This window comes from Salminus brasiliensis, chromosome 1, assembly GCF_030463535.1.
Source record: "Salminus brasiliensis chromosome 1, fSalBra1.hap2, whole genome shotgun sequence".
In the NCBI taxonomy this organism is placed as follows: Eukaryota; Metazoa; Chordata; class Actinopteri; order Characiformes; family Bryconidae; genus Salminus; species Salminus brasiliensis.
In genome coordinates this window covers 72,163,949-72,224,896 of record NC_132878.1, presented here as the reverse complement: position 1 = coordinate 72,224,896, position 60,948 = coordinate 72,163,949, and the positions used below count along the sequence as shown (strand labels likewise).

The following is a 60,948-nucleotide window of genomic DNA, read 5'->3' as shown; positions in this document are numbered from 1 at the left end:
TCCTGCTTGCGAACGAGGACGTAGATCAAAAGCTGGCCTTAACACAACATGAGCCATATCGGGAACCTCTTGGTCTACCTCAAGGTTCCAAACTTGCAATTCTCGGCCTCGAACTAAGACGCGGATGCTCCTTAAGTACCCCCAGCCTCAGGTGAAACACATGAACATGAAACACTGGCACTGAGGCACTGAATTGACACAATGAATCAAACATGAACACAAACGAGGAGGAAGTTCTTATTTGGGCCTGTGGGCGGTGGATCAGAATCACCCCAGGGGAGGGCGCGATACAGAGGGGCTGACAATTGTTAACACTAGAGAGTCACTAACAGCTGGAACAAATGTGTGTGTGGACATACTTGGCCAATAAATCTGATTCTGATTCTGATTAGCCAGGTAGTTTTAATGTTACAGCTGATCCGTGTACAGTATATTGCAAAGAAACAGAACTGAACTTCTGCCTGCTTTTGCCCTTCAGAGTTTGAGTTCTCCTTGCCGAAAGCAAAGAATACAACTATACAACACAACATGACTTTGATATTGAGAACGGAATCTGCCGTAATTCGTCAAAAGCTGTTTTGATAGATGCGCTGTCTGTTTTTTACACAGCTGAGGAATATATGGAAACAATGTCAGACAGCCAGCAGCATGAAAGAAAGAGCTGACATCAACTTGTGGGGAATGCTACCTAATGACATGCATGGAATGGGATCATTGCAATATCATTTAAGCTTTTAATTTTACAGTAATTAATGGATATTTCTGGATGTGCTATAGCATTCTCAGCCATTCTAGAAGCATCTATACCTCCATAATTCTAGAGTAGATCATTTTACACATTTATCCTCAACAAGACTAGTGTTGTATTATCTAAAACATTGATTCCGAATTTGAGATGGGCAGTCTAAATAGGTGTCTGGGGAGCTGACAGCAGATGAAGGAGAGAGATATGTGTGATGACTTACATGGCAGAGCTGATTGTGTTGTTATAGTGACACTGTCACAGTGTTCAGACGGCTTCTGTCCCACTGCCACTCCAGTGAGCCAGCAGTGAGCTCGTTATGCTGTAATAGGCCTGGAAGAAACACACTCAGAAGACACAGAGTAAACACAAGGCCTGAAAAGACTCACACTCATGCGTTTGTATTTAGACCTTGTAAGGACATACAGACAGGTAGCAAATCAAAGGAAACCCAACATTAAGTGTCCTGGTAAGGTGTTGGATCACCACCAGATGCAACAACAGATTCAATGTTTCAGTGGAAATGTTTCACAGTTCCTCCACAAGTGTCCTCAGTGTATTATGATGGTGGTGGAAAGTACTGCACAACATGTCGCTCCAAAAACTTGGAGCCATAGCTTCATCACTACAGAGAGTGCACTTCCACTGCTCCACAGCTCAGTGCTGGGGGGGGGGGGGGGGTGTTTGTAAGCCTCTAGCTGATGTTTGGCATGGTGACCTTGAGCTCATGTCCTATTATTCAATACACGATACAGATAGATAAGCTGTATGTGTGCAACTGAACTGAAATAGCTCCCTGGACATTTTTAATATTTTTATAGTATACATTCATAAAGCAAGAAAAATGATTTCAACTGACAGATGGAGTTCATTTTTAGCTTAAACATTCGTGTTCGGTTGGTTTTAAAGCCTGTTTGAAGCACTGTCTCTGTGACTGCCATGCAATTTGCTGTTCCACTGTTTTCTCCCCCACTATCTTTCATGTGCTTCTAAAAGCCAGGCCATGAAACTCTTTTGGACTCATTTGCATTGGCTGGAAGGCTGCGCTGAATATTTTAGTCATACTCATGTCCTCTCCGTTTATCATACACACAACACATTTATGTCCTTTATCCGAGCACTTCAGTGCGAATGTGTCACACCTTTTGATGGCAGCTGCATCATCAAGGAAATTAAACTGAGGAAAATTAACACGCCCTTTCATTAATTCTCCAAACAACGCGCAGGGCCACTACCATTACACCCTCCTTTTGCAACAGTGTACCTGGATCTTAAGCAAAGGCCTTTATGCGATGATATAATTTGTTTGTCACACGTACGTGGCTTGCCTCGGTTATCCGTTGCTAAGAGAAGCAGCTGGGCTGCTTTAGCCCCAGGAGTTTTGTTAGAAGGTCGCTGTTGTTTGTTGTTGCTTCTCTGTGCAGAGCCGTAATGTTCCCTGGGAACATTTTGGGTCATGCATGTATTACTATCACAAACACAAATAAAAACTTGTGATAGATACAAAGTCTGCATTCAAATTGGCTGAGACAGGGTGACTAGGCAGGTGTTTAGAGTTCATTGTTTAGGGAATCGATTGAACCCAACTATCACTTTAAAAACATCTTACCTGTCCTTTTCACAGTCCTTTCTTAAATCAAACCCTTACTGTCAGTAATCTTACTAGACACATGAATTTATATAATATGTACATATTACACATTTACAGTATATGCTTTTAGTATGCATATACCTATATAATAAAGTTTATGGATATCTACACTGACATATAAAAATCCTAAATCTGCAAAATGGGAACATTATAGGATAAGGAACAAACATCCTTAACTTAACTAATGTATTTTAACCCCTTAAACAGCTTATGGTCTGCAAGCAGGCTGAAAGTGTTATTACAAACGTCTATTACCAAAGAAAAGCTCCACCAGTTTGTACAAAAGTCCCTGTAGTTACTGAGTAATACACCTTAGTGTGTAATAAGCCTTGAAGTATGTTTTATTTTTCTAACAGTTTGGTGTAAATTCAAACCACCACGATTGATCTCTGACCCCTGCTGCTTAGGCTAATGCTAGATGATAGGCTAACACTTCCAACAAGCACTGGACTTAAACTGCCACCAATTTTGAGCAACCATTCCAATTTAAGCTAACATGTTAATATAAGGCCTCTCCCTCTTTTTATAATTTCTTTTACTTGATTTTAGCTTTCTAAAAGACTTCTAAAGCAAATAAATTTCAGTTTTGGGCATGTATGACATACGATTGGCCCATGTTCAAGCTCAGTGTCTCAGTTGGCTGATCGACTGCATCTGGGGTTAGATCATGTTAATTAATTTTTCTGAAGTATGTATACAACATTTTGTAACATTTGCATTGCTTCATGCATCTTGAAATATTCTACGCAATATGAAGAAGATTTTCAAATGAAGAAAGCAATATATGAAAGGTCCTATAGACATTTCTCCAAAAGACCTCCAGAGTGTTTTTGTGCCGCAGAGTAGAGGTTGATGTTTTGAACTGCAGATGTAGCAGAAATGGCCCCTGACATTGATGAATGTTGTCCTGCCCATCTCAGGTAATATTCCCTAATGAGACGTGGCTCGTATTTAGCCACACAAGGTTACGTGCAAAACTGATGACATGTCGAGCCCGCTGGCAGGCAAGGCCAGAGAGGAGGAGTGTGTTATCTTCACACTTCCTTCAAGACCTACCTTCAGGTCTTGGATACGGAGCAGGCTGAGAGCAAAACGCAGACTGGTTAGGGTTTCTCTGCTTAAGAACCTAATAAGATCACAGTTTCCCATCAATGTGCACGATCCTAATCGTATATAATACGATAATAATAATAATAATAATAATAATAATATTAATAATAATAATGTATCTTCAAAAACTTTCTGGCAACTTTACAGGAAAAGGGAAATCTTTCAATGGAAGTAATTCAGTGGAAGTCACAAATGAACCAATAGAAATGCTCCAAAATACATTATATATTATATATATAATATAATGTATCATATATATATATATATATATATATATATATATATATATATATATATATATATAATAATATCATATATATATATGATACATGATATTATATATATAATATATAATGTATTTTGGAGCATTTCTATTGGTTCATTTGTGACTATATATATATATATATATATATATATATATATATATATATATATATATATATATATATATATATATATATTTGGTTACAATGGCACCTGTCAGGGGCTGGGATATACATTAACATATTAGGCATTAGGTGAACAGTCAGTTCTTTACGTTAATGTAGACATCATGGTCCAATCTGGTCCAATCCCACAGAAGAGTCACTGTAGCACAAATTGCTGAAATCAGCCATAGCATTAGCTTAAACTGTCCAAGAAAACACATATATCTACTAATATAATGTGTACTGATCAGCCACAACATTAGCACCACCTGCCTAATACTGAGTAGGTGCCCCTTGTGCCACCACAACAGATCTAACTATTTGACTCTTGGACTCCACAAGACCTCCAAAGGTGTCCAGATTCTTTAAGTCCTGTAAGTTGTGAGCTGGGGCCTCCATGGATGGCATCAATGAGCCTTAAGTGCATATGACTCACCAGTTCACCAGTGGTCCGTCCTTGGACCACTTTTAGTAGGTACTGACCACTACATACCAGAAAAAACATGATGCTCTGACCCAGATGTCTAGCCATCACAATTTGAGCCTTCTCAAGGTGGCTCAGATTATTATTTTGCATATGGTTTCTGTGGTTTAACACATCACATCAATAACTGACTGTTCACTTCCTGCCTAACATAACACCCCTTAACCGATGACACTAGAGATAAAGATAATCAATATTTTTTCACTTTACCTGTCAGCGATGCTAATGTTATTACTTAGTACATAAATTATTATTATTATTATTATTATTATTATTATTACTATTCATTTGAATGTCTCCAATAAGACATTTAACAAGCTGATCTGATTTTGTTCTGATTCATTTGACCTGATATATGTTGCTTTTCCATCCTTGGGTAAAAGGATGGCAGTCAACTGCTCTGATTACCTTGGAGCAACATATAGAACCGACAGTCGTTCCTCAGACAGATATCATCCCATCTGTCATTCTTCAATCTCAAAGAGTCCCATGGACCTTCAATGCCTTCTTGTGGCCACTCTTCATATCGCTGCTGCACAAAACTGCAACACACTCTGGCAATATGCCAGCAATAATTGCACCTGCATTATATTGAGGAAACATACACATACATACAGCACACAAGCAAACTCTACTCAGTGTGAATGAATGGAAGCATGTGATTAATGTAAACTAAGTTTATATGATTTTTGATGCATTTTCCCTCAAATGAGACATTTCCTTGTAATAACGCACATATCAATCGCTATGAAAATAGAATCTACTGATCTCTTGTTTCCACTTGTTTGATGACCTTTAAACTCTAAAAGTCTATAAAGTTCTTCAATTCCTAAACACTAAACAACACTAAACAATGCATATTGGATTCTGAAAAATTTTCAGTATTAGAACACTGAATAGACACTGAATCTTTTATAGTAGATACTAAATAGTATTGAGAATGCTTCAGATTCAAGGGGTTAAAAATTGTTCAGTGAAGATGGTGATGGCTGCTAATCATGGTATATGGTCTGTAAACTGTCACTTCTGTACAAGGTTAAAGGGACATTACATCTGGAGTATCTCAACCACTAGTCATTTATCATGCTAATTTAAAGGTTTGCTCATCATCGTACATCAGTGACAGGACTGAGAGCTTTTGAGAAATCAATCAATCACCATCAGAACCTGGATGTCCCCTTATTATGTATATAACATTGTGAGCACAGAGAAAATTAAACAGCCCAAATAGTGTAACCGGTCAATCTATGTGCTTCTCCACAAATGTATTATTTAGTAGTTGCAGTTTAGAGGTTGGACAAGCTTTACAAAGTTAGGATCCTATTCAACCTAATGAGAGACTGTAACTCACACCTCAGTATATATCACAATACCTCCATTAGTGTGTTATAAATATTCAACCCTAATGAGAGACTGTAACACACCTCAGTTTATATCACAATACCTACATTTAGAGTGTTATTAACATTCAACCCTAATGAGAGACTGTAACACGCCTCAGTTTATATCACAATACCTACATTTAGAGTGTTATTAATATTCAACCCTAATGAGAGACTGTAACACACTCCTCAGTTTATATCACAATACCTACATTTATCGTGTTATTAATATTCAACCCTAATGAGAGACTGTAACTCACACCTCAGTTTATGTCACAATACCTACATTTAGAGAGAAGATATTTTATAAGTTGAGAGGTGGGGCCTCCATGGACAGCATCAATAAGTCTAACCCAGTCATCTAGTACTCACAAATTGGGCCTTGTCAAAGTGACTCAGATCCATATGTTTGCCGTAAGTGTTTTTTTTTTTTTCAGATCCGTATGTTTTTTTTCCTGCTTCCTGCACACCACCTTCAAGTACTGACTGTTCATTTCCTGCCTTATATCTGTGTCGCACCCCTGCCACAGTACAGCTGCCACTGTAACCAGATAACCAGTTTTATTAATCTTACCTGTCAGTGGTTTTAAGGTTATGGCTGATTATTGTTCATATGTGAGTATGACAGCAGGAAAACACATCTGGGCTCCAGTGCACTGAAGTGTGGAATATATTAAGCCTGTTTTGATGATACTAAAGCATCTTTAATAGGTCATTTTAGCCAGTTTATGTGACTTTGTTGCTGAAGGTTGCTTAATCAACGATGATTAAAAATCCAGACGCGTTCCAGGAACATATGTTTGTGAAAGTGCTTTGTTATCTCATTAGACTCTGTCTGCACAATAAACAGGTCCATGGAGATATGAGATCTTAACAAGAAAATGAGTATGTCCTTCATTACCTGATCTGCAGGTAAATTATTTTTTTAGTATGTTTAAGAGCCACATAATATCTTAGTACCGTGGTTAAAAATATTAAATGAGTCATTAGGCATTGTGAGCAAATGTCAATCTTGCTGGTTTCATTCAAATGCAATCACATAGTTGTGCAATTAGTTAATTAGTTATTTAGTAATATTTCTATTACACTCATTCTTGCACTTTAAAAGTTCAGGATCAGTGTCTGTGACAAAATGTTACAGACACTAATCCTGAAAACTGGAAAATAGAAAACATCCATACTACCCATATAATTCTCTCAGAACCTATTAAATACACTGCTTATGTTCATGCTCTACATAGCACAGCACACCATACTCATGACAATGACATCTTCTACATATCATCTACACATGATAAGTATATTCATTATTTTACCAATTACACTGATTAGCCATAACATTAAGACATTACAAAAAGGTATGATTAAATAAACTGACAATCTGGTTACAGCGGCGCTTGTCAAGGGGTGAGATATACACATTAGACAGCAAATGAACACTCACTTCTTGATGTAGATGTGTTTGAAGCAGGTAAAATGGGCAAGAATCTTTTCCACTTTAACAAGGATCAAATTCTGATGTCTAGATGACGGGACCAGATAATCTCCAAAACAGTAGGTTCTGTAGTATGTTCCCAGGTAATATTCTTGAAATACTGAATAAATCAATACACATCTACTGTTAGATCATTACACACACACACACACACACACACAAGAGTGATTTAAAGAAATGCATGGCTTGTATGAAGGAATATATTAAAAAGGATTCATCTTGCTCAAATACTTGCTCAGAATGACTTTTAGGTTGTGCCCTCACTCTCCTATAGAGCATGCACCCATCATAGCTTTAGGTGACTTGTCATTCTTTAAGTAAATGTCCATTAGGTTTGAGTGAAATGTGTTAAATCTGTGCTTCAGCAGTGTGTGTGTGTGCGCGCGCGCTCTGATGTGTGCAGTGATGCAGAAATGTTCGCCCAGAAGAGCGACTGCATTCATTTTTAACTTTACTACCACCACTGCACAGGAGGTACAGCAGGAGGGTTTTTACTTCTACCTTTCCTGTGATTAAACTTCAGGCATAAGCAGCTATGGATTCCTAGAAGCGAAATCCACTGCAGTATGACATGATCAAACCCTGTTCAGACTTCCATCTACAATAGTGTACAAAATAAACATTTTAATATCATACTCACATCGGCAAAAAATGCACATTATATTGCCATATACACTACATAGCCAAAAGTATGTAGACACCCAAATATCATATCCAAATGTGTCTCTTTTAGGAAGGCTAATTGTGGGATCCAATGAATTTTTAGTGCTGCTCACAGTCTCTGTAACTGCCAATAATTCAGAAACACATATTTTCCTTTCCAGCCTTCAGGATTTTTGCCCACACATGTACACACACACTGTTAGAAGAAGTGTTTCAGCCTGACCAGCTTTCTGAATGAGGCACGATACAGGACAGCCAATCAGAATACAGCTCATTTACATATACATCCATCTTAAAGGCACATGAACAAAAACACTCTGTTCAATGCTAAGGGATAAAAAGATATTAAATGAATGATGGCTGCTTTTGGAGCATAAATTGACATAAGCATTATAATTAAAAAAGAAAAACTGATTACCAGATTTAAAAATCCTGAATGCCTTGTGATGTAAAATGTTTGTCCTTTCACTTCTCAAAAAAAAAAACACTCATCAACAACAGTGGACAAACGGTGGACTGGGTCATCCATGGCGGCCCCACCTCCAACTAACAGGACTTGCTAAAGCCTCTTGATCTGCTGCTAACATCTTGCTGTCAGATACCACAGGAGACCTTCAGAGGTCTTGTAGAGTCAATGCCTTGAAGGGTCAGTGCAGTTTTAGAGGCACAAGGGGTTCCAACATAATATTAGTCTTGTGTTTTTAATATTATGACTAATCAGGGTGTTACCATAACACAAGGCAGCATCTGATGTCTACAAATCTAATCACAAGCCACAAAGCTCAAGCACAGGACACACTCCAGCCCCTGAAGGATGAACAATGCTTTCACAGGAGGCCACTGAAAGCAGCTCAGTGTAAATGAACACATGTGAATAATGCATGACCTCTGAGGGACCGCTAAAGAGAATAAAGATGCGACAGGGGTGTTTTGAAGCTTCTCAGCCCAGTGTGACATCAATAAACTTCTGACTTTCTCCACAAACAAGGCCATTAAACTTCTCACCAGTGGAAAGAAAAAAACAACAACTGAATCCTACACAAGTGGTGGACTATCCCTAATGCACACAAACTCATGTATAATGAGTGCATGTGTGTGTGTGTGTGTGTGTGTGTGTGTGTGTGTGTGTGTGTGTGTGTGGCAGCTGAAAATTTGCTCCATGCTACATCTCCTAGCAGGCCCACAGATCAATGATGTTATGCCTTGGGCACAAATCCTTGCTCTGAAAGCAATTGTTTCATGAGCTCTAGTGGCTTGAGTGAGTCTCGGGTGGAACCTTCCGCACGGACATAAATCAATGGTTTCTTAGCAATCAAAAGCAAGAGGAACTATGTCTCTTTTAGTCTCTGATGCTTTCCAGCATGTGCTTGACTTGTCCATATTTGCTTCAGCGACCTTACTCACACATATTAACACAGAAATCCCAACACAATAATTTGGAAAGTACTACATACAGTATATATGATAAGTGACAGGTAATTAAAAAAAAATACTACTAAACAAAATAATTCAGTCCAGAATGTCCATCATGTAAATGTATGTGCATTTGCTAGTTTAGGCCATGTAATCAGCATATGATGGTTTGGGAAAAAACAAGAGGGGAGAGAACTTTGGACTGGAGTTCAGGCGGCTTCTGCTTTGATAAGTGGAGCCAGGAATGAAAGATAACAGAGTAAATAGGGGGAAGATGGGGTGATAGTGGGTTGCGAAGACTTGTCATGGGCATGAAGGGGCTTCAGGCATGTTTCTCCTGCCAAAACTGAGCAATTGCATAACACCATTTAGAAATAAAGTCATTTTAATTTAGTATTAATTAGCAGAACATACCTTACTTACCTATTCTAGGTATTAGTAGTACTAGTATCTTCTTGTATTGTTTATAAAAACATGACGATCGGATCAGTTTGCATTGGTAATGATCAATACTCAACATTAAGGTATTAATAAATAAATTGCAATTTACAACAAATTGTCTTTAAAGGACAAAATATGTCTTCTGCTCCTCAAAAAACAGGCAATTCTGTTTCACCAATGGTGCTTAAGGGTTTCTTTTATCCAGAAAAAGTCAACTGTTTAATGATTCAGAAGTATGGGCCAATTGCAATCCAATTGTGTTCTCATTAGGATGATACCTGTGTAAACTTGGCGCTTCCACTGCAAAAAGAAGTTTTGCAGTCACTATATATATTGCTTTCTGCTACAGGGCTAAAAAAACATTGATATATATATACTTAACCCTATTGCACAGGCTTACTCTGGAGCACACTTGGTAGAGGTAGCTTCTTTATTGATCTTCATTATCATGTGTTTCTGCAGTTTTATCAGAGTCATTTTCAATAGTGAGTAGCAGCAACAAAGAAGCCTTCTGAAGAAACAAGAGTGTGTTTGGTATGCAGCTGTACATAGACACAGATGCATGTACTCACAAACATACACCCACACACATTTATTGGGCAACTGCAACAGGATTTCCACTGATCGCCTGGAGCGGACTAACCCTCAGCTCCTGTGTCAGAGCTCCGGGGAGCCGCAGCGGGAGGCAAAGTGAATTTAAGAAACAAACATAAAAGAAATCCCATAACAAGATTGCAAAGTGGAGTCGACACTAACAAAGGGGATTTCTCCTGCCCGGGTTGCATATGCCGCATTTGTTATTTTTTTTCCTGTACCCGAGACCTTGTAAGGCCTCAAAGTCAGCATTACAATTCATTACAATCCATTACTTCTGAATGGTAATGCCATAAAAATGCCTTTTCTTTTTAGCAAAGGGCAAAAGCTGTTGACTCACAATGAGCAGCGCAGCTCTGCAGAATGTGAGAGTGTGTGCTGGGATACTGATGCATTCTGGATTGAGTGTAGAAGCCAGGGAAATGGAGATAATGTACAGTGAGACAGTACTCTGCCACACTTCCAGTATTACATTATACTTTACCTGAACATACTAGCGCTGTCAGAATTAACACAATAAATTCTTATTCCCCCAACCTGGTACTGCCGATTGACCCACCCGATTGTAGCTCCCTCTATCTCTAGCAATGCTTCCAACCTTAGGAGGGTAAGGACTTAACACATGTCTCCTTTTATACAGTACAAGAAAAGCCAGCCACCGCCTCTTTTTTCGACCTGCCGCAGATGCTGCATTGCCAGCATTACTGCAACATGCTCAAAGAAAAGCGCTGAGTCCCTAGAGTACCGCACTAGCTAACAGACGCCTGTGCCTGCCAACACCACTTTAAGAGTGATGAGGGCAAAGAGCGCCATCTACCCAAGCAGGGAGTGCAGCCAATTTTGCTCTCTCTGACTCCGTCTGCTGATGGCAAAGAACATAATAAATTTTAAATGGCACTCAATTTGAACTATTATGCTATTGTGGTGCTCCTCTCAGGAAAGGGGTGTGGCCACCATGAGCCGGTAGTGTCCGCTCTCTCCCATTCAAGGCTGAGCAGGCCCTTTTTATGCCACCACCTGGGCTCGTTAGACTGAGCAGTCACAGGTACACGGCATCGGTGGCTGTGTTTTATGTTGGCTTGACAGAATCTGTGATTGCAGCTCCTCTCCATCATACTGCAAAAAAATATCTTAGCCAGAGAAATCCTCTAAAATGAGAAATACAACATATGTAGACTAGATTTTCAAAGATTTCACTTACTAAGATATATATATATATATATATTTATATATTATTTTTTTATTTTTTTGGCTGTATAGACAAGAGAAGCTGCAATCACAGATGTTGTCCTGCATTGGAAAAAAGGTTTTTAAGTCAGTGGTGTTTATTGCTATACAGATTAGATAGAATGTAAAGTGTAAACTAATCCAAGTGATTTTTTTAATTCCGTTTTTTTGTGTGGTTGATTAAAGTTTACACTAAACCCTAGTAAAATCCTGTTCAACCGAGTTTAGAGTTGCTACATAATGTTGAATAGCATGAAGTTCCACGATTATGTCTCAATGTGCTAGCATTGCATAAACCACACGCCTTCCCTATAATTGATAACAGTTATATTTTGTTCTGATCTTGATAATTAATTATTTTATGTTTTTTTTTTTGGTAAATTTGTTTGATTTCCCATGCAGCTGCATACCAAATACACTCTCTATTCAGAAAGCTCCTTTGTTGCTGCTACCCACTACTGAAAATTACTGTTATGGGTAAAACTGCAGAAAAACATGATAATGAAGATCAATAAAGAAGCTACCTTCACCAAGTGTGCTCCAAGCTACGACTGGGCAATATGGTTAAGAACATGTTCCCATGACATTATTTGGCACCACAGAAGAAGCCAGACAGACTCCAGAGTACAAACTAAGACAAGTTTACAGGCTCAACGGTGTGCTGTTGGCATCTGTGATTCGCGCTGATGCTAACATCTCAGTTCAATAGAGGATGAATATTTTGTGTCAAAAGTGTCAAAGGAAGAGTTGAATGTGTTTGATATATGACATTTTAAATCTAAAACTGTCCCAGTGGTAATAGGGTGTCTTGTAGTATCACGAACAATTAACCTGTGTGACAGGAGGCCCAAATAAAGCTCTGCGCTAATTGATATCCTGGCAGTGCAGCCCCAAAAATGGTCAGGCTGCAGCCTTCTTAGCGCAGGAGCCCAGTTTGGGGTGACAGTGAATAATTGCTGCAGTAAGGTCTCGCCAGATTGAAGTTTAATGTAAATCAGAAGATTAAAGTACAAGACAAGCAAGTGGCCAAATGTCACTGGGAGACTTTACACACATGTCTGAGAAAGCGGTGTGATTAAAACCGTACCGCAGGGGCTTAACAGGCTATTTTAGCTCTCCTCATCTATATAATATCTGCTTTTAATGCCAGCAGAAAAATTATGTGAAACCAGCGAGAGTGTGATAGAATATGAGCAATGCTTTTAAAGGCCAGCCTCAGCTGGTCAGTCATCAAGGGCGAAATTAGCTGCTATAAATGGCATAATGGCTGCAATTTCCATTCCAGTCCTCAGAGAAACCACAGGACGGACTATTAATGATTGTTTTACATTTAGTACAAAGTAACCGAATTCGTCTTGGTGGTAAATGAATGGGCATACATTATAAAAAAAATAAAAAAAAAGAAAGAGGGGAAAGAATAAGAAACAAATGAGATTGATGAATGCCAAGTTTCCTTTCCCACTCCCGTCTAATCTGACTTTACTGAAATGTCGAGTTTCCGTTTTTTAAACGGCCCATCTTATGGAAAACCTTGCTTTTTTTATTAAATGAATTTATTCAATGTATTTTATAAACAACTGAATCCCCACTTCATCTCTGGCCCATTTATGGACACTAAATTCAAATAAATGCAGCCTGTTTTAGACAAATCTTTGTGATGTCAAAACAACAACACATTTACACATATGGACTGTTTCAGTCTGACAGAGCACACTGAGGTTATAAGAAGAGTTTCCAGCCCAGACAGATGTATGAGGCACAATGCAGGGCAACCAATCAGAACAGAATCATATTTCAGTTTAAGCCTTTAAAACTGATATATGCACATGAGCTCTGTTACAATAACAGTCTGTTTAACAGTCGGTTTAATTCTAGAGTGGAAAATAGTCATGTACAATTGACTTACAGTAGTGTTTGGTACCTAAAAAAGAACTAAAGAAAATGTTTAATTAAATCAGAGGCTCTATTTTTAATTTAAGCAATCATTTCACAGTTGTACCACCTACTGGGAAAAAGAAGGTGAATTTTATGTTCTCTTTGAAACACAGATTTGAGTTTGGTCAAACTTTCTGAGTAAATGAACATGCTTCTTATTATGACTATTAAATGTATCATTAAGTTTGTGGTCACATGCATGATCAACCAAGCAGCAGCAGCTTTACGCCTTTAAACAGAAATTGAGTTTAGTCAGGTCAAATAACTGCAATCAAATCATAAATAAACCCTTAAGAATCTCAATATCTGGCTCTCTATAGGCTACAACACACCAACCAAGAGTTCTAAGACAAGCCCCAAATCATAAATAAACCCTTAAAGGGACAGGATGCCAAAAATCTAAATTACAGAACTATGACGCTAATGTGACTATGTAGGATGTTTAAAAATTAATTAGCATGATGCTAACTGCAGTCCCTCAATCATCATGGTTGCCTCAAACTGTGTGGAGTTGTTCAGCAATTTCCAAGAATCGCAGTATCTGGCTCTCTATAAGCCACAACACACCAACCAAGCATTCTAAGACAAACCCCACATTGTAATGGTTTTACAACAACAGAAACATGAAACATGATGATGATTATTAGAAACATGATGAAGACATGCATGTTAAAAGGTGTATTCATATTCTATTCTATGTGGTCCTGGGATAACTCCTTGAATCTCCTCTGTGAATTTCTACCTGTCTGGATGAACCATGTCCGAATTGTCCATACATGGCCACTGTTGGGCCCTTGAGCAAGGCCCTTTACCCTCTCTGCTCCCTGGGCACATGTGCTCACTGTCCACTGCATGTGTTTTTTTTATTGCCGTGTATGTGTGTGTTCACTGCACAGATGGAATAAATGCGGAAGTGAAATTCCATCTGTGCCCGTCACAAATGATCAATGTGGTTATTTAATGTTTTTTTAGTGTTTAATGTATTTTTCTCTTTCGTCATCTGAAAAAATGACCTACTGTTGTTCATTGAACTCAGCGATTGTACGATCTCTGTATTTTTCCAGGCATATGTCGCCTCATGTATGACAAAATGTGTTTGACTGCTGCTGTGAACTGTATTTAGTCTCTTAGACTCTATTTAGTGTAGTGCCTATAGCAGAGCTCCTCTAGTTGTCATTAAAACTCAGCAAATTGCTCAAGAAAAACTGGAAAATGAAGACAACCTTTTTATCTTCTTTACATGGTCTGCAGAAGAGCTGCACCACCTTTTAAAAAGGTTAGCTTCACCTCATTTAAGATGGCAAATCACCAATAATAGGACTGCCTTTCCCCAGATGATTGTCTGAAGTGTAGTTTGAGTTTTTTTGTCAATACATAAGTCCTCTCTATACAAAACTTTGGCGAAATTTCAGCTGTTCGCTATGGTAACCAGGAAAGCATGAGCTGAGGTTCAGTGGGTGCGTAGCTGTGTGTCTGTTCAAAGTAATGGCCAACTGCCTGAACATCATCGAACACATGGTAAATTTGACCACCCAACATTTGTTCGTGCTTGTTTGTGTTTGTCCGCTCGGTGTGCTCGGGCCTTATGACACGGCCTGGATTTTGTCTGTACATTTGGTGTTAGTGAACAGTGAGTCAAACAGTGTTACATAAGCTTCCACTACTTATTAGCATCATTGTAGCTTGTAGCTCCAGTGCAAAACTAAAGGAGCAAATTTCAGACAGTCTTAGCCAATTAACTACATCTGGGGTAGTTGTAAAAGAACCGCCTAAACAGGATTCAAACTATCCCTCTAAAGTGTAAAGACAAACTGGATCATCGCTGCGACCTTTTGACTACCTTCTGTGGGCTATTTCTGAAGCATATAGAGGCCAGTAGGTCCTGATAACTCATAAATGTGAAAAATCTTTCCTCTCAAGGTTTTCCTGAAGCACCGGGTGACTTATGGCTACTGAAGGTCATTACAGGGAGAGCCTTTAACTTCACATAATCCCATTCTAGAGGGAAACTTTGATAAACTGCAGGGCCGTGTATCTAACGCAGCTCAATAAAGCGTGTTCAGAACATTAGGAGAAGATAAGGAGTGGTTAACCTTGAGGCAAACGCAGCACATGCTACAAGCTGCAATCTAGTTACTCTTTCGGTTATTGTGCCTGCGACAGAAGCTGCTTTGCGGCCTTCGCCACCCCTAACAACATGAAGGTAAATGGAAATGCCAGAGATAGTGAGAAAAGCAGCTTTTCAAGGTTAAAGTGACCTCAGAGAAGAAGAATGTAATGGCAATCCTATTATATCACCACCCATAGGGGGTTGTTTATGTCCATATTTGGCCCTGTTCGCAACTGAACTGCCTCCAAACACCAGTCTGAGCCAAGTGCTATTTTAACACTGCGATGGTGTCATAGCGTCAGCAATAAAAACAATCTCCAATCTCCAACAGTTATTACATTAACCAAGCTTCTCTGATCATCAGCATGGAAGAAGAATGCTGATGATGCTAAATGACAATAGAACATTACAACTAAAGAGTTTCTTCTTTTCTTACCTGAAAAGACACTCCAAAAGTTTGTGGAAACCATTGCTTATTAATGGATTCAGCTACATTACAACTATGTCTTTCACACACAAAGCTTGCATGATGTCCATAATTTCCATCTGATATCTTTGGGATAAGGAGTGACCGATCTGACCATCAAATATCATTACCAGACCTCACTGATGCTTTGGAGGAAACATTGGAATAACAGACAGGACAACTGCACAACAGGCCATGCAGCAATGGCCAAGAGTGGCCAATCATCCAATTATTAAAAACTACTTTGCAATATATATGCAGTATTAAAATGAACATAAAAATATTCCATCTTGCAACAGGTGTTTTACCTGGTTTTAGGAATTTATGTAAATAAATACTTTGCATAAAACAATGCTAAACCTAGTAAATCATATAGTCTACTAATATATATACCTGATACTAATATTACTGTTTTTTATGTACATAAAACATAGTAGTAAAAGTCCTTAGTCCATTTTTATAGATAACAGAAACCACTTAAGCAAGTCTATCAGAGATTTCTGAACAATTCTACAGTTTGAGGAGAGTGTGATGATTTAGATGTGCAGTTAGCACCGTCCTAATTGGCGTACATAAGCTTCCATTACTTGTTAACTACATTAGCCTCTAAGCTCCAATGCTAAAACTAAAGAAACATACCTCAGACAGCAGAAACCTTGCCTTTAAATATTTAGAATTTCTGTGGTTATCATATCAACTCCAGCTCAGACAGAAATTCCTCCAAATTAACAGGCAATTGGAGTCAGAGTGATTCACAACCGTCTTTAGATTTACTTACCTACTTCATATCTTTTATATGATGTGAAACTATATAACAACAGATGTAACAGAAATTGCAACCAAATAAAATCATTTTAGCATAGCCATTATTTTAATGCTATTCTGGTAGAATCAGGTTGTTGAGTCTCTGTGAATTAACTTAGAGCCAGGTCGGTGGATACAGTATTTGTCCAAGAAATATTATTCCACAGAAAACAACATACTGCTGCATTGCAACACTGTGGGTAAATACACTGCAGAAAAAAAGTCACAGATCTAAAAAAATAAGACAAACTTAATGCACAAAAAAAGCCTGCTGACAGAAGAAAAAATATAAACGTAAAGAAAGTAAAATTCACAGTGTCCATATAATAACTAAATATTTACTAAGACAAGCTAATAATAAATGTCCTCTACAACACTATAGTTTCATAGTCACTGTTGCTAGGTTTGTCAGCAACAGTCTCTCATTAGGATTGAATATTAATAACTCTCTAAATGTAGGTATTGTGATATAAACTGAGGTGTGTGTTACAGTCTCTCATTAGGGTTGAATATTAATATCACTCTAAATGTAGGTATTGTGATATAAACTGAGGTGTGTGTTACAGTCTCTCATTAGGTTTGAATATTAATAACACTCTAAATGTAGGTATTGTGATATAAACTGAGGTGTGAGTTACAGTCTCTCATTAGGGTTGAATATTAATAACACTCTAAATGTAGGTTTTGTGATATAAACCGAGGTGTGAGTTACAGTCTCTCATTATTGTTGAATATTAATAACTCTAAATGTAGGTATTGTGATATAAACTGAGGTGTGAGTTACAGTCTCTCATTAGGGTTGAATATTAATAACACTCTAAATGTAGGTATTGTGATATAAACTGAGGTGTGTGTTACAGTCTCTCATTAGGGTTGAACATTAATAACACTCTAAATGTAGGTATTGTGACATAAACTGAGGTGTGAGTTACAGTCTCTCATTAGGGTTGAATATTAATAACACTCTAAATGTAGGTATTGTGATATAAACTGAGGTGTGTGTTACAGTCTCTCATTAGGGTTGAATATTAATAACACTCTAAATGTAGGTATTGTGATATAAACTGAGGTGTGAGTTACAGTCTCTCATTAGGGTTGAATATTAATAACACTCTAAATGTAGGTATTGTGATATAAACTGAGGTGTGTGTTTCAGTCTCTCATTAGGGTTGAATATTAATAACACTCTAAATGTAGGTATTGTGTGAGTTCAGACAGAAAGTCCTCCAAACTAACAGGCAGCCAGAGTGAATCACGACCGTCTTTATACTTACTTACCTATTTATAGCTTTCATATACTCTAAATGTAGGTATTGTAATATGAACTATGACATTAACCATATTCAGTTTAATAAGAATTTTATGTCAAGCTTGTCCAACCTAGCAACAGTATCTAAGCAATTGTGAGTATTTGTCCTGTTTTCAAATTGTTAATTCCTTCCAATTCACAGTGTAATAATACTGAAATCCAGCCTAAAACTGAAATTCCAGTTCAAAATAAAGTAAATAAAACATTTAACATGAACAGGGTATAAAACGCAATTGTGAATCTGTGAAAAGCCCACCTGGGGTCTTAGTAATCTCTTCCAAAGTGCTTATTCACTTTGCTAACAGAAAGGAAAATGATTAGATTAACCATGAAGTACTGTTTCTGATCCTCCATCTGCTGCAGCTCGATCTCCACCCTCCCCTCCGCGTCCTCATATCGGATACAGAAACTCTCTCCGTTGCAGTCATATAAAATTTCTGCTTGATTGGATTTAGTCACGGCTACAGGAGCACTGACACACCAGAAAGGTAAATGGGCTTCGTCAAACACAGTCAGGGTCAGCATGCAAGAGCCCTGAGGAGAATAACAAATATAACACACACATCAAATTGTCAGTGGTCTTTGATTTACTAGTTACTACTAAATTAATGTACAGAATGTACATTAATGTACAAATATGTATTATGAGTAGTAATATTCAAAAGTTTAATTATCCATATTATTAACTTTATTATTAAATGGCTGGGGTTAAATTAGGGAGCTAATATAAATCTGGATAAAAATAGGGGGATACTTCAAGCACATCTGGACTAATTGAAGATTATTGGTACTATTATATAATAATATGCTACTATTAATAGCATTGATCAATTCATAGAATAATCATTATCATTTTGTATTATTTTACAACCGCTACTACTATTACTATTACTACTACTACAAATAATAATAATCATTGTACATGGTTTAGGATTAAATAAATTAAATAATCTGATTCTAAATCTAGATCAAAGTTTAAATAATCCAAATTTACTCTGGATAAAATGTTTAAATTATGAACTCCAGCTGCTAATACCAATATGAATTAATGTATTAATACCTCAACCTGTCCCTGTAGGGCGTCTGTGCTCCAGGGCAGACTGATGCTTCCACAGAGAGTAGTGTGTTGGGATCTGTTGCTTTTGCTGATAACTTTCAGCTTTATAAAACCATCTTCTATCTGATCTGGAGAGACACACACCATCATGCAACATGTTTAATACCAAACTCACAGCGCTTAGAGATTCTGATTTGTGGGGTGTTTATATTAAAAGAAAAAAAATAAAATTAATGTATCCTTTTTAGTGTTTTAAACTGGATTCAGCATTAATTAACTATAAGTGGTTAAAATATCATTTTAAAACACCACACATAGGCAACACATTAATGGCTATTCAGCTGGTATTAGAAAAAAATATATTTGTATCAGACTTATCCTCTTACCAGATATTCTGGTAATTTTCCAAATGTTCAGGGTTGTTTGGGGGCAACCTGCAGGATGTCTTTGATAAATCTCAGCACTCTAGCACCCTCTACTGTCTGTGCATCAAAATGCACACATCAAAACAATACTAAAACAAATCATATTGTCCTACACTGGTGTTAATCAGCTGTGCTGGATGTGTTTTAAGGAATAATCTCATGTCAGAATAAAAACAACTTGCAACCCATGCAGTGCATTATAAGGAAGTTCAGGTGTCAGCAACACAATCAGCAGACCTAAAACACATCGAGAGTTATTGACTGAGTTGGGAAACTTGTGTAGAAGGAAAACCCAAATGCTATTTGGTGTGTGGACAGCAGTTAAGAACACGTGGAAAGATCTTCATTTAGAGCAGTTTAGGAAAAAATTAATATATGACAGTAATTAGTGGGCGAGGCGGGGGACTTGTGGAATGCTGATACACAATATTTGGACCAGTTTCCCATTTTTTCCAGACCCAGATTAGGTTTAGGCCTAAAAAAATAACTTGCAATTTAGTCCAAGATTAGGAATCCGTTTTTTTTTTTGGGGGGGGGGGGGGGGGGCTTTTTTTTTTCGTCAGATGTTTTGGTGTGTACAAGTGATCATTACACATTAGATTATATTACATTCCGTATTTGAGTGATTCTTTCTATATGCCTGTGGGATATCACATATAGAAAGGGTCCAGAATACACTGAAACGCCATTTTTGGGAGAAAAGGGCAGGACAGAACGAAGGGTCCATTGTGGACTGATAGTAGGTTATTATAATATAGTACAATAATAGTTGTTTTACTCTGTGTTGAGCAGAACCTGTGCACAACCATACATTTTCCTCATCTAACTACTGCAAAGATGTCAAAACCAAGTATTTGTAAGTAACAATATTCTTAGATTCTTCAGGGCTAGAAGTGTAAAATGATGAAACAATTTTAGCTTTAAATACTTAGTATGTACCTTTCCTGCAGAACAGCTGGCTAAAGCGTCCAGATGTGATGCTCTCTACTGTATTGTGCAGCTCAATATGCACAGCGTATCCATGGAGACCGTACTCCGGGTCCACATCATCAAAAGCAGCTGCGTGCTCTGCTGGCTGATGCTGGCTAGAGAACAGAGAGTGTGTGAGTGAAGTAGGGCTGTCGCTTTCCACTATATCAGTAACTGAGTAACAAAAGATTAGAAAATAATCAAGCAAAAGAAATGGAAAAGAAAAAACTTTTCAAAACACACACAAAAAAACAAACAATCTGAGAAGGCCAGTATAAACTAACCCAGTTCCCATCCAACACCTACTATATCTAATCAGTCCCTCATTAAAGTAAATCAGTTGAGCTGCTGGTGGAAATCTATATAGTGACTGGAGTTCACCGATAAGTTACCAACCAAACCTGTGATCCTTTAACTGGTCTTCTGTGTTTTTCTAACCAACATATAAAGACTTGATGTTCTGACCACTGACTTTATGTTTATTAGGGTTTATTCTAATGTTATATAGAGTTTTACAGTAAACACACTCACTGACCACTGACTTAATGTTTATTAGGGTTTATTCTAATGTTATATAGTTTTACAGTAAACACTCTCACTGACCACTGACTTTATGTTTATATGGGTTTATTCTAATGTTATATAGAGTTTTACAGTAAACACACTCACTGACCACTGACTTTATGTTTATTAGGGTTTATTCTAATGTTATATGGAGTTTTACAGTAAACACACTCACTGACCACTGACTTTATGTTTATTAGGGTTTATTCTAATGTTATATAGAGTTTTACAGTAAACACACTCACTGACCACTGACTTTATGTTTATTAGGGTTTATTCTAATGTTATATAGAGTTTTACAGTAAACACACTCACTGACCACTAACTTTATGTTTATTTGAGTTTATTATAATGTTATATGGAGTTTTACAGTAAACACACTCACTGACCACTGACTTTATGTTTATTAGGGTTTATTCTAATGTTATGTAGAGTTTTACAGTAAACACACTCACTGACCACTGACTTTATGTTTATTAGGGTTTATTCTAATGTTTATAGGTAAACACAATGTTGCTGTTGAGACTGCAGGAGAAACTGAAACATGCTTTATCCTCATGCACGCTGCTAATAAATTAGTGCTGATTAATCTGGAAGAACAATTTGAAGGGATTATTGTTTTAGTTTGAGTAATCATGTCCAAATGAGGAACTGTAACAGCAGTTGAATGAAACACAAAACCTGTTAACACACATGGTTGTTAGTCAGCCTTATGGGCTACAGAGAGCTAGTGTGGTAACAGAAGGGAGAAAGATGTGTTTTTGTGTGTATGTGTGTTTGTGTGTGTGTGTGTGTGTGTGTGTGTGTGTGTGTGTGTGTGTGTGAGTTAGGAAACACTGCAGTGTGTGCATGGACAGTGTTCGCTATCGCCAGAAGATGGAGTTGTCACACTGCAGGCGATTTGTCACACACACACACACACACACACACACACACACACGTCTGTGACTAACACACTGGCTGGAGAAGAAGTGATGCTCTGTGAAAAGGTTTGTTGTAACCTTGAGCAAAGCTGAGAGACAAAGGCCTGGCTCAGTAACAGTGAAGCTAACATGTCAATAACATAGTAGAAAAAGAGTAGTTCACTCTGTCATTATAGTAAAGAGACAAAAATGCAGAATTTAGGGAGATAAGAAGAGTCATACACAGCAAAAGACCCCAGGAGACTTCTGTCCACAAGTCTATGATAATGTAAGTTCACCATGACAAAGGCAATTTCACACGGCTCCTGCAAATCAAACAGTAAATACGGTTCAGGGTGTTTACAATGTAGATATTCAGACATGTTTAGTGGTTGACAGTTATTACTGTCACTTGTTCTTTGTTCAGTGTGCTCAGGTCAGAGGTCAGACGTACCTGCCAGACGCATACAGTTATGCCTTGTTCCACATACAGCAACTTAACCATTCTGTCTGAACCACACAAACTCCATGCATCCTTATTTAACACCACTTTAGCTAGGAGTGATCTCCAGCCAGGCCTACAGAATACAAAGCAACAACAAAAATGATAAAACAATTATAAACAATAATCATTAATGATTGTTTTATAAAAACTGATTATTAAGAAATGTGTGTTTAATAATAGGAAGACAAAAATGAAGAAGGATAAGTTATATTATTATTATTATTATTATTATTATTATTATTGTTATAGTTATTGTTTCAGTAGTAATATAACACAATAGCATAATATATATGAAATTAGAGTTTTACTATGACACTTTCGAATATAAAATATAATAAAATGTATATTATATTTACAAAATGATAATAAACAATTATTAATAATGATATTTCTATATTTCATATTATTATAATTCTATAAAAAAACTATGTTCTTCTTAGGTAAAATTGAGTTACAAAATAATAACAGCAAATTTGGTATAGTTATGATAATATTAGTAGTAGTAATGCACTGCTGCCATTGGTAAAAGGGTTATAAGATTTCTTCGCAAATCTTAGGTCAGATCAGTTGGGCTTACTTGTACTCATCTGGACATTTAAGGGGCACCCGCACCACTCCATGCAGCTGCAGCGAAGTGAGCTGGTCAATAAACGGCCAGTCGCCTGCGCTCCAGCTAACGGTGACAGCGGCCGTGCTGAAGTGGACATGAGTCTGCTCAAAGGTGCTCTCCCGTCCTCTCTTATCCGTCAGCGTGATCGTCCAACTAACACGCATACTCCTGCCAGACACACATCACACAAACCACAACTGACAGTCCAGATCACAGAGAACACACGTCTACCAACTGAGGCTACCAGTGCTTTTTTACAGGCATAGTCCAGTGTTTTTTTTAGAAACCTAATCTCTGTCTGCTGCATCTAAAGCATATGGTCAGTTACTGTGGACAACAATTTTACATACCTCTCTGCACTTACAAAAGAACAGAAAAACACTGATTTGAAACATGATAGAGCCCAATACACAGGTGCTGATTGGTTTGCAAGTGTGTCAGTAAATATCAGGCCAATATTTTCACACACACACACACACACACACACATATATATACATATATATATATATATATATATATATATATATATATATATATATACAGTGCACATATATTTCTATTTTAAACTGACTTTAGGTGAGATCAGATTTATGATTTATGTTCAGTGTGTAGCAGTGTTAGCTCACATAATCAACACAATAGAATTAGGACTACAACAGAGGTACTGAGGCTATCAGTGTTAAACAGGTAGGGATAGGCTTTTATTAGCAAAGAAAAGCATTTATTTGAAAGCTAAAGCTAGTTAGCAAGTTAAGGAAATAGCTGACAAGCAGATAGGCTACCAGTGCCTCTTAAGGGACATTAATGTTTAATGTCAAAGAAGTTAAGAAGCATAACACTCCTTATTTGTCACTGATTAGTAATGGGCTAACATTAGCTAGCGTAAAGGAGCATTCATTTAAAACTACATCTTGCCGCTACGTTAAGGAAATAGACAATATGACGCATTTGGGAGGTTGACAGGAGCACCCTGTGACATCAATTAGAGTGACAGGAATGAAGCAGGAGGGAGCAGGAGTTGCTGAAATCCAGAGAGATTTAATAGCTGTTTGTGTCTGGGAGTGAGCGGAGATGATTATTACGGAGGTAAATCTCATCCTCCTGAGCCTCTGTAACAGAGGGACCCGGTGGGGATATGTCTGGGCATGAGGAAGGGGGCCAAGCAATTTATTTCTACAATTCGCCGAAGCTTCTGAGCGCAGCACAATTACTTCCACTCCCCCACGCTCACCAACTCGAAAAATTGAGTGGCCCGGCAGCTCTAATCAGAGGTTAAGACAACAGTGCACCGCGGCCCGCGGATCATCAGGCAGCGTTTCCGAAGCCAGCTGCCCCAGGAGCACTGAGCAAATCTGAGCTGCCGGCTCAGAGGCTAACCTTTAATAAGCCTGTACACAGCAAGGGGCTGAGAAACACTCGCTGACACATTTGATAGGGAATATGCCATTATCAGTAGTTCAAACAGGCCATAACAAAAGGGACACTATCTCAGTTTTTCTCTGTTTCTCTGTAGGGGTGGACCAAATGACAATATGCTGTCATTACTGTGATACAACTACATCACATCACAGCTTTTCTAACCTATAGCATCAGTTTTAAAAGAGCCCATATCATTCAAAATGTGGGAATTTGTTTTGAAGTAAAGGGTTTTTCGGTAGGGTTGCATGTACAGGCCAAATGTGAAAACATTGACCGTATTTACACTTGGTCACTTCATGTGACTAGCATCTGGATTGTAGCAAGATCTTAGCCATTTTACACTTGATGGTCTCCAGTTAGACTGAAATGAGACTGATGTGTAAATATGGGCAAATGTGCTTGCTGCGTGGCAGTTATTACTGAGGTTCAGTCATAATATAAGTGGTTTTGGTAGTCAAATGAGTCTTGGAGAGATGAATGTGTTATTTTGTGGCTTGACCTCATCCACATATAATCTTGATCCCTCAAGACAGATTGTCCCATGTGTGACAAGCTGATTTCACATGGTTTGTAAAAGCACATGAACTCGTGCAACAGGCAGTGAAGCGTCTGCGTCGGCAGATGGATAGCAGCACCACTGTCCAGAGGACTTTTTGAACACAACACAGAAGTCAAGAATGGTGTGAAGCAATTCAGTCTGGCTTCACTGATAAATAATATCTGTCATTTCTTAGCATATGACATTCAATTTGTGGAATAGTGCAACCATGGATCATCTAAAAAAACAACATCCCTGCATTTGTCAACTACAAGGGAGCACACTCTGTAATACAGCAAGCTGTGGTTAAAAGGGAATAAGCATGCATACACATACAGACACAGAAACAGTATCTATAAAAGTAATAATTACTCATTAACTTTTTCAGAAAGATGCATTTCCGCAGTACCTGAACATGTAAAAGACTTCCATACACATCTCTGACCACCTCAGAATGTGTTTTGAAGGATCCGATCATAATCTGTTCATGATGCACCCTGGGTGTGTTTACACATAGCTTTTCATGTGGTCAAGTAAAATCCAAACATTATTCGATCTGACTGGAAACACACACTAATGCAAGATGTAAACAGCCTCTGAGTCTAATGTGTCACAACAAAACTGTTACTCCATAAACAGATAAAAACTGCAGACTAATTAGCAGACAGATGAAACCACATAACGACCCTGAGAGACTTTTAACAGGGCACAGGCTTCAGAGCAGCAATGTCACTGTCAGAGGTTTTCGGAAAAACAATGCGGAGTCGGCCACGTTGCCACATGATCACTGATGTGATTTATCCTAATTAATCCAAGCCAATTAGCAAAAGTGTGTTGGATGGCTTTCAGCCTGTTGGGATCGCGCTCGTACAAAAAGTAGTGTCTGAGCAGACACTGCGGTTTTAAAAGGAGAAAGAATGATAGTACTAGTGCTGGTGTAGTTGAAAAAACTCCCTGAACAAAACCCCCAACTAGAGCAGACACTACTGATTATACTGGTATATGAGTAAGGTACTGGTCATTTTTATGTGTTTTTAAAAAACAGCCAAAGAGTAAAATTTTACTTAGCTGAACAATAACAAACTTGACAGAGCCTTTTAAAAGTAGAAAGATGTAAAAATATTAAATGTAAAAACTCTACATGGATTAAAAAAGAGCAAGTAGGGGTAATTAAAATATGCCTTTTCATGCAAACTTCCAAATAACCACAGCAGATTCCTTTTTTTAGTAATGATGTTTAAATTAATTAATTGTATGAATTATAAAAGAAGAAAACCCATTCTAACCTGAGGATTTGTGCCGTTTGGCTTGGCAGACCCGTGTATGAATGAATGTGTTTAAGCTTTTTCCTCCAGTTCTCATTGTGTCCGGCCAGTTCTTTGAAGAACAGTCTCCTCCAGAATCCCTCAGGCTTTTCTTGTACACCAGCCGTACCTATGCCATCTGTTACATCGTCTATTAGCCTGGGACTCTTCTTTTTCGCTCGTTGGCCGGCATAAAACTGATACCACATAGCACTAGTGAAAACAACAGTTTATTATTAGGACTGACCTGCTTAAAAGCTCTTTTGAGCTAGAAAATGGACCAGCATTCCACATGAAACTCACTTGTAATATGATTTAGATGCCTAAAGAGCATCTATGTAGTGCTGGGTGAAAGTGCTAACATTAAGTATCAGTGGCTCAAATTTGAAATTCAATTTGGTGATATTTAAGTATTAATATAGTAAAGTTAATAAGCTAACATTAAAGGACACTTTGGTTTGGTGTGAAATGGTTCACTACATAAACATTTGCATTCATTAACTTTACAGTGGTGGTGATAGGAACCAGGGTTACAAATGTAGATTATTTTATTTACTATCCAAACCCAGTGAAGCTACACATTTCTTCTGAGTTTTACATTTAATGGTGATGATGGTAAAATAGTTCCTGATTGTCCTACATCATCCCAAATGCACCGGTCTCTCATGAATGTATTTAAAACATGTATGTGTAAACAAAAATCTTCTTAAAACAATGGTAAAACAAGGTCTCAGGCATCAGGCTCAAGTATTCGTTGCCATTTGATATAAACACTTTCTGTGAGGGAGCATTTAGAGGCATGGAAATCGTTAGAAGTCTGGTTGCAGTCACCACCACTGTAGACAATTCTGACTCAGTTTCTCTAGAACAGAGAGTTTCACACCAAACCCACTCTGAATGACTCTGTTCACATCTTAGCCATTTATTTATATAAAAAAGTGTAATTCCCTTTAATGATATTATTAAGTCTTAAGATGACACCAAAGGGTATCTTACAATATTGCAAACCCTGACCAGACAAAAAGCACTTTACAAAATGTAAAGAAAAAACTGAACTGGGTAAAAAACCCAGAAACGGACATAACCTGCAGTTCCTGGATACCATGTGTAAAATTAAAGACACACTACCTGATAAATATGAATATAGTGCGTATTATCCATCAACAATGCTAAACCTGAAAATTTGTATCAGGGTGTGGCTGGTAGACTGTACTTTTCACAATCAAACATGTATAGAAGCTCCAATGTGCTTTAAAATGAATCAGCATTATACACTCAAACTCACTTGTTGTTGGCAAACTCATGAAAGCGTTTACTGACAAAGCTGAGACAGAAGAGAGATCCAGCATCCAAGTGAGACAGGATCTTCAGGATGACTTCTGGTGGCATCCTGATCAAGGGTCAAAAACAATCAGCGGATGTTGACGGTGGACTACGGTAAAGCTAGGGTCTAAAATATCATTGAACACAGTGTAAGTTCATTCCATTTAAAGGCCTTGTTCCGACTTGAGTGGTGAATAACCACTCAAGTCTTGAGTGGTAAATAACCTGACTAGAATGAAAGAATGGTTTCTGGGAATTGGCATGAAAGAGCTAAAGTGACCTTAATGTTCAACTTACCGCTCTATGTTGTTTTCAGAACTCTTGACAGAAAGTCTGGACCGACGTCCAGAGTATTTCAGTGAGGCAGTGTGTTTCATTCTGCTGAAAGAAACCATTTGAGGTAAGAATAGTTACATTTGTTTTGTAAAACTTCTATAGATGTGTACCTTGCAAATATCTTCCAAGTGCTAACAAGTATATTTAATTCTACTCATATTTAATAGCATTAGGGTGAAAATATGGCCTATTTTTGGGATGTAAAAACTGTGCATGGTCAGGATTCACTAAACTGCGTAAAATGTCCGGGATTTCCCTTTGATTTCCTGCCTTCTCGTCTGCCACAATCTGTCTATATGTATATGTATATATCTGAAGTCAACCAAAGGTCAAAATGCTTCCCACCACAGCCTAAAATGTCTGAACACAAATGTAAATAAACACACATCAGTTTAATATATAAAAAAGGCTATGGTTTTATAAAGGTGGAACCAAGTGGACCAAATATTCTGTAGCCTGTCAGACACACCAGGAAGAATATATATATTTTTGTAATTATTATTTTTGACCTGAAAATAATAATAAATGTGTGCAAAATGTGGCAAAACATTTAAATAACTTTAAGTTATTAAAGTTTGAGTTATTGAGTTAAAATTTGAGAATTTGGTTATTATTTATAGTGCTTTAAAGGTTAGCTAATGTATTAGTGTTTATTTACATAGCTTCATGATTTAGGTAGCTGTTTAGTTCTACACCACAGGTGCTACACCTTAAGAGCACCTGTGTCTCCTCTTTTCTGAAATCCAGAATATGGTAACCCTACTTTGTGTCTGTATGTTTTCCTGTTAGCACTAGTTTCGCTCCTGGACTGCTTTACTTCTGCTCACATGTCTCAATCTGGAGCTGCAGTATCTTATTGTACACCATAATGAACCAAATAGAGCAGAATAGGAGTCGAGCACACTCCAGTTTCTGTGCTGAGAGACGTTGGATGAGCTGAGGCGCTCCACTGCAGATCCGCACTCCGGGAGTTTTAAGAACTTACTTTTTCACCCAGGTTGGTTTTATAGGTTACTTTTTAACTCTACACTAGTCGTTTTATCATTTAATGCAATGCGGGTTCGGTCTGCTTCTGCTAGCTAGCATAGCTAACAAACAGAGTAGATAGATAGCTAGCTAGCTAAGTAAACCCTGTAGCTTCTTACCTCTGCGAGTGTAAATACGTTCGGGACATGTTTCCAGTCTACTGTCTGCTCTTAAACTCAGCTACACGGTTTATACTGCGTTTAAAAGTATATTAAAGTATATTAAAGAAGCTACATCGGTCTCTGGTTTCTTTAGGCAGTAAAGGAACTACACACGCTCATGGTCGCGTCCGGGCTGCCTTGTAACGCCGCCGTGACCATGGCAACAATGTCAACAAATCAAACAGTCTCCCACTTTGCCGCAGTTTTATTATTTATTTATTAAGCTATTTATTTTAATTAAGGATTTAAACAATATTACTACCAAAGATATATTAAGCATAGTTAACAGGACATAATCAGCCAATACTAAAATAAAACACAATAGAGTCTTACAACACATTTAAATCCCCCTTTCACCTGGAAATATGGGTAAGTTAGCTAGCACTAGCTAGTTATGATATGATGATGTCACCGGACTTGGTAGCCATGGTTACGTCAATATTAGTCTACATTATATCGATATATCTATATTTTTTAAAGCTTCTTTAAAAAATATAGCTAGCTATATTTATACCTAAAACAGTGTTCAGAGTTAAATTACTTCACAGATTCGCTCATTCATTTAGCCTAATCATTAAACCCGGCCTAATAAAAAAAATAAGGTTATTAAAGTTAGCACTCATTATACTTTTAGTCCAGCTAGATATTTATCTAATCCCGCATATATTTTCGGAGCCCCTGATAGGCTGTCTGCGTCCGTATTTATACACGTCATTTCCTCAGAGAACCAAATTGCACTCTGGTTACTGTAGTTTTTTGTGTATTCTAATTTAGCCTGGACGCCTAATCTGCTAATAACTCCACTGATTACAAAACAAATACACAATTTATAATAAAGGATGGCAGATTTTATTTCTCCACAAGTGTGGACATGGACAAGATAATGCATGAAATATCAAATTATGATAATTTATCACTGATCCCAGATGCAGTCCATCAACCAATACATGTTTTGGGTTTCTGATGTGGGCTTCTTTAGTTTACAACAGGAGATGCTAGGCTAACATTGCTAACAAGCACTAAATATAGATGGTCACCGATCTCATCTCTGTAAATATATGCCCATAAGTATCTCCTGTCTAGACCCTGTAGAGAAGTATTGCCAATAGAATAGGAAGCACATAAACATGAAGCTATTGGCACTGAAAGCAGGAAAAACTAATTTTTAATAACCTTAATTTCAGATGAATGAGCAGGTGTCCCAGTTCTTTTGTGTTTATAGTGTAGTATGACTTATAATATATATAAGGTTACATAAGGTTACACAGGTTACATAGAGCAGGCATGTTTTTGGTTGTGTTTTTTAGTTTCGCTTGGCTAAGGAGCTGTGAGGGTCTCCAAGTTTGGACCCCCGTGACCCCTTAACTTGACATTTGATGTTCATCCACTTGTCCTTCTGCGAGCTGTGGGTCAGCCACCGCTCTTGGACACTTTAATGTCAGTTTCTGCATGGCCTGTCACTCCCTACCAACCACACGATATCTGTCAAATGCGGTGGATTTGGCTCCAGTGTTAGCGTTAGCGCCTGTCTGTCTGAGAAAGTGAGGATTTACCTGTTAATAGAATGAGCCAAGACGGCACAAGATTGATGTTTAATCAGAGACATGACGCCTGTGCTGTTTTTAAATATGAAGTGCATAATCTTTCTGCATTATAGCTGATAACATTAATAACGCATGAAACTGCGACAGGAGTTGAAATGATTTTGATACAGATTTGATTTGGCGCTCTGAAAAGAAATGCTCTGAATTTACGTTATTCAAATGTGAACATCGGTCTCACATATATGGATTACACAACATCAACACAATTATGCGTAAAAGTAAACAAAAGAATTATGTTGATGTAATATATTTTATTAATGTAAAACTGAGGTGCACAACTGAATTGAGACAATTCAAAGCAGTGTTTATTTTGTGTGTGAGGAAACAGCTGCTGCACTAATAAAAGAATTATAGACAGTTACTATATTGTTTTTCTAAAGAATAGGTTTTGACTGTTCATAGTATATCTCATTGCGGTCACACAAAAGCCTCATATCTCCAAAATAGCAACTTTACCAGAGAAGTAAACCTTCCTAACAGTCAATTTTGGAGCAATGGACAGGTCTTTTTGGTTTCAATTTCTAAGTGAACACATCCTCTACAGGAACCAAACTTATACATACATTTAGGATATGGAATATTAAACATAACAAACAACAATCAACAGCAACTATGCTTTAGAAATGTGTCCCTGAAATAACTACCATAACTACGGAACTTACACATTGATTTATAATAGTTATTGAATCATTTATAATACAGTAGTTAATGTATGATTTATAGTAGACACTGAATATTTTATACCAATTAATAAATAATTTAAAGTAGATATTGGAATTATTAAAATAGTTCAAGAACAATATAGTGAATAGTATAGTGAATAGTTGAATAAACAATTCCTATAAAAATATATTAAAAATATTAAATAATCTGTAATAGTTTATAAAAAAAATCAAGAATCACTTTACTTGGATGGCATTCATCTAACATTTTAATGGAATTTCTAATAAATGCAACTCTAAGTTGAATTTAAATAACTTTCTTGTTATGTGTAACCCTAAATCCTAGCCCTATTCCTAACCTTAACCTTAACCTTAACCTAAACCTTAACCTTAACCTTAACCTAAACCTTAACATTTTCCCTTGAATTAATCCTAACCTGAACTTTAACTTTATTCTTGAAGCTACCCTAACTCCTAACCCTGACCATAACTTGAATAATTTATAGTAGATACTGAATAATATGCAACAGTTAAGTTATATAGATACTGAATTCTTCATAGTAGATATTGAGTATTTGAATAATTCATAGTAGATACTAATCAATTCATTGCAGATGTTAAGTAACCCATGATTCATATACTGAGTAATTCATAGTGGATAGTGAATAATGCACTGTAGATACAGGGTAAGTCATAGTGGATATTAAATAATGAATAGTGGACACTAAAATAATAGTTAATAAAATAATAATAAGCAAAAAGTACCAACAGTGACAGCTTAGTGGGCCTAAGTATCAAACACACAACCCTGATTAATAGTCCAGCACTCTAACCACTGAGGTACCACTGCCCGTAATAGATGGCCAGACTTGCTCTAACTTTGTTTTATGTAATGGTTACTGATGAACATCAAAGACATGAAAAAAAGTCATTAGGCATTTAGACAAGGGGAAAAAAGATTAAACATGGCCACATTAAAAAGTATTACTGAATATAAAATGTGAATGTGGCCGTGTTAGATGTAGTGCTCGTGGGTATTTCAAATATGAATATGTAAAGATATACACACAATGCAAAGATAGAGGAAGAAATCTAAAGAAGTCCCCCTACTTTTAGAACAACTCATCCATATCGGTGCGGCCACTTTATGCAATATCGCCAATTAGCAACTTCGCAGAGTTGAGACTGACAGTTAATTAAGGGGGCTAAGTGAGGGTTCAACAGTTTTAACACACTCTCAGAAGAAGTGTCAAAACCAACATCACACACTCTGCTTACTCTCTACCAAACTTTGCTCATGCATTTTAATTTATTAATTTATTATTATTTTATTTTAAATGAATGTCATTTGTTGACACAGCGAGGTCGAGAGCTGAACAAGCAGCTTTATGACTTATTTGTCAACTCTGCTAATTAGTCAGGGTTTGATGGGTCACAAGTGTCCACAGGGCAAGCAGAACATCTTCAAAAACACATCCACACTAAAAAAAAAAGTGCTGCAAATGTACTTGATGCTAATGTGTCCATCATTTCCATCACAGCAGAATAAATACAAATACATAAACGAACAGTCCACTTTCTCTGTGTGAAAGTTTGTTAACTCTCTCTGGCACTCATTTCCAACCAGTATTTCCAGTTCCTGTTCAGTGCTTAGTTTATCTAATCAGTGCTTCATTAAAGTAAAGCAGGTGAGCTGCAGGTGGAACTGAATCAATACATACAGAGTTCACAAAACAGATAAAATAACCTGTAATCCTTTAACTGTTCTTCATGCTAAAATATCAATAACATTACTGACCAACAGTACAGTCTGACCACTGACTTTATGTTTATTAGGGTTTAGTCTAATGTTATATAGAGTTTTACAGTAAACACACTCACTGACCACTGACTTTATGTTTATTAGAGTTTATTCTAATGTTATATAGAGTTTTACAGTAAACACACTCACTGACCACTGACTTTATGTTTATTAGAGTTTATTCTAATGTCATATAGAGTTTTACAGTAAACACACTCACTGACCACTGACTTTATGTTTATTAGGGTTTATTCTAATGTTATATAGAGTTTTACAGTAAACACTCACACTGACCACTGACTTTATGTTTATTAGGGTTTATTCTAATGTTATATAGAGTTTTACAGTAAACACTCTCACTGATCCCTGACTTTATGTTTATTAGAGTTTATTATAATGTTATATAGAGTTTTACAGGTAAAACACTCTTGTAAACATCCTTGCATAGTACTGTGTATATATATATATATATATATATATATATATATATATATATATATATATATATATATATATATATATATATATCTACCCTCTAAGGGTTGTATGTAGTACTAAACAATGGACTTAATTATACTATTGGTTCTATATAGAACCATCTACAGACATTATTTCCTGTTTGTGAAGACCCATTAAACCAGATAGAGGACTATTTGTGCATTCATATAATTCTAAATGAACCATTGGCTTTATTAAAAAATTGAAAACCATTGGCTTTATTACAAATTTGTTAAAAAGAGAAACCATTTTCTAGTATACAGCAGTTAAAATTACTTAACAAGAAAAATAAAAACATGTACTCTTTACTTCCAATGTAAGTTAAAGTAACAGTGTTATTTTAAGATCATTTGGACCTGTTCTAGTGGTAGGCAACATGCATTCACAAAACAGTGAATAAAATAAAAAACAAAAATATAATTACATTAAAAGCTAAAAGCCATATTGAGGACAATTAGATTTAAGGAGATATAACTGGACAGTAAGTATGTAGTTGCTCAACTACAGCTAACAGTTTTAGGTAGCAATTGTATGCATCTCAAAGCAAATGATATGGACCCAGTAAAACCACAGTCAGACTTATTGCTCCCTTGTAGTAACTGTAGCTATTTTACCATAGTTTTTAATCCTGAGACCCCAAAAACCTCAGTCAAAAATGTCAGTCATTTTGTAATGGAATGTCCTGCACGGTTGATAACACAACACTGCATAATAACTATGTCCTCATATTTCTCCTTTTCCATTCTACATCAGACCAAAACCCTAATACCATATCAGCAACAACTAAGACAGTCATAGTAACTCATTTAAAAGGGAACTAAACAAGGCAGGTGCCTACAGATAAAATAATGATCCTCTTTACTGGCCGTTGTCCTGTACGTCTGTTTGTTCCAGGGAATCCAAGCCCAACAAGTGTAAAAGTCTTTGTTCTTGCCAATTCAAATGGCTTGGTGTTGGACTTTGAAGTTTGCAAAAACACATTTAAGAGATGCAAGGTTGGAAATGGGAGAATAAGCATTGCTTTGAATTACTGAGTTTTTCTCCAAAATGAGCCCACCAGGTCTTTGACAGTCACTTCAGTCAAATGACTTGATGCCCTACACATGAAAGGTTTGACAGCAACAGGAGCATTTATGAAAAACAGGATCCCTGCAGAATGGAAGGCAAAGGTGTCTAGTGACTGTAAACGTTTGACTCTCCTTTCACAATCCTTTTATATATATATATATATATCCTTATCCTGATATTTGTGATACCCTGAGTTGAAAAAGTCGGCTTTAGTAAGCTCCCGGTGTCAATGAAGTAAATTATGCTGTTGGGTGGTGAACATTTGTGCAGATCCATGACAACTGCTTTAAAAAAGAGCAAAAATGTCCAACATATCAAATATTGGCTCTGGAAAAATCTAAAATACAGGTTTTATTAACGCTTACTGAGATGAGATTTCTGAGATGACAATCATTTTGAAAAGCCAGAATGTCACACCCCAACAAGTGAGGTTTCATTGGAAAGGCCAGAATGTGCTTTACATGGAACAACACATTTCTACACTGTAAAACAACAACCCACCCACCCCCTTCCTCACACACAGAGGACAAAACTGAATTTTATTCTTTTTGGTGCAATGTAGAACCATTTTGGCCCTTTATTTAGGCAAAGAACCATTTAAGCATCTAGAGGGTTATTTGACTTGTTCTATAGAACTCCCTTTTTTAAAAGTGTACCATATAAAACACGTTTAAACCATGTGAACATTTAGTTCAGTGCTTTTTGTTCCAGTGGAATTCCAGTATAACAGGACTAACTCAGGTTTTCCACTGGATGGAGCTATAGCACCTTCTGTCTTCCTCCTCCATCTGCAAATTAAAACAGGTGCTACAGGCCTGGGCGCCCATCATTTATGTGGCTGGAGCTGTGAGACAGCAGTTTGTTTGCTCTTGTTTTTTTGTTTTTTTGCTCTGGTTCGTTTGCATTACTGCAGGATCTCCCCTCTGTCAGCTTCTCAGAGAGCTTCTCAGATATATCAGGTGCCAGGTCCTTTTTTCAGGCTGCGAAAGCACTGTCTGAAGCTCAGCAGGTCTTCTGAAGGGCTCGGGCTCTAGAGCAGCCACTGCTACTGAGGCTGAATGAATGCGGATGGGGAGGGAATCACCCTTATAAAAAAGGGAAGGAGTGACTGCTCCTCGCCAGTCTTTCTGTCTCTCATCCTCCGGGCTGCTGCTCCTGCTGCTGCTACTGCTGCTACAGGGCGATGGACTTAACAGGTAAAAACTCACCCAGGGCACAGTGGGAGGGAGCGCAGCACTGAGAAATGTTTAAAAAAAGAGGGAGAGAAGCTTTCCAAGCTGCATGGTGATGAAGTGATAGGTGATGAAGGGGTGATAATATTTGGATGGGTGAAAATGTTAGTTTTAGTTTGTTTAGAGGAAAAGTGAGCATGCATACTGGAAGAAGACATGGACAACAATTTGCAAATGTAGTTTTGATGGGATGTTGATGTATGTTAAAAATGGGAATGTCATGGGAACATCCAGTTTCCAATATTGTGGCCTTTTTATATGTGGCTTATGCATGGTCACCATGTCTGTTTTTCTATATTTTTGTCTTATAAGCATATTATTGTGCCTATATTTGGTCTTTTTCTGTGTTTACACATGATTATCTTGCCAGTTTCCCCATGTTCTGGGCTTGGGCTTTGTTCAAAGCTGATTAGTGAGTTTGTACAGATTTCTTTCTTTCTTTCTTTTTTTTTTCCAGAAGACATGAAACAAGTGCTGTGAAGATCGAGTGGATATCAGCTGATGCGCACAGGAGGAGGAGGAGGAGGAGGAGAAGAAGGAGGAGGAGGAGGATGAGGAGGAGGGAGAGAGCGAGAGAGCATTAGTTAGAGAGAAAGAGAGAGGAAGAGAGAAAGAGGGAGAGAGAGAGAGAGATTGGAGCAGGTGATAGAGCCACACAGTAAACCTCCAAGGGGCTGATCTCCAGTCTGATTGCGCGCGTGCGGGACACACGCATACACACCGTCTCCCTCTCTCTCTTGGTGTGGGTGTGTGCGTGCGTGCGCGCGTGTGTGTGCGTGTGCGCCGTGTGCGCGCGTGTTGCGATCATGGTGCCAGCCGCGTCCGCGTGCCCCGGACTCCTCCACGCCATGCTCGCGCTCTTTCTCCTGCTGCTGGTGGGTGCCGGGCAGCTGTGCCTCGCGCAGAACGACACTGAGCCCATCGTGCTGGAGGGGAAGTGCCTCGTGGTGTGTGACTCGAACCCCTCCTCGGACGGGGGGGTCACCTCCTCGCTCGGGATCTCCGTGCGCTCTGGAAGCGCCAAGGTGGCCTTCTCCGCCGTGCGCGGGACCAACCACGAGCCATCCGAGATGAGCAACACCTCCATGACCATCTACTTCGACCAGGTCAGGAGTTAGGGCTGTGTGCGTGCGAGCGTCTGTGTGTGTGTGTGTGTGTGTGTGTGTGTGTGTGTGTATGTAAGCGAAGTGAAACTTTACTGACTTTTCCAAATTCTGTATGATCGCATAGCGACACAGGCTTGAGCGCGCGCTAAAGCTTCAGACACATTGGACAGCGCTGTATTTCACTACAGGGTGAGGTGACTCATGCACCTATGCTGTTTTAGGGGGTCATGCGTGCTGTTATATGACCTATTTAACTAATTCATGGGACACGTCAGTATTATATGAGGTATTGCACTGTCTGTGTTGCATTATTACGGACTATTATGGGCTGACTGGGTGTTTTCCTCTGTTATAGGGTATTGCTCTAATTGTGTTGGGTATTCTGTTATTTCTGTGTGGCATGTCACAGTACGTGGGATACTTCAGTATTTGCATTAGGCAAAATTAGGTTTCACTGATATTGGAGTACTTCGCATGAGGATATTCTATGGACTATTTCGCTGTTGAATGTAGTACAATCATTTGCATGGGGAATTTCGTGTAAGCTATTTAACTTGGGATATGTAATGCTGATTTTTGGGGGGTATGTTAGTGGGGGTATGTCTTTGTGAGGAGGACGCACCTCATATCGCTGCATTTATGCTGTACATTCTCTGTTACATGTGCGTTACAGAATTGTGGGCTCGTTTAGTCCTGGTTAAGGTCGTTTAAGAGAGGCAGGTGTAGCACAATAGCACCAGTGTTACACGCATTATTCGGCCAAACAACAACAACAGTCTAAGTGAAAGTTGATTCCAGTCAGGTCCGCCGGGGTTGAGCTTTTTTTTCTTCTGCACAGCTGTGCTCAGTCCACAGTGCTACTCATTTTTGAGCCCCGTGTTTTCTGACGCGCGCCGTTTCTTTGGCTGCAGGTGCTGGTGAACATTGGCAATCATTTCGATTTGAAGGCGAGTGTGTTCACGGCGCCCAGGAGAGGCATCTACAGCTTCAGCTTTCACGTGGTGAAGGTGTACAACAGACAGACCATACAGGTGAGCAGGAAGGCACCCCTCCAACCCTTACCATTCTTTATAACCTACCAAACACACCCCCCACACCCGCCTCCCCGTTTTCCCAATGTTGGCCAGTGTCTCTTGTCTCCAAATGAGCTTTTACGCATTTTGCGCGTTTTTACGCATGGCCCCTATGGCTAGTCCTTGTGGTGCAGGTAAATGGATGATGAATGAATGCTAAATTGGTGCTGAAAGGATGATGAAAGGATGACGAGCTCTGTGTCGTTGTTCAGGTGAACCTGATGCAGAATGAGTATCCGGTCATATCGGCCTTCGCCGGAGATCAGGACGTCACGCGGGAAGCTGCGAGTAACGGAGTGCTGCTGATGGTGGAGCGAGACGACCGAGTCTATTTGAAACTGGAGAGAGGAAACCTCATGGGTGGATGGAAATATTCCACGTTTTCTGGATTTTTAGTGTTCCCTCTATAACTGCTCTTGCCTCCAGCTCAAACTGCGTTTTAAAGAAGATGAAAATCCAAACATGGCAGCGCGTAAATCCAACAAACGTTACTGAAAAAAAAAGAGAAAACAAAAGAGCAAAGAAAAATATGGACATATGAACATATGGAGTTTTATTATCTATATTATTCCTGCATCCAAAGGCCAGTGCAGACTCGAGGATGACACCTAAGACGCTGGCACTTGTGGGCTGCTGGATTTTATTCGTTGGGAGGGGTAGGGACCAATGAACCATTCTCCAGCTGACTCTGATCTGGACAGCTTTACACTCACTGTTCCGTTTAAGACTTGAATCCTGAACTGCGCGTGTGTAATCGATGCTTCACGTCGTGTGTGTGTGTGTGTACAGCCTTAAGTGGAGCTGAGGACGATCCAGAGTCAAGAGAAAGTGCTTTTACAGCCTGAAGCATTTTTGCACGAACGGAAGATCAAGTTTTGTGGTGTTTTTATGGTGTTTCGTTTGGATGCTGAACATACTTGGACAAAATGCCAAACCGTGGGCCACCAACTATACGGTGATTATTAAAGAGAGAAAAACATATAATATATATATATATACATACATACATATACATAAACATACATATATATATATATATATATAATCTACCAATGGAGGCATCTTAAAAAAACTTTTACTGACCGTCTATCTAATCTATTAAAATTCATAATCACATGGTGTGTGCTGCTACATTCCGGATTTGCGTAACTTTGACTGATTTAGTGTTCAGTGACATTGATCACAAATGTGCATTGTGAAAAAAAAAGAAAAATCCCTATATGATGTCCCGCCTAATAAAATATTGTATTGTACGCGTATCCATTCAGTCTTTTTTTATTATTATTTAAATAATATATTAATTAAAAACAACATGAACAACAATGACAACATGGAAAACAATGACAACAAAAACAACAATAATAACAAACAACTAAATCACCAAGGGCAACAATAGCAGCAAGATAAACAAAAATATCAACGTAAACAACAATAACAACAATTACAACAAACAATAGCAACTAGAATAATAATAACAGCAAGAACATCAATGTCAATGACAAGAACAATGAGAACAATAATCATACAGTTGGAAACAACAAGAAAAATAAGAACAACAGCAACAGTACTACTACTGTTAATAATAGTAGCACTTTAGTAGCAATAATAATAACAGCAGTAGGTAAATACCCATTATAATGCATTGAATTAAGTTATTAATTAGTTCAAAAGATAAATGTGTGGAAACACAACATGCTAACATTGTCCCTTCTGTAGCGTACCACACAAGGCCCTCTCCATGGTGCTGAAATGGCAGCATACTTCCCGGTTGGACTCAGTCCTGGGTGCTATCCATGGCGCTGAAATACAAAAACACACAACTTCTACCTTTATTGAGCATGTGTCGTTGTCTGTGGTGCTGAATTCAAGCCACATGAACTTTAACATATTTATAGCTGCCTAAAGTGAATCTGAGTGCACATCTGTCATCATATAGCGATAAGGCTGCAGTCACAAAAAAAAATTTGAAAGGTGTCTATATGATCTCATTCTTCAAATTTTAAATTGACGTGCAATATATATATATATATATATATATATATATATATATAGAGAGAGAGAGAGAGAGAGAGAATTTTGTCATATTGTGTATTGCTCATACATGTATATTCTATCATGAAAACTAATTAATGAATTAAAATTAATCCCTTAAATTCCTTACTGTTTCTACACACACACACACACATGTGAACATTCAGTTTTTGAAATAAATAAGCAGCTGTGTATGTTTACACACATGTTTGGCTCAACATCTAGACTGAACTGTATTTTAACTACACAAAATGCAATCGATCGTTGAATCTTCACCACTCTGCTGATAATCAAGTCTAACCTAGGTTTAATTCAAATGAAGAAGTGAGAAGCAATTTTATCTGGTTTGAAATGCCCTGTTTTGATGACACATCCTCAATAAGTGTTTACATATGTCGCACATCTGCTATCAGAAAAGACTGAGTGAATGTGGGAAAATGTATCCATTCCTAATTACGACATTATCTGACCCACCAAAATCACATCACACATGGTGTTGCAGCGATTATGTATTTTTAAATTCATGCATTAAGCATTGGCATTTCTAAAGGAGTGCAGCGCTCACAGAGTGCTCTAGTGGGTAATTGCATGTGTGCTGGAGTGTGTTATGCAGGGCAATGTGGGGCATAATGTCTTTCCTATGCTCTTCTTTATTCACAAAGAATCTAAAAACAGTAAACAAATTACATTAAATAAATGAATACATCTGTTTTATTTTGCATAGTGTGTCACACATGCCAGGTGTTTGTCTTAGTGAGGGCACACATAGATGGCATGTAAAAAGCCAGAGAAATAAACTAACAGTGGCAATTTATTAGCTAAAAAGGGAATCTGTAATTATCCTCCATGTCTAGATACACAAAGTTTCCCTTTTCATTTGCAGATCTGACTTGATAGTGTTTGAGTGTTTAGAACAGCACATTTCATTTGCAAGATAATCTTCAGCTTGAAGCGTTACCACCAGAATTCACATAGGTTCGCATTAATTAGCGTGTTAAAGTATTTTACTTGAAATGATTCCATCAACGACCAGCAATAACTGCTTAGGCCTAACTTGTTATTTGATGACATCATCAGCATAACCAAACCTTGAAATGTGCATATGCAGTCGGAGGAGTTTACCTTAGTTGGTATTAATTAACAGGAGTTACCATTAATTAACAGGAGTTCATGGTTGATGACTGATTATCATTAACTCATTAGCTTGTTATTTTATGACACAATCCTTGTGTCATAAAATAATATTTGAACAATATTTGAAGAAAAATCATGGAGGTACACAAAAAGTAATGTATTTAATGAACATTAATTGGCCCATTAAGGTATATACAGTGCGCTGATTAGGATAAGACAATTACTTTGAATGTTAATTTAGTTTAATGACAGTACCAATATACAAGCAAACTCCTTGTAATGTGCAGATTCCAATGCAGGTATTGGAACACCTACCCATTCATTGTTTCTTCCAAAATCAAGTGTATTAAATATTTTTTTAAAGAGTTTATCCTGCTTTTAGGAGTAACTGTTTCTACTATCAAGGAATTGTTCTCTTCTAGATTGTGAAGCACTGCTGTGAGGATTTGATTGCATTAACAACAACTTTAGCTTTTCTGAAGTCAGAATGTTGGATGATCACCACCCCGCCTCATCCCACACACCCCAACTCATTCCAGAGAACACAGTTCCAGTGCTCCACAGCTCAGTGTTGGAGGTCTTTATACCCCTCTAGCCCACACCTGGCATTAAGCATGGTGCAAACGGGTTTGTGTTTGTCTGCTTCAGAGAGTGCACAGATTGTGAATGGCCAATAAACTTCACTGGCATTTCTAGCTTTTATTACCAAAATACACATGACATGCTATGTTATGTGACCTCAAACTGGGTTCTTCAAGGGTTCTTTAGTAAAGCCAATAGTTTTATACAGAACTATGACAACTCATTGTATAACTGGTTCTTTGCCCATACTCTTTTACTTTTTTGATGATAGTGGAACCCATTGGGCTTCCATAATATGAGGTTTTATTTGGATTTACTGGCCAAAGAACCATTTAGACATTTAAATGGATATTTTAATTTTCTTGGTAGTTTATAGACAGTTAGCATTTTTTTCAGTATCACTCAAAGCAAAAAACAGTCATTTGAATGCTTAAATAGTTTTTTATTATTATTGGGAACCTATTCTACACTCTTAAAAAAGGGTTGGGTTGTTCAGGGGGGGTTATGTAGAACCATGGCAATTCAAAGAATGATTAAATATAATGGACAACCTGTTCTGTTATCATAAAAATGGTTCTTCAATGATTCTCAGTATAGAATCAGGGTAACTCAAAGAATTCTTAAATGGTCCTTCTCAATCTTTTGAAAAAATATATTGTTTAGGGGCTCCCTATGTAGAACCATGGCAACTTAAAGAATGGGTAAATGTATTTTTCTTTGATCCTTAAAATCCCTAATGAGAGATTAAGTATCCTTAAAATATCCTTAACATAGTTTGTCAAGGGTTATCAGTATAGAACCATGATAACTCAATTAATGTTTAAACAGGTCTGTATGAAGAAGAATTCTATATGGAGATGGAGAACCTTAAAAGGGTTGTTTAGGGGTCTCTATAGAGAACCATGATAACTCAACTGTTTGGATGCTTAAATGTTTACATGGTTCTTTGCATTGGTGGGAACCATTTTGTAGTTGGTGGTATTTCGAACCAACAAGGTTTCCACTGTCATTTTTCTCAGTGTGCAATTGGTACATTAAAGAACATTAAGATGAATCCTTCTATATAGCATGGAAAATGGGTTCTGCTATTGTTACAAGCCTTGCTATTGGTACTGTGTAGAACCATTTCTTTATTAGGAAAGTAGTTCTGAGCCCTTAGGGTTTAAAAGGTTTCTGTGGTAGTGAATTAGAGGAGAGAGAAGATTACAGTTGTTTGAGGCAGACGGTGTTAAGAGACTTTCCTGCTCCTTTGGCTCAGTTTGTGTTGTAAACAGTAGCGCGTTTGAAATAGACTTATATTCTCTCCATTAAAGAAGCCGGGCCCATAAAACCCACAGAGGTGCGATAAATCCATGTTCTTAAAGGCACTTTTATGAGTGCACAGATGGCTGGATAGTGTGTGTTTTTTTAATTATGAAAAAGTAGCAACACCCAAGAAACACTTTGTGCATTCATTTGGCTTGCGGTTGTCTCTCTGTGCGGAGTTTATTTTCTCGAAGTCAAGACTTTTTGTGTGCTCCCATTGTTGGCTAATTTGGGCACTTGTCTTTTTTCCCCCACACAAACATCCTTGAAAAATTGGTTCTTCAAGGGTTCTTAAACGATGGCAGATGGTTCTATTTAGACTCAAAGAATGATTTGGCTGATTAAGTTGTTCTTCATAATAAATGAAAACTTCCCTTTAAAAAAAAAAGGGTTCCAAGGGTTTTATAGTGACAGCAAATGGTTGTATGTATAGCCATGACAAGTCAAAGAACAATGTGTGTAATTAAATGCTTGTTTACCTAGTTAAGTAGCTTTTCATATACATGGAAACCATCTTGCACATTTAAAAAAAAGACTCTTTAGTGAAGACAGTTGGTTCGATATAAGGAAGAACTATGGCAACTAAAAAAAGAACCACTCGAATGCTAAAATCTGGCTAAAGTGTTCTTTAGACTAGTAGAAAATCTTGTGTTCTACTGTCAAGAAAAGACAAAGAACAACAGAAAAGGAACTTCAACCCTTTTCCCATACTACACAGAAACCTGTTCTGCTTAGAATGCTTAGGATACTTTTAACAATGGGTCTATCTAGCACCAGAAACCCTTTTGGCTGAAATGTGTAGATGGTTCTTAATAGAACCTTTTAGCTGCAGCATTGTGATATTAGAAGAACATAATTTAACAAAGCTAAACACACACTATGTCCAAATATTTATGGACACCCCCTCTAATAAATGCATTTAGTGACTTTATGTTGTACTCATTGCTGACACAGATGTGCAAATGCAAATGTTTGATCTGTGCTGCAGTGAAAATGGGTCTGGAAAGATGGGACTCCATCCAAAATGATCTGAATGAGTTAGGGAGTTGGGGATGAAGTGGGCTGGTGATCTTTCAACCTGACAAACACTCTTGTCATTAAATGCAATCAAATCCTCAATGTTCAAATATGTAGTAAAAAGACTTCCCTTCCCTTCCTTTTTAATACCCTGGATTTTAGAAAGAACAATAAATAAGCAGGTGTCACAATTCTTTAGTCCAAATATTTCATTTCTAACAACTGACTGAACTCTGCACAGACTACTACACACATTCACAGTCAGTTACATATCTAGAATCTCCAGAATGTCATTTTTTGGAGCCAAACTGGACCTACACACTGGAAATCAGAATGTGGTTGGTTTATTATTATCACTTCCAGATTACAATGGTAGTTAATCAGACATGAAAGGCCTTTAGTCCGAGTACTGAAGGACTGTCCTATAGGAGTCTCAAGGTTTCTTCCTCTTGATCTGAGAGAGTTTTCTTAGCCATTGTCACCACTAGCTAGCTCAATAGATGCCTGACAAGGGATCTCTGTAAAGCTGCTTTGTGACAACATACATTCTAAAAAACGCTATATAAAATACAAATAAAAAAATAAACAATGTAAAAGACCTTGCCTGCAGGTAACTAGATAGCATGGAGAAATAAATCCTGATCTGACAGTTTACCAATGATAACATTGTTTCAAGGTTTCAGCTCTTTTGAACTCAGAAAACATTGGGCCATGAAGGTCCACCACTAAAACGTCAATGATAGTCACATCCATATTGACATTTATGGTATTTAGCTGATACTCTTATCCTGAGCAACATTACAGGGTTATGTGGGCCAATCAGGAGAGTTAGGGGTCTTGCCCAAGGACTTTTATTGGTGTAGCACAGCACAGTCTGGGAATCGAACCCCAGTCTCCCACATGGTATGGTAAGTCACTGGCAGGTAGTGGTGTTATCTGTTGCGCCACACCAACCACACATAGCAATGTGAATTGCATTCTAAATGTGTGGGATGCTTACTCAGAAAATATTGCAGTACATCCTTTATTTTACTCAAATAATTCTAGTGTTCATAAAATACATAAACATAACTTGCAAGTTCTAGCAAATAATGTTTTACAAATATTACCTTTTGTTCCTTATTTTCAGAAATTATATGAAACTATACATAGAATTTATTCAAGTTTAAATAAGTTTATAAAAGTTCATTAATATAATAAAACAGGCAACATAACATCTCACATATTGCTGCATCTCACATATTGCTGCTGTCGACTGCTTCTATCTCCAGAATGGTAATTTTACAGAAAAAACGATTTTGACACAATTATGTCAAAAAGGGAAAAACAGCAAAAATGGAAATAAAAGGATTTATTAAGACAATAGGTTTGTGAACTATTACAACTGTTGGATCAAAAAAAGTTTTAAAGAGTTAGACCATTATGTAGTCACGACAGGCCTATTTTAACGGAACAAAGACAAAAGACTGTGAGTGGATTGCTGGTGATACGTTAGATATGACAGGGTTAATAGCATGTGAATTGTATTATCAGTGGGTTTTCAGGACTCTATGGCTGCTGTCAGTTGCAGTTAGTCATTAACCCGCTAGTTCTCATGTTCTCAATATCCCCTGGTGAGAAATCCAGCTGTAAATCTGATTCATCCAGGCTTGAACAAAAATCCTCAGCCACAAAAAAAGAGGGCCAGACAGCTAAAGAGTTTAAAGTGGTCAGAAATACATTTTCTCAGAAGCAACTAATTACAAAGTCTAATACAAACCATAATCTAATAAACATTTCCTTTTGTTGCCCGTAGCGTTGTCATGCTGATAGGTTTAGTGCCACTTTAGAAGATGGGTTATTTACAAAAGAAGCAAAGAAAGGCCATAGATTCACATGTGCAAAAGTGTGGACACTCTATTTTGACCTGTGTGGTTAATGTTCTAAGTGTAGATAAATGAAACAAATGCATTTTCTGCACATTTTACATATTTGCATTTATACATGTGTACCTCATAGTTACAGGCTCAACATAACTCTGACAAGGCAGATGTGTACATCTGACATCACAGACTAGCATTTATGTAGCTGTGTTGCTGTACCTAATTAAGACTAGGTGGGATGGAAAAGACATAGAAAATTGTGATATTAACTGAGGTGTGAGTTACAGTCTCTCATTAGGGTTGAATATTAATAACACTCTAAATGTAGGTATTATGATATTAACTGAGGTGTGAGTTACAGTCTCTCATTAGGGTTGAATATTAATAACACTCTAAATGTAGGTATTGTGATATAAACTGAGGTGTGAGTTACAGTCTCTCATTAGGGTTGAATATTAATAACACTCTAAATGTAGGTATTGTGATATAAACTGAGGTGTGTGTTACAGTCTCTCATTAGGGTTGAATATTAATATTACTCTAAATGTAGGTATTGTGATATAAACTGAGGTGTGTGTTACAGTCTCTCATTAGGGTTGAATATTAATAACACTCTAAATGTAGGTATTGTGATATAAACTGAGGTGTGTGTTACAGTCTCTCATTAGGGTTGAATATTAATATTACTCTAAATGTAGGTATTGTGATATAAACTGATGTGTGTGTTACAGTCTCTCATTAGGGTTGAATATTAATATTACTCTAAATGTAGGTATTGTGATATAAACTGAGGTGTGTGTTACAGTCTCTCATTAGGGTTGAATATTAATAACACTCTAAATGTAGGTATTGTGATATAAACTGAGGTGTGTGTTACAGTCTCTCATTAGGGTTGAATATTAATAACACTATAAATGTAGGTATTGTGATATAAACTGAGGTGTGTGTTACAGTCTCTCATTAGGGTTGAATATTAATATTACTCTAAATGTAGGTATTGTGATATAAACTGATGTGTGTGTTACAGTCTCTCATTAGGGTTGAATATTAATATCACTCTAAATGTAGGTATTGTGATATAAACTGAGGTGTGAGTTACAGTCTCTCATTAGGGTTGAATATTAATAACACTCTAAATGTAGGTATTGTGATATAAACTGAGGTGTGTGTTACAGTCTCTCATTAGGGTTGAATATTAATAACACTCTAAATGTAGGTATTGTGATATAAACTGAGGTGTGTGTTACAGTCTCTCATTAGGGTTGAATATTAATAACACTCTAAATGTAGGTATTGTGATATAAACTGAGGTATGTGTTACAGTCTCTCATTAGGGTTGAATATTAATAATACTCTAAATGTAGGTATTGTGATATACACTGAGGTGTGTGTTACAGTCTCTCATTAGGGTTGAATATTAATAATACTCTAAATGTAGCTGTTTGGTGACACATTTATTCTGTATATTGAAAAATGATGTCATCTGTCAAATTCCTGTGTTACTGTGAGTCTGAGGAGTCGAAAACTTTTCAAATTGCTGCACATCGCACTTCCTCTGCAGAGCTGTGATTAACCATTAACAGGCTTTCAGTTCAGAGGTTCAAAAAGTATTGGGGAAGCCAATCTAGCTCAGGAAATGACTCAAACCAATATCAAATGCTGCCTCTGAGATTGGCCAGGACAATCAAACTGGTGGAAAGCAATGAACATAGCTTTAGAGGAGTTTTTACCTTCATCTTGTGGAGGTTTCCACCTTGATAGTCAAGAATAACCAGCATGGTGTTAAATTAGACTCAGACAGACAACTGCTATAACAAAAATAAAGTGTTATTTATTTCTTTTTCCAATAACATGGAAAAATTGCTTTTATGAAATTAAACTGTTTCACACAGTATATTGTTGTAAATAATATATGTAATAAAAGTATCTTATTTTATTCAAATTATTCAATTGTATTCATATTGTCACTAAAACCAATGCTTTTCTATTACAAATGTCATATCCATCATGTTCAGCCTAAAACAATTTAGACTGCTTATTCAGATTTAAGTTATGAGTAGTATTTTAGCCAGTGCTGTTTTTTGAATGAAGCACAATACAGGGCAGCAAATCAGAACCAAGATTGTTTACAGAAATAAAAATTCTATGTAATGTTTTATTTATATAGCACTTTTCACAACAAATGTTATTACAAAGCAGTTTTACAGAGATCAGTGTCCAAACCTCCTTTGAGCAAGCCAAGGGCAATAGTGGCAAGGTAAACCTTCCTCAAATCGAGAGAAAGAAACCTTGAGAAGAACCATAAATCAGTCTTAAATGTAATGAATTTTGAAAATAAAGCTTGTTTGATTAAAGAAAGTTAGAAAATTATCATTTGAAACTGAATGACTGTTTTGGTATGTAAACTAAAATAAAAAAAACATGAAAAATATAGGGCCTTCCAAATTTGTAAAGTTATAATTGTGGGGAATGATACATTTGTAAATGAAAGTTACACATTTTTTTAGATTTTGGTATTAATACATGTATTGATGCAGTTCGGCTTCCAGTTTCATCTGTTATTTCATGCTGTAACACTTCTTTAAAGTGCAGAGAGCACTAATGACACACTTGTGAAGTTCAAGATTAAAAATGATCAAGTTGGCAGCGGGAGAGTTTAAAAATAGCATGTTCATAATACACTCGGCGGAGTGTAAACACAGACACTAAGACAAACACGGCAGGGTGAATGTCTTGTCTGGATTTATATCAGATTTTCTATCAATCTAATCCCTACAGAGCTGTCTGCTATTTCTCTTCACAGTACTGTTGAATAGGACAGTTTCTTTACCTATTCGACTGACTGTTCCCAACAGAACATCCATATTACACTACAAGCTTGTGCACACTGGCAAACAACAGTGCACAGCTTAGCAATGTAAACATGCTTCATGCCTACATATTGTGCTTTTTGCAGAGGTTGGTACTGAAGAGAGAGTGGAAACTCTTGGTGATGCCAAACTGGTTATGCTTGTTATGAATATTCCACCCTGTAATTTTACATTAAATGACTGTGTGGTGTAGGTATTGTGATATAATAAACTGAGGTGTGAGTTACAGTCTCTCATTAGGGTTGAATATTAATAACACTCTAAATGTAGGTATTGTGATATAAACTGAGGTGTGAGCTACAGTCTCTCATTGGGGTTGAATATTAATAACACTCTAAATGTAGGTATTGTGATATAAACTGAGGTGTGTGTTACAGTCCAACCTCTCTTGTGTCTTGGCACCGAGGTGGTGGAACCAACGTCCCCAGGCATTCAGTAAAGCCAAGTCCGTCACTGTCTTCAAATGCTGGCTGAAGAGTCATCTCTTTGACAAGCATTTAAATGAATGCCATTCTTGCATTTATTAAAATGTTTTAATCTCACTCATGTGGTGTCTTTGTTACTCTGTTTCATCACTAGTGATTCTAGTGTCTGGCAGTTTTTAGCTCAAAGGTATCTTTGTCTTGAGTCTATTTGCACAGGCTAAGGGTATAAAGAATCTACTCAATTCACTATGAGTGGGGATATGCTGTTAAATACATTAATATAAATATAAGCATCAATATTTTTAACAGTTTTGCAAGGTCAAAAGTGCCGCTCTTACTTCTTAATAAGCTCTGTGCTGTCTTAGATTAAAGAATATATTGGCTGATGCAAGAGACAGCGGTCACTCTTCCAAAGAGACAGACATCACATCCTAGACATGTGAATGAAAGGGCAAAGGAAATTCTGAATTAGGTCCACAGCCACTGAAGTCATTTTGCCTGCAGCATTCTAATGAAGTTTGAGGAGAGCTTCAGGCACACATACAGGCATAAAACAGCAAAGCTGTGCTTGTTTTGGTGTAAGAGATTCGAAAGGTGCTGCAGGTTTCAGTATTTACAGTCAAATCTTTTGGTCAAACACATGGTGCTCTCCTCAATTCACAGGGCAAGCACATAAACAGTGCGTTTGAGATTAATAAATCTATAGTATAACTTTAGCATGAAAATGTATTGGCATAAGATTCACATACCTTTACATACATCTACAGAAATGCATGCCCTTAACAAATCAGCGGCTGAATTCTAATAAGCAAAGAGCAGGTGTAGCCGGGGGCAATGTAATAATAGCAAGGCTGTGCTTGGTTGTCGGACAACTCTTTGGTGCATCTGCAAGTGCTAATGAAACCACGCTTCATGCATTAAAACAGGCCCTGCAGAAATCGGAGAGCTTTCTCAAGCTACAGACTCAGTCGTTCCGGAAAGCTGAGAGCTGGAATAATTCTCTGCACGTTCTACATATTCAAGATAGCGTTTGATTTCTTGAGCCATGTCAAATCCCATTGATCCATGTCATGAACCTTGGCCAGTGCAGCTATGTGGTGGCACTGAGCTTTTGGTGCAGGTTATACCCTAAGAAAAAATGGCTTCTTCACTAAAGAAGATGGAACTGATTCATCAGATCTTTGTGGAATACACATACGCAAATTACAGCTACAGTTTCATCTTTGGTGTATCTCCACGATCAAACCTTGATCTTCTTGAAATATGAATCTGAGCACATGCGTTTTACAACCTGAAAAGCACTTAATTTGCAGCTAAACTATCAACATCTATAAACTATCAATTTTAAGCAACAATATCAATAACTAGAAAGGTGCATTTCCTAATTAAAATGCAGAGTGATTGCACAGCTTAAGCTGAACTGGTTATTATGGAATTTTTAGGCAGTTGCTAAGGGGGTTACTAGGAAGAATTTCCTTTTCGATGGTTGATGTTGCATTGTTATTTAAGGTGGTTGCTATGGTGTGCCTGTTGGTTGACAGGATGATTCTATATGGTTGCAACAGGTTCTTTGAGCGATGTCTTTGATATTAAAGGTGTAATAAAGCTTCACTTATACTTACAGCATTTCACTGACACTCTTATCCAGAGCAACTTACGTTGGAATTATGTTACACAGGTAGGTGAGTCTACTCGTACTGGTGGACAAAGGTGTCAAAAGTTTTCACATTGATTACTCAGGTATAAGTGTAGACACTAGGGTTTTAAAAGACTTCTATAGAAGTTGAAGTATCAACTTAAGCTTTTAACTCAAGTAAAAGTACAGAAGTACTGGTTTCAAATTAAGATTAGAGAAGATTAGGCCACACCACAGGGGGTCTATAGTGCACTGCCCCAGCTCCCCAAAATGCACATGTTTCTAATGTGCATGTGTTCCAAGCGGTACGAATCATAGAACCATCTTGGTCCTGTTTAGAACCCCTGCTGAGTGCCTACTGCATATGTTTTCTCATCACCTATTAACAATACCAGCTGAAAAGCAGAATTCTGCACACTACCAGTGTTTGTTTTTAAAACAGTGGCCAATTATACAGCAGTTGTGTTTGTTTTTTTGTAACAGACCTGCTCACACCTCACTGCCTTCACACATCGTAAACAATCCAGCCAGCGGTGGCCTACATTTTAATGCTGACATCACATCCACAAACAAACTCAGATCTTGGTCGTAAGCTCAGAAAAGCAGCACACACTGTATTTTTTAATTCTTACTTCTTCATATTAATTAAAGTCTCCAGTTTCTACATTTTACTTACATATTAGTTCCCTCTCTAATGTTTACTTACAGGGTTTATAAAACAAACAGTCCCAATTTGTTTTCCAACCTTTTTCTTTATGCTGTAGATTTATGCTTCTTTTTATTTTTATTTTCCGCAGGATTTTGCCACATATCTCTTCCGAGCTATTGACACCATTCCAAATCTAGATTGTAAACAGCTTTTTGATTGGACGCCTGGTTTTCATATATTTTTTTTCAGTAGGAATGAATGAGGTGCAAAAGTTTTACAATCACAGCAAGCACTTGGCAATATCCGAGTAATGACCTGAGACACCATAGCAACTCTCTGGGATACCACCTAGCAACACCCTAGCAATGCCTAGGCCACATCAAGGAAACCACCTGAAGTATTAAATTAATCACCTTGCAACACAATAATACCTGTATAGCATAACAAGCACTTAGCAACACCCTAGCAACCACCTAGGATCGCATAGCAACCACCTAGCAACACAATAGCAACCACCTTGCAACACCATAACAACCACTTGGAATACCATAGCAATCACCTGGGACACCATAACAACCAGTGGGAACCACTTTAGCTGTGCAACCATTCTGTGTTTCTTTCAGAAAATGCACTCTTCTAGTTTATTTTATTATACAAAAATAAAATGAACACATATGTTTGGACACTGTCACATAAAGTGCAGAGCATTATCAGCCACTATTGAAGTGTAAGACAGACAAGCCTTGTGATTTGGATTTCAATCCTGCGAATGAAACTTTGATCACACTTTAATCGTGGTGCATTCCACCGAGGGTTAATCGATTTCTTTATGAACCGTTTTAAGGGAGGATTTTAATCGTCTGCAGGTACAGAGAACAGCGGGGTGACTGCTTCTTAGTAGATCCGTTTTCTCTTTGTGAAATTTGACGGGTTTGTCTAATCAAAGTCCCCACCACACATCCTGGCCCACTTCTACGGAGCTTCCCATCTGCTTTGACAATCTGGTTTGATGGGATTCAGTTGTTTTTTTTTTTTTTACTCTCATCTCGGCTCTGTGCGGCTGCTTGATGTTTTAGAGCTTTCTCTCTGTGTAATGCAGTGAACACTTGGGAGCGATCACAAGACTGAATATCAACACATACATCTAAAAGACATCACGTCATGAAGCATGAGGGGTCCGACAGTGCCCTCCCTCACTGGCCACTTTATCAGAAACCCCTACCTTGTACTTCCACTCACTGGGCACTTTATTAGAAACCCTTCCTGTGTGCTTCCACTGACTGGACACTTTATTAGAAACTCCTGTGTTTTGCCCCCACTCATTGGCCACTTTATTAAACCCCCCTATCTTGCACATCCACTTAAAGGCCACTTTATAAGAAACACCTACCTTGTGCTTCCAATCACTGGCCACTTTATTAGAAACCCATACACTTTGCTTCCACTCAATTGCCAGTATTATTAGATACACCTGCCTTGTTCTTCCACTCACTGGACACGTTTTTGGACCTATGGGAGGCTCTGGAACAATAAGTTTAATCCATGGAAACCTCACTTACAACTTACGGGATCTGTAGATGTATAGTATAATTACAGCTGGCCACATATAAGAATACTCATAGCTATAAATGTATTTGTGTAATTTTCAATCAAACACAAAACGCTCATGAAACCTCATACCTGAACTAATCAAACTGATTCTAATGAACCAGCAATTTGTTTCCTGAGGTCAGAGTTTTGCATAACTCCAGGAGAATCATTGTAAATGCCTTTTTTGCTTCATGCTTGTAATCACCATTCCTGTATACACTGGCCTGACAGCATGAAGCAACAAAAGAAAAGTTCATCCCCATTCTCTCTGAGGAATAAGTGTGGCTGTCTGCGTGCATTCTGTCAGCAACTCTGACACCATCTTCAGATGTTTTACTTCTCCACTTCTCTCCTCCATGCAGCTCTCCCCTGATGGAAAGAGAGAGAGAGAGAGAGAGAGAGAGAGAGAGAGTTGTTTTGCTCTGGCATTTTTAATATTCTTTTGTGTTCTCTGTTTGCAGCTCTCTCTTTTTAGATCACAAAAGTTATGGAGCCCTTTTTTTTAACACAAAGCTGGTACGGTGGCATGTGTGTTTCTCTCCCTACTGAGAGAATGCTACCAGCCACACACTCTTTGTGTCGCTCCTTCTCTCAACGTCTCCATCTTAACTTCCCTCTTTTCTTCCACCGTTCTTTCCCTCCACGTCACTTTTCCTTCTGACTTCACTTCAGAGAAGTTCAGGGAAAGCAGGGAGTCTTCCTTTTTTCTTCTTTTCCTTTTCTCTTTTCCTCTTTTATCTGCCTGAGCAGTGAACAGGGGAAAGCATGTTTTAGAGAAATCTCCAGGTCCTCGGCACCATGCTGCAGTTTCTTCAGCTTTCTCTCACTCCTCGCTTGTCACTGCTTCACCTGAGCCTCCACACACATTCTCGACCATGTTACATACACATTTACACACACTGTTGGTCTCAGGACCATTTTAAAACCCAACTTGAACCTGTATTATTATCTTTCAGATGATGTGCATGTGCATCCATCGAACAACTCTGCTAGTATTTCTTCACAGCATCATGTGACGTTGCATTTATATTACAATACCTACATGTAGAGTGTTATTCATATTCAACCCTAATGAGAGACTGTAACTCACACCTCAGTTTATATCACAATACCTACATTTAGAGTGTTATTAATATTCAACCCTAATGAGAGACTGTAACTCACACCTCAGTTTATATCACAATACCTACATTTAGAGTGTTATTAATATTCAACCCTAATGAGAGACTGTAACTCACATGTCAGTTTATATCACAATACCTACATTTAGAGTGTTATTAATATTCAACAATAATGAGAGACTGTAACACACACCTTAGTTTATATCACAATACCTACATTTAGAGTGTTATTAATATTCAACCCTAATGAGAGACTGTAACACACACCTCAGTTTATATCACAATACCTACATTTAGAGTGTTATTAATATTCAACCCTAATGAGAGACTGTAACTCACATCTCAGTTTATATCACAATACCTACATTTAGAGTGTCATTAATATTCAACCCTAATGAGAGACTGTAACACACCTCAGTTTATATCACAATACCTACATTTAGAGTGTTATTAATATTCAACCATAATGAGAGAATGTAACTCACACCTCAGTTTATATCACAATACCTACATTTAGAGTGATATTAATATTCAACCCTAATGAGAGACTGTAACTCACACCTCAGTTTATATCACAATGCCTACATTTAGAGTGTTATTAATATTCAACCCTAATAAGAGACTGTAACTCACACCTCAGTTTATATCACAATACCTACATTTAGAGTGATATTAATATTCAACCCTAATGAGAGACTGTAGCTCACACCTCAGTTTATATCACAATGCCTACATTTAAAGTGTTATTAATATTCAACCCTAATGAGAGACTGTAACTCACCCCTCAGTTTATATCACAATACCTACATTTAGAGTGTTATTAATATTCAACCCTAACAAGCTAGCATGCGCTAGCTTTTACCCTCCCAGCGTAGGTAGAGTCCTATCTAGAAGGGGGGTTTTAAATGACTAATCAGAGAAAGCATTGGAGGTGAGGGAGCCCATATTCTACATGTTTCTGTCTACATAAGTGTACACAGTAAGTGAAATTCCTGATATACTTCAACACTAAGATTCTGGGCTCAAACTTTTGCTTCAATAGACTGTTATTCCATTTTAAATTACGTTCGTATGTTAAAACACCACAGAGTTCTAAAGCAGTATCCTCTAATACCCATCCATCATTGCTAGTAAGGCAAGAACACAAGTTCAGCTGAATATTTTCTTTTAAAATATTAACACAGAGTACCATCGACTAGTTCATGAAGGTCTGTGTTGTGTAATGCTATATTTACAAGCCTCTTCCAAGGTTTATGGGTTTGTTTGTGTGTGTGTGTGTGTGTGTGTGTGTGTCATTATGGACGTTTCCCAGGTGCTCCATCAAAGCATTAATTAAATAATATAAAAGGGACAAAGAGACAGGGCTTTTCTTTTCTCCATGCAGCCGCAGGTAGCTGGTATTTCATATCTATTTGTCATTCTTTTTAATACGGAATCTAATCCTTATCCTCTTCCCTACCAGCTTCCGAACCAACAGTTCTCCCTGGTGGATCAAATCAGTAGACTAAGAACATGCAAACAGTCCAAATTGGCTTCCAGGAGTGCTAAAATCAATCTAAGCTGAAAATTACAGGAAGAGAAGCCTTGAGATGTTTGAAGAGAAGTGCCGAGGCTGTTTGCAGTAACGCGAGAAGCTACATGCCATCATCCTCTGGATTTAATGACTGTCTGCAGCCACGGCATAGAGAGAGGCCTATTTTTCTCTTTTCATCTTCACCTGTGTTGAACAGGACTGTGAATATTTAAATAGCATTTGCTAAAGTACACTGAGTTATCTGCTCATTACATCCACCTACTCTGCCTCTACTCTCATTGGCCATGTTATCATACAAAACTAACTTATAGCTTTAATATCTAAAGCTTTAATATATAGGTGTGCAGATACAGATTGTAGCCCCCTCTACCTCATCCATCATTGATCAGTTTATGACCACAGGATCGCTGTTGTCTGGGTTTTAATTTGAGTGATTTACTATTCTCATCACACTGACATGAAAATGTGTGCCTGGTTCCACACAGTGAAGTTCTAGATAACAAGCCAGCAGAATGGAACAGCTGAGGGCTTAGTTGGCTGTGGGTAGTGTATTTTGTAAATGATTCCCCACAGAAACAATCTACTCTGCTGGGTGAGGATTCAGCGCTGAATCACGGTGATCAAATATCTGACATATATTAGAAAATACAGAATTCTCTTATATTTAATATATATTTGTCAAACATTGGAATATACTTATTTATACTTATTTGAAATTGGTAATTTTCAAATATGAGACCTTCTTAACTTGGAAGTTAGTTTTTTTTATACACAACCAATTTCATTCTAGTTTTAAACTATTTTAAAATGCGAAAAATCAGCAAGTATTATTATTATGTGCTATAATTGATACTTGTATAATTGTATAATTGAAGTATCAATTGATAATTGATACTTGTATGTTTTATATATATATATATATATATATATATATATATATATATATATATATATATATATAGGCACAATCATTTTATAATGTATGTGCCAATATATAAGGCCATGTCAGTGTGCCAGTTCGTAAGGCCATACATTGTTTATATGAACTGAGGTGCCGTTGACCCTTCATGTTGAGGACAACGCATCCCTTATAATGGGACTTTAACAGTAAATAAATGCTTTGTCCACTAGAGTGCTGTAAGATCTGCATGTGCGATTGTTGCAAAGCCTGAACATAAGTGTGTGAATGAGGTCTAGGTCAAACAAGGCTTTTCATAACAAGAGGAGGTAGATGGCACATGCAGCCATGAGTCTGACATACCATATTAATTAACTGTAAAGAAATAATACATTAATTTTACAACCTGATTTGTGTAGTTTATCTATCTACTAACATGGAGTGTTGTATTTTATTACCTGAGGTTATGTTACCTGAGACAGAGTTGTAATTCTTTATGCTGCTGTTGAAAATAAGTATGCAATCATGAACAACACAACATGCAATGCACCTGGTTGCCTAAAATACATTGCAATATATAGTTTCGTTTATAAACCAGATGAAGAACCTTTTTAAGGTTTAAAGTGAAACGCAACATGCATTTCCTGAATGAATTCAGTAGGTTGTTCTAGAATTCGTATTGAAAATCAAGATAAAAAATCATGATTACAGACCTCAGCAGCCATGCATTTAGGCTGTACTCATGAAAATATCAGGCAATGCATTTGGATGGGTTTAGAATAGCACTGTCAGGAAGGACTCATTCAACAGTGTATAGAAGGAACTCTCAATCACCGTAAAGTTTCTGAGCACACAGGTGCTCTTCTGTACTTTGTTAAGCTAAGTGATGGGGCATGGCAGGGTTGATCTGTTGAGAAGACAGCGCACATCATTAGTGGAGTTCAGAAGACTCCATTGCCTCTGGGGAGGAGATGACAGTTCATCAGAGCCCTTGGGGTTACCTTCCTTTTGAAATATGTAAATCAAAGGGTGCTGGAGAGAATCTGAATAAAATAAGATGAAATGCTTTTACTCTCCTTTTATTCCTTTTTTTTCTTCAGAAATATAATTGTCCATCCCGCTACAAACTAACCATGATTAACCCTTAAAAGTCACGCCCTTAACAAATCGTGCTGTAATTTAAAACAAATTATTTCTGACTGGAAAGTGTAGACTCTAAACTTTCAATGCATACCAGTGTAGCGTTTGTATGTTCATTTTATTATGACTTGTGAAGTTTAAGCTGTGTGTACAAAAAAAATAATATAAGCATGAAAATGATCCGTCATCACAGAATATAAATAATAGATAATATGATTCTAAATACAACTCTGGAATAGCACTGGCACAGTACAACACATAGACATATAAAAATGTGCAAATATGTACTTGTATTACAACTTATATCATCACTGTCATGCAAAAATCTAGTATCCATTTCTGCTGTTCTGCACTTTTTGATATAATGTAGATCTGGCAGTGGAAACTGGTTGTTCTTTACACTGTGTCAGAATGCCATGATAAATGGACCAATAAAATGCTCCAAAATCTTTTCACACTGACTTCCACTGGAAGTCCTTTTCATGCAAAGTTGCCATTTTGGATTTTTTTTTTTAGCATGACAGAAACAATATGCAAAATATTATTTTATAATATCACATTGCATGTCAATATGTGATGGCTTTATATACATGGGCTACATGCAATATAGTTACATTTACTGTACATTACATCACATACACATTTTCCAATTTAAATATTCCAAACTATCTCTTTTTTGGATTTAATGGTTCTTGCTGTATTTTACTAAGACCTGAGTCCTAGTTAGTCCAGAAATGATTTGGTAACCCTCTACAGATGGATATATGTCAATAATTCTAGAATACATTGTGCTGTTTGTGGAGACAAGTTAGATTTATTTTCTTAATTAATCTAAGTGTGATTAACTGGATGACTGTCTTTGGGGGCAAACATTTTTTTTATTAGTCTCTTCTGTACTTACAACACACAGTGTCCATTATTAAAATTTTCTGCAATATTTATGTGCAATATTTCTTTTAATATTATGTTCTTTATAAACATATGCAAATATTTGACACTTGTGATGGATATGTTTTCTTTGCATGTGGGAACGACAGCAATAACTCAAGGCAGCTAATGATGATGAAACTGGTCGATCAGATAGATGAACATGTGTTATGGAAGGAAAAGCATTAAAATCTAACCACACATTGACTGCCAGGCATTTTGAAATGACTGAACCGACTGTGGACAGCCCGGGCATGCTCAGAGATGCAGCAAACAAAAAAAAAAGAAAGAAAGAAAAATACAAACATATTGATTAAATCTCACACCAGAGACTGCAGAGCTGTTTTCATGTTGCTGTTTGCAAGTTAAAGCCTTGTAAGAGAAAAATGAAATCCCATATTATCTGAGGCCAAACATGCTTCAACAGATTTTATTGTACACAGAGACACACTTGACTCAGGAAGAGTTCACCGGTCTCATTTGTTCGACAAAAGCCTTGACCAGTCGCTGTCATGCCTGTAACCTTTAAAGAAAGCACCACTTTTCTTTATATTAAAGAAGAAAATAAAGGATTTTATTAGCTTTGAGGTCTTGCTTTTTCTCTCTGACTACCTCTTTCTGCATGCAAGAATGAAAGCACTTTTCTATTGTTAAGAAAATGAACACAAAAAAGGAAAATGGTGCACATCATCTTCCTCGTCTTCTATATATACATCCCCTAATCGTGCCTTTTTGTGCATTCTTTTAGCTTTTTGTAGCTTTTAGCCTCAGACACTTTTCAGTATTATTTAACAAACGTGCTGCTTGCAGACGCTGCCCGGGTTCTTTGGATTCAGCTCAATTTTCAGTGAGAATGTGGAACAGTAAAACTGAAGAAATGTGTGACGTGAGCTGTGCTGGCTCTCAGAGAACATAACAGTGTCTGTGTGATCCAGGCAAGTACACAAAGCCCATCCACATGGGAGTCTTTGTCAATGCTAATTGGCCCACCAACCCCTAGCAGTGAAGTGGAACACCATTTTCTACACACAACACTTGTTAACCAGCAAGTCCAGCTCTGAGAGATCAGCTTCGAGCTTCGTGGCGTCTGGGGAGGCGTTTAACCTGCAATTCGGCTCCAGCATCGGTGGCTTTAGAGTCTGAAGTCTTTGAAACCTCCCCAGAGCTGCTGTTACATTTTCCATTAGGCTAAAAAAAATCTTATGGATGTCCGCTACACCTCCTTATAACTCTTTAAAGCACTATTTAGGCACTAAAACACCCTTTCTTCTTGATCAGACATGTTTACATATTTGCTAGGTTTTGCAGGTTATGAGGCTAATGCAGCTAACAAGTGATGGACACATTTACATTTACATTTACATTTACGGCATTTAGCAGACACCCTTACATGATGCTAACTGCATGCCTTCACCATCACACACATGCCTCAAACCATGTGAAAGCATGTGAAACTTTATAAGGCACTGTTATCTGCTGTGTTTTAGCTATGCTTCTATACTTTAGTCTGTGTAGATAACAGGATGTGCTTCAGTGTCAGAAACTACAAAGTCTATCAGAGATTACTAAACCTCATACAGTTTTTGGCAAGTTTTTGGCAAGTTGATTTAAGCATATAGTTAGCAACACAGCCTCGTAGCGCCAGTGTAAAATTACAAGAAAACTCCCAGACCTACTCCCCATTAAGCTCACTACAACATCCACTATACACACTACATTAATGTAACTAAACACTGGCCTCCTTGGTGGCTATGACCATACGTAGCCCCACTAGTACTAATAATGCAT

General features: G+C 37.5%; 2 protein-coding genes across 5 annotated transcripts; one reads left to right on the top strand and one right to left on the bottom strand.

Moving 5' to 3' along the window:
- Window positions 1-4,760: 4,760 nt before the first annotated feature.
- Window positions 4,761-29,540, bottom strand: fbxo15 (F-box protein 15). Of its 3 annotated transcripts, XM_072688609.1 has the most exons (11): window positions 29,354-29,540; window positions 28,170-28,253; window positions 27,835-27,939; window positions 26,532-26,762; window positions 23,254-23,454; window positions 22,626-22,749; window positions 22,415-22,497; window positions 20,676-20,821; window positions 19,315-19,439; window positions 18,582-18,788; window positions 4,761-4,969 (listed from the first exon to the last, which is right to left on the bottom strand). In XM_072688609.1, the coding sequence occupies exons 1-11, from the start codon at window positions 29,380-29,382 to the stop codon at window positions 4,937-4,939; spliced, it is 1,368 nt and encodes a 455-aa protein (XP_072544710.1). In that variant the 5' UTR covers window positions 29,383-29,540; the 3' UTR covers window positions 4,761-4,936. The 3 variants fall into 3 exon arrangements, with proteins under 3 accessions (XP_072544710.1, XP_072544697.1, XP_072544704.1); XM_072688596.1 differs by lacking the exon at window positions 4,761-4,969 and having other exon boundaries at window positions 17,039-18,788; XM_072688603.1 differs by lacking the exon at window positions 4,761-4,969 and having other exon boundaries at window positions 17,039-18,788; window positions 28,170-28,250.
- A 6,311-nt stretch (window positions 29,541-35,851) lies between these two features.
- On the top strand, window positions 35,852-39,699 carry cbln2b (cerebellin 2b precursor). 2 transcript variants are annotated; one of them, XM_072688623.1, is made up of 4 exons: window positions 35,852-36,224; window positions 36,721-37,366; window positions 38,278-38,397; window positions 38,652-39,699. In XM_072688623.1, the coding sequence occupies exons 2-4, from the start codon at window positions 37,067-37,069 to the stop codon at window positions 38,847-38,849; spliced, it is 618 nt and encodes a 205-aa protein (XP_072544724.1). In that variant the 5' UTR covers window positions 35,852-36,224; window positions 36,721-37,066; the 3' UTR covers window positions 38,850-39,699. The 2 variants fall into 2 exon arrangements, with proteins under 2 accessions (XP_072544724.1, XP_072544719.1); XM_072688618.1 differs by having other exon boundaries at window positions 36,718-37,366.
- The last annotated feature ends 21,249 nt before the right edge of the window (window positions 39,700-60,948 follow it).

Excerpts from the sequence above, each read along its gene's own strand:
- cbln2b (XM_072688623.1), top strand. The coding sequence starts at position 37,067 with ATGGTGCCAGCCGCGTCCGCGTGCCCCGGACTCCTCCACGCCATGCTC. Across the intron at positions 37,367-38,277 it reads TGACCATCTACTTCGACCAG|GTGCTGGTGAACATTGGCAA; the intron begins GTCAGGAGTTAG and ends CTTTGGCTGCAG. Across the intron at positions 38,398-38,651 it reads ACAACAGACAGACCATACAG|GTGAACCTGATGCAGAATGA; the intron begins GTGAGCAGGAAG and ends GTCGTTGTTCAG.
- fbxo15 (XM_072688596.1), bottom strand. The coding sequence starts at position 29,382 with ATGTCCCGAACGTATTTACACTCGCAGAG. Across the intron at positions 23,455-26,531 it reads CAAACGGCACAAATCCTCAG|GAGTATGCGTGTTAGTTGGA; the intron begins GTTAGAATGGGT and ends TGTGTCTGGCAG. Across the intron at positions 22,750-23,253 it reads AAATGTCCAGATGAGTACAA|GCCTGGCTGGAGATCACTCC; the intron begins GTAAGCCCAACT and ends TGTATTCTGTAG.